This window comes from Oncorhynchus kisutch, linkage group LG5, assembly GCF_002021735.2.
Source record: "Oncorhynchus kisutch isolate 150728-3 linkage group LG5, Okis_V2, whole genome shotgun sequence".
NCBI classification, from domain to species: domain Eukaryota; kingdom Metazoa; phylum Chordata; class Actinopteri; order Salmoniformes; family Salmonidae; genus Oncorhynchus; species Oncorhynchus kisutch.
This window is the reverse complement of record NC_034178.2, coordinates 39,713,167-39,777,831: the sequence shown is the minus strand read 5'-3', so window position 1 is coordinate 39,777,831 and position 64,665 is coordinate 39,713,167. Positions and strand designations below refer to the sequence as shown.

At 41.3% G+C, this 64,665-nt stretch overlaps 1 protein-coding gene across 2 annotated transcripts; it reads right to left on the bottom strand.

Annotated features, from left to right (window-relative positions):
• Nucleotides 1-19,965: 19,965 nt before the first annotated feature.
• Nucleotides 19,966-60,080, bottom strand: LOC109890194 (coiled-coil domain-containing protein 3-like). 2 transcript variants are annotated; one of them, XR_004210018.1, is made up of 4 exons: nt 59,337-60,063; nt 35,897-36,071; nt 22,677-23,078; nt 19,966-22,324 (listed from the first exon to the last, which is right to left on the bottom strand). XR_004210018.1 is itself a non-coding variant. In XM_031825034.1 (3 exons), the coding sequence occupies exons 1-3, from the start codon at nt 59,690-59,692 to the stop codon at nt 22,794-22,796; spliced, it is 816 nt and encodes a 271-aa protein (XP_031680894.1). In that variant the 5' UTR covers nt 59,693-60,080; the 3' UTR covers nt 19,966-22,793. The 2 variants fall into 2 exon arrangements, 1 of the variants encoding a protein (XP_031680894.1); XM_031825034.1 differs by having other exon boundaries at nt 19,966-23,078; nt 59,337-60,080.
• Between the last annotated feature and the right edge of the window lie 4,585 nt (nt 60,081-64,665).

The window sequence follows — 64,665 nt, the reverse complement described above, 5'->3', positions numbered from 1 at the left end:
TCCAAAGAAGGGTCATATTAGTGTGTAGCCCAAATGGTTCAGACGCTACAGACAGAAGATGGCTCATCAGTGGTACCGACCTCAAACAATGTTCTACCACCTCCCACCGCAGATGCGGAAGACCGACATAGCAATATTTTGTTTTGCTAGGAAATCATTTTGAAATGCGAGAACAAATTAATTGTACATGGATGCAAAAAAGATTCTTAGTGATTTTATTATAAGGTTATTCAATAAAATGCCTCCCTCTTTCCTGCAATGTTCCCTATTTTTGGTTATGTTTTCCTGGCCTTTGCTTTTGCTACCTTTTTTTACAGTTACAAGTTTTGGCACATTCATTCCAGCAACATATCACCCTGCATCCCACTGTGGATTTGTCTCTGAAGCTAAGCAGGATTGGTCCTGCTTGGTCCTTGGATGGGAGACCAGAGGTAGCTGGAAGTGGTGCAAAAAACAAACGTCTAAAAACCAAATGTGATTTGTTCACAGGTGTATGAAAAGCAAGTGTTTTTTCAGTTTTTTTTTAAGGTCATTTTGTAGCGTAGAGACATCAGAGCAATGATACTCATTACTAATCTTTACTTCTAATCTTTCGTTTCATGGCCATGATGGAATAACTAAGGTTGTGACTGAAGCCTAAATTGTAGACCATGAGCAATCTTAACCTAGGTAGATAGATACCTGACGTTTCTGCATTCAACTACTCTATTGCCCTGGCAAGACAACGTCACATTGGCTTAAGTCAACTCAAAACATACGGACACCCCCAACTACAATCATGGTAACATTAGGAATTCTCCAGTTTGTTATTCTTTCGTCATGAAGAATCATAGGCAATCCTAAACATTATTCAGGGATAAGAGGGTGTATGACCTGAACTTGTGTTTTGTTTGATTGGGTTCTTGATCATGCATAGGAGGATTCTATGCATGATCAAGAACGCAATCAAACAAAACACAAGTTCAGGTCATACACCCTCTTGTGCAGTGTGTAATGATTGATAAGATATTGTAACAGCAACAATGAGTTTATTTTGAATACACCAGCCCTGAGATACACAGCTTTAGTGGTTGATGAGGTGTCGAGGAAGTCCCAGAGGAAAAGAAGGATCTGGCATCGAGCTGAGCATTAATAATCAGGAACGACACTGTCCAACATCAATCAAGAAAGGCTTTCTGGTCCATGCCGTGAAAACACGAGCCACACAATCTCTCACAAGCTCGTTAAACAACTGGGGCGGAAAATATGGGAACGTTAACCTAATTCGTCCCTAGTCAGCGAATAGATTTAAAACACAATTATGCACTGCTAACAGCAAACACATGAAGTCACATGCTGCTTATGTTGTGGCCCAGACAAGAAAAGAAAACGGAGAGCAGTAAAAGCGAGGGAAGAGAGAGGGAGAGAAGAGAGTGGATGGAAGGTGGTCAGTGAAGTGTTAGGAGAAGGCTGAGTTAATCATGTCATGATGGGACTGTTTGATAATTTTCCAAATGGTAGCAATCAGAGACGTAAAAGAGGTAACTCTTGCAGTCTTGCAGTAAACTAACTCTGACACACATTAACGGGTACATGTGGAAACCAAACTATATGTCGTTGAAGTAATTGCTACAATACAGACAATAAACTAGAAGTAAGTACTATCTCGATCAAAGCCTTAACTCATCACCATCAAGTTCTTTCCATCATTGTATATAAACTCCTCCACAGCAGCCAGTGGTTTTGTTTAGATCTCCCCACAGACAACACTCCTTAATGTGAGGGATGGTGTCACGTTCTGACCTTTATTTCGGTTGTTTTTGTCATTATTTAGTATGGTCAGGGCGTGAGTTGGGGTGGGCAGTCTGTTTGTTTTTCTATGATTTTGGGATTTCTATGTTTCGGCCTAGTATGGTTCTCAATCAGAGGCAGGTGTCATTAGTTGTCTCTGATTGAGAATCATACATAGGTAGCCTGGGTTGCACTGTTTGTTTGTGGGTGATTGTCTATGTTAGTTGCTTGTGTCAGCACAGGTCTCATTTATAGCTTCATGGTCGTTTATTGTTTTTGTATTCAGTGTTCAGTACTTTCTTTAATTAAATATTCATCATGAACACATACCACGCCGCATTTTGGTCCTCCGATCCTTCTCGCCTCTCCTCTTCAGATGAAGAGGAGGACGACCGTGACAGATGGTGGCTGCAGATCAGAGAAACTCTTGGGAAATCTTCTGAGTCATCTTAAGTTCAGATGGAAACACAACAGAAATCTCTTAAATTTTATTGGCTCAAGTTAATGTTAGGGATCCTTTTGTGCAAGTGACCACTGCTAACTAAAGAAACAAAGAAACAAACAATACCCCAAACAAACTCAATTTCAAGTACATTTACAAACAAAAAAAACAAATAAATGTACAAGGCCAATACTGCTCAATATCTTCAACATCCCATAATATGCTGAGATGTAAAACAACCACATTCACATTACAGACCAGTCATCTGTATAAAAAGCATAACTCTCTCTGTCTCCTCTTCCTGACAGAGAGCTGTTGTGACCTGGCACTGGACCATCCCTTCATTAGGAGAGTGTTGTGCTTAGCTCTGCCTGCAGCTCACCATTTAACATGCAGCCAGCTTAGCTTTTCTTGGCAGTGCACTGCTTTAATTATCTACAGGAGAGAGGATGGCAGCCTGAAGGTGTACAGTTATGTCAAAGTCAAATAACACGTAGACACACTGACACACACACTGACACACACACAGACACACACACAGACACACAGACAGACACAGAGACAGACATGCATACATGCACATATGGTGGACAAAGCCTCACACATTCTTATATCCTGTTTGTGATCAACTAGCTACATTACTCAAGAGAGCATCCACTGAATTAAATGCTGAAGTCTACTTCTTATTGACCTACATGTCTCTTTGTCTGGTAAAAATGCCCAGGATCCTTCTGTTTGTACAGCTTGATGTCATAGCCAGTGAAAATATTGCAAATTTCCCTCCATGTTAATATTAACTTCTTCCACCTGGTTCCAGCTCATTATCCCCTGCTTTTCTTTGCAATCATTTCATTGTGGCGCTCATCTGTAGTTTAGCATACATTTACTCTTAACAGTAAGGCTAAATGTAGAGCCTTGGAAAGCAAGGGAAGCAGGGAAATCAAAGGAAAGCAAGGGAATTTCACATGTGCTGTACATACAGTAAACCTTCACAAAAACAACATACACAAGACAAATATACAATCCAAGCAGAATCTGATCAATAAAGATGTAGGATTTTAATTTGATCATCCCTTTGCAGGATAACTTTCCTGCAATGCAGGACATTTTACATTTGTTGTGTATTTGAGGTTTAACAAGGGTTCTGAAGTTTGTAATTTCCACTTTGAATTTTCAGACTTGATTTTCCCTTACGAAAAATGTCATTTAATTATAATCCGCATAATAATTCAATTTTCCTCCTGTGGCAGGGTTATTTTCCTGCTATAGCAAACTTGCAAAAATTAAGATCCTACATCTGTAATGTATACATTCCCCATGCTGACTGTATATACTGTAGGCCTTTTTGGTGGTAATCTGGCAGGTGTTATTTAAAACGAGAAGGGATGAGCACTGAGAAAACAACCGGCATGTGTCATTTTCCTCTGCAGGACTGAACTGAGCTGACCTCTGCTGCTCCCTCCATGTCAATAACCATCACAGTGTATTTTACTGCTGTGTGCTGGGCATACCAAAACCAATGTGTTCTGAGACTGTGTGTGAGACTGGTGTGTGTCATCGGCAAACTTTGAGGTTGTGTACTTTGTTCGAGTTCTCAATGACTGTCCCAGATGTGAGCGTGTGTTTCTCTATGTGTGCGTGATATCCTCATGCGAAGGCACTGTCTCCACTGTCTGATTCGTTTAGTCAGGAGAGAGCACCAGTATCCTACTCTGTAAAGAGAGATACAGCTCAGGTCAGAGCAGCTTTTGTCTCAGCCTGATGGGTATTGCTCTTTTCTTCTCCTTTTAGGAGGCCTGGTATTGTAATCATCGTCTGACAGAGAACTATAGGAATGACAGCAGCCTCAGAGGAAAAATACATACTTCCCTGCTCCTTATTGAAACAGACATAGACAAGCAATGATGGAAATCATCTACAGTAGTCCTCACTCAGCTGGAAAAGCACTAAGATACAGACAAAGGCATGCATGCACTTCAAATCTGAGCTGAGCGTGTCAGGGTTAGTGTTACCATAATATACATTTGCTTAGATTCAAACCAATGATGCTTCATGAGCATGTCTGTATGTAACAACTGACACTGTCAAACTGCACTGTTGCCAAAGCAATTATAAATATCTTCAAGAGGTGATGTATCACAGGTTCAACCATTACACAATGAAACATGTATCATACAACTTTGGAGCTGTACAAGCTGCTTGCCAGTGCGCCTGAAGGAATGTGGGAAAATCACACTGGTGTGCCAGAGACTGGGGTTTTATTGTAAGTGAGTGAGTGATTAAAAACCTAAAGGAACTGGAATTCCTGTGCATAAAAGGAAGTGTTGGCTCCTATGGTACATATTTGAGTTATTACCAACAGAAGCAGATGTGACCTAGACCAGAGACTGTTCATGTTCACATGGTAGATGTCTCTTAGGTTGGATGAATAAAATATTTATTATATTGAGTTATATACTTCATTCTGTATGACATAACCAGTAAGTAAGATTTATCTTTGAAGATACGGATGCCTGTTGGAGCAGAGATAATTGTTTTGGGGGTAAAGCACTTTGAACTTCGTGGTGTAGGTGAAGAGCTGGTTTATGTCCCAAATGGCACCCTATTACCTACGTTTGTGCACTACTTTTGACCAGAGCTTTATGGTCCCTTTTCAAAATGAGTGCACTACATAGAGAAACGGGTGCCATTTGGGATGCAACCCTGGTGTTTCCTTCAGTGCTTCAGTGTCACAATTTCTCCTATTAACTAGACAGTCAATTTTATCAATGACACCAACCATCTTTTAAACCACTTAGCGGAATTTAGAAACCATGAAAAGGATTCTAAACTTGGGGGGGGGGGGGGGGGGGGGGGTTGGTTGAGCCAGTTGAGAGGAATCTTATTGATTAGACACTATATTTGCCAACAAAATAATTTATCTGTATAATATCTCCATACCCGCATCCCAAATAGCACCCTATTCCCTTCATAGTGCACTACTTTTGATCAGAGGAAATATACATACTTCCCTGCTCCTTATTGAAACAGACACAGACAAGCAATGATGGAAATCACCTACAGTAGTCCTCACTGAAAGACACTCAGCTGGAAAAGCACTAAGATACAGACAAAGGCATGCATGCACTTCAAATCTGAGCTGAGCGTGTCAGGGTTAGGGTTACCATAATATACATTTGCTTAGATTCAAACCAATGATGCTTCATGAGCATGTCTGTATATACTGTAACAACTGACACTGCCAAACTGCACTGTTGCCAAAGCGATTCATATAATATCTTCAGGAGGTGATATATCACAGGTTCAACCATTACACAGTGAAACATGTATCATACGGGGGACCCATAGTGCTTTGGTCGAAAGTAGTGCACTTTATAGGAAACAGGGTGCCATCTCATTTTCTTCAATCATTTGTTTTTCTCAACCGTCTAATAACACAAGAGACCTGAGACAGATGACAGGAGGAAGCAGTAGAGGGAGAGAGAGAGATACAAAAATATACATAGAAGTGATACAAAGATGGTTTGAGAACCTAATGAGATTCTCACGAACTGTATGTGTATGGAATTGTATCTTGCATGAAATTATGCCAGGATTCAATCCGATCATGGGCTATAGGCATTGCAGTTTTCAAAGATAATTTCCGATTGAGCCAACATATACAGCGTTTACCATGAATGGGAACATTTCTTTAAAAACCTTCATGCCAATAACCTGAGATCGGATTGAAACCCAACCTAGCTATTTGACATAGATCATTAATGCTACATTTCCAAGAGAAGACTGACAGAAATCCCCTTACCGTGTATTATACCAGTAATCAGAATACTCCAACATTTAAATTGTATGAAAAAGTTTACGGAGACATATAGTGTGGCAAAAAAGTATTTAGTCAGCCACCAATTTTCCAGCTCCCCCCACTTAAAAAGATGAGAGAGGCCTGTAATTCATCACTTCAACTATGACAGACAAAATTAGATTTATTTTCTCCAGAAAATCACATTGTAGGATTTTTAATGAATTTATTTGCAAATTATGGTGCAAAATAAGTATTTGGTCAATCACAAAAGTTTATCTCAATACTTTGTTATATACCCTTTGTTGGCAATGACAGAGGTCAAACATTTTCTATACGTCTTCACAAGGTTTCCACACACTGTTGCTGGTATTTTGGCCCATTCCTCCATGCAGATCTCCTCTAGAGCAGTGATGTTTTGGGGCTGTTGCTGGGCAAAACGGACTTTCAACTCCATCCAAAGATTTTCTATGGGGTTGAGATCTGGAGACTGGCTAGGCCACTCCAGGACCTTGAAATGCTTCTTATGAAGCCACTCCTTCGTTGCCCGGGCGGTGTGTTTGGGATCATTGTCATGCTGAAAGACACAGCCACGTTTCATCTTCAATGCCGTTGCTGATGGAAGGAGGTTTTCACTCAAAATCTCACGATACATGGCCGCATTCATTCTTTCCTTTACACGGATCAGTCGTCCTGGTCCCTTTGCAGAAAAACAGCCCCAAAGCATGATGTTTCCACCCCCATGCTTCACAGTAGGTATGATGTTCTTTGGATGCAACTCAGCATTCTTTGTCCTCCAAACACGACGAGTTGAGTTTTTACCAAAAAGTTATATTTTGGTTTCATCTGACCATATGACATTCTCCCAATCTTCTTCTGGATCATCCAAATGCTCTCTAGCAAACTTCAGACGGGCCTGGACATGTACTGGCTTAAGCAGGGGGACACGTCTGGAACTGCAGGATTTGAGTCCCTAGCGGCGTAGTGTGTTACTGATGGTAGGCTTTGTTACTTTGGTCCCAGCTCTCTGCAGGTCATTCCCTAGGTCCCCCCGAGTGGTTCTGGGATTTTTTTCTCACCGTTCTTGTGATCATTTTGACCCCACTGGGTGAGATCTTGCGTGGAGCTCCAGATCGAGGGAGATTATCAGTGGTCTTGTATGTCTTCCATTTCCTAATAATTGCTCCCACAGTTGATTTCTTCAAACCAAGCTGCTTACCTATTGCAGATTCAGTCTTCCCAGCATGGTGCAGGTCTACAATTTTGTTTCTGGTGTTCTTTGACAGCTCTTTGGTCTTGGCCATAGTGGAGTTTGGAGTGTGACTGTTTGAGGTTGTGGACAGGTGTCTTTTATACTGATAACAAGTTCAAACAGGTGCCATTAATACAGGTAACGAGTGGAGGACAGAGGAGCCTCTTAAAGAAGAAGTTACAGGTCTGTGAGAGCCAGAAATCTTGCTTGTTTGTAGGTGACCAAATACTTATTGTCCACCATAATTTGCAAATAAATTCATAAAAAATCCTACAATGTGATTTTCTGGATTTGTTTTCTTCTCATTTTGTCTGTCATAGTTGAAGTGTACCTATGATGAAAATTACAGGCCTCTCTCATCCTTTTAAGTGGGAGAACTTGCACAATTGGTGGCTGACTAAATACTTTTTTGCCCCACTGTAAAAACAACAAAATCCCAAACCACATAAATAAAAGATAAATAAACCAGGTCTATAATTAGGCTGAATGCGCCAGGGAGGACCTCCACAAATGTGGCCATATTGTCTGACATCTGTTTTGCAGCAGCTTGCTGGGGCGCAAGGGTTTTATGTTGAAAAGGCAGCGTATGTACATGTATCATCTTTGGCCCACTTCCACAGGGCTATGACATATTCCTGCAGGCAAAACTCTCTGATGTAGTGCTTTGAGAAAGTGGAGGGGAGAAATGGAGAGAGTTATATTCTGTAACTGTCTCCCCTTCAGAGGTCAACCGAGGCCCGCCAGAGGCCCCAAACAGAGAGAAAGGGCTCGTAAAAGTCGCCCACAATCTTATTATCTGTGATATGTCTCCCTTTTCACCACTGGAAGAGGTTAACACACTGCAAAATGTGTTTTCAATGTTGTCATTTCTGAGTTTTACTTCCCTGTTCCCTCTCTTTTATGAAACGGACCCATATGGAAGAGATTGGATTCAGTTCTCTCCTGGAAATTGTGTTGAAAGTTTTTATAGAAAATGGTCTGCCAAGATTATTCCAGATCAGAAATGATCCTTCCTCCGTGGCTATACCTAACTCCGTACAAAAGGATCTTTCGAGGAAAAGGTCCAAATCTGGGCTGACTATTTGTATTCATGCAAAAGAGATCATGATTTATTCACTTTGTATCACATTGAAGATACCATAAATGCCAGAAGGAATCTATCACAAGCTGTCACACAGCAGAACAGAGGAAAAATCTTGTCTGTTTTTGATTTGAGTCTTGTCTGGAAACAACAAGTCTGTTCTGTATGCTCTCTTTGCAACTAAGTTCTCCCGGTGGTAGCTCTAACATTTGGCTGTATACATCTATGTTGAAATACCAGATCCATAGATAAAAAGAGTTCGGCAAACTATCCTTGTTGGCACCAAATATTCCATGACGATATGTATGTAATCGTTCAGTAACCTTTGGTGTCAATATGGTACCCCTTGGAATTCTAAATCACAAACAAATTCTCCTCAACTGTTTACCAATGGCTCCAGGAAATCCCATGGATTCACTGATCCTCCAGTCTAGTCCTAGGGTATAGTGTACACCACAAATCTGCTCCAAGTGGCGGGGGAGTAGAGGGACGAGACTGCTTTCATGCCTCAGTCTAACATGGAACTTCTTTCACTTCATCTCTTTGCTGAAAGCTCTTTGACTGACTGCGTAATCATATCTGTATATCAGCACTGTTCTATACAGCTCTCTGGGAATAGGAGGTCATAATCTGTAGATAATATATCTAGTTATTTCACTATATATATTGAACAAAAATATAAACGCAACATGCAACAATTTCAACGATTTTGCTGAGTTAAAGTTCATATCAGGTAATCAGTCAATTGAAATAAATTAGTTAGGCCCTAATCTATGGATTTCACATGACTGGGCATGGGTGGGACTGGGAGGGTGTAGGCCCACCCACTGCAGAGCCAGGCACAGCCAATCAGAATGAGTTTTTCCCCACAAAAGGGCTTTAGTACAGACATAAATAGTCCTCAGTTTCATCAGCTGTCCAGGTGTCTGGTCTCAGATGATCCCACAGGTAAAGAAGCTGGATGTAGTGGTCCTGGGCTGGCATAGTTACACATGGTCTGCGGTTATGAGGCCAGTTGGACATACTGCCAAATTCTCTGAAACGACATTGGAGGCGGCTTATGCTAGAGAAATTAACATTCAAGTCTCTAGCAACAGCTCTGGTGGACCTTTCTGCAGTCAGCATGCCGAGTGCATGCTCCCTAAAAACTTGACACATCCGTGGCATTGTGTTATGTGACAAAACTGCACATTTAGAGTGATCTTTTATTGTCCCCAGCACAAGGTGCACCTGTGTAATGATAATGCTTTTTAATCAACTTCTTGATATGCCACACCTGTCAGGTGGATGGAATATATTGACAAAAGAGAAATGCTAACTAACATGGATGTAAACAACTTTGTGCAAACAATTTGAGAGAAAAAGCTTTTTGTGTGTATGGAACATTTCTGGGATCTTTTATTTCAGTCCATGAAGCATGAGACCAAAACTTGACATGTTGTGTTTATATTTTTCAGCAATATTTGTTTTGTCTCTCCTTCCAACCACATACACTACATGACCAAAAGAATGTGGACACCTGCTTATCGAACATCTCATTCCAAAATCATGGGAAATAATATTGAGGTCCCCCCCTTTGCTGCCATAACAGCCTCCAATCTTCTGGGAAGGCTTTCCACTAGATGCTGAAACTTTGCTGAGAGGACATGTTTCCATTCAGCCACAAGAGCATTAGCGAGGTCAGGCACTGGTGTTGGGCAATTATGGGGTGGCAGGTAGCCTAGTGATTAGAGCGTTGGACTAGGACCGGAAAGGTTGCAAGATTGAATCCCTGAGCTGACAAGGTAAAATTCTGACGTTCTGCCCCTGAACAAGGCAGTTAACACACTGTTCCTAGGCTGCCATTGAAAATAAGAATTTTATCTTAATTTGGGCTAGACGTGCCTCAAGCGACCCACCTTGACAACATCTGGTGAAATTGCAGGGCGCCAAATTCAAATGACAGAAATCGTAATATTAAACTTTCATGAAAATACAGGTGTCATACATAATTTAAAATATAAACTCCTTGTTAATCCAGCCGCGTTGTCAGATTTAAAAAAGGCTTTAGGGTGAAAGCACACCATGCGATTATCTGAGAGCAGCGCCCCGCATACAAAAGCATTAAAAAACATTTTCCAACCAAGCAGATGCATCGCGGAAGTCAGAAATAGCGCTAAAATAAATCCCTTATCTTTGAAGATCTTCATCTGGTTGCAATCACAAGGGTCCCTGTTACTTCCTGACAGGCCGCCCCCAGGTGGTGAGGGTAGGTAGCAACACATCTGCCATGCTGATCCTCAACACTGGAGCTCCCCAGGGGTGCGTGCTCAGTCCCCTCCTGTACTCCCAGCCTATAGGGAGGAGGTCAGAGACCTGGCCGGGTGGTGCCAGAATAACAACCTATCCCTCAACATAACCAAGACTAAGGAGATGATTGTGGACTACAGGAAAAGGAGCACATCCCCATTCTCATCGACGGGGCTGTAGTGGAGCAGGTTGAGAGCTTCACATTTCTTGGTGTCCACATCAACAACAAACTAGATTGGTCCAAACACACCAAGACAGTCGTGAAGAGGGCACGACAAAGCCTATTCCCCCTCAGGAAACTAAAAAGATTTGTTATGGGTCCTGAGATCCTAAAAAGGTTCTACAACTGCAGCATCGAGAGCATCCTGACCGGTTGCATCACTGCCTGGTACGGCAATTGCTCGGCCTCCGACCGCAAGGCACTATAGAGGGTAGTGCGTACGGCCCAGTACATCACTGGGGAAAAGCTGCCTGCCATCTAGAACCTCTACACCAAGCGGTGTCAGAGGAAGGCCCTAAAAATGGTCAAAGACCCCAGCCACCCCAGTCATAGACTGTTCTCTCTACTACCGCATGGCAAGCGGTACCGGAGTGCCAAGTTTTGGACAACAAGGCTTCTCAACAGTTTTTACCCCCAAGCCATAAGACTCCTGAACAGGTAATCAAATGGTTACCCGGACTATTTGCATCGTGTGCCCCACCCAACCCCTCTTTTACGCTGCTGCTACTCTCTGTTTATCTTATATGCATAGTCACTTTAACTATACATTCATGTACATACTACCTAAATTGGCCCGACCAACCAGCGCTCCCGCACATTGGCTAACCGGGCTATCTGCATTGTATCCCACCACCAGCCAACCCCTCGTTTTACGCTTCTGCTACTCTCTGTTCATCATATATGCATAGTCACTTTAACGATACCTACATGTACATACTACCTCAATAAGCCTGACTAACAGGTGTCTGTATGTAGCCTTGCTACTCTTTTTTAAAATGTATTTTTTACTGTTGTTTTATTTCTTTACTTACACACACACACCTTTTTTTTCCTTCTTTTTTTCCTCCACATCATTGGTTAGAGCCTGTAAGTAAGCATTGGTCGTTTTGTTCGATAAAATCCTTCTTTATATTTATTTGGTGCGTTTGATTCAGAAATACACCTGTTCCAACTCACCCAACATGCCTACAAAGGAATGTAAAAAGTTGTCACGACTTCTTCCGAAGTCGTCGCCTCTCCTTGTTCGGGCGGTGCACGGCGGTCAACGTCACCGGTCTTCTAGCCATCATTGATCCATTTTTCATTTTCCATTGGTTTTGTCTTCCCACACACCTGTTTTCAATCCCATTCATTACCTGTTGTGTATTTAACCCTCTGTTTCCCCTCATGTCTTTGTCAGAGATTGTTTATTGTCAGTGTTGTGTTTATTGTATAGGTGTGTGACGGGTCCTCGTACCCATGTTTGTTTATATTCTGTTCTTATTAGTGTTATGGAGCATGTTACGTGGACATTCATTAAAAGACTCCATTGTACACTCTCCTGTGCCTGACTTCCCTGCCACCTATACACACGACTCTGACAAAAGTAACCTGTAAACTTTGTCCAAACAACGTTTCTAATCCAACCTCAGGTACCCTAATATGTAAATAATAGATCAAATTATAAACTGTTTCCAATAACCGGAGAAAAACAACGAGGAGCACGCAGTCATATCCCTAAAAATTTAACTGACTTGCCTAGTTAAAAAATAAATAATAATAATTAGGCCTGGCTCGCTGTCTGTGTTCCAATTCATTCCAATGGGGTTGATTTCATGGCTCTGCGTAGGCCAGTCAAGTTCTTCCTCACCGATCACAACAAACCATTTGTGACCGACCGGCTCGATCTTACCGGCTCGATCTTATGTAGTAAAGGTGTTTATTTTATTTTTTTTACATTGGATAAGAGTATAGACTCAGAGCTAGAAAATGGTATATCATACACTACAGTTGAGGAACAGAGGACTTTGAAAGTTGATAAACTTGTAACCCCACTTATGAGAAGATGGCTCTTGAATATTTTGATACACCTACTGGAGAGCTCTTCTTTGTCTACACCCATTCAGCATAATTCATACCCTCTTAACGACATCACGCCACACGTACCTCTAGGGGTACCATCCCCCCTGCTCAACTGACACAGTGGCGCACAGAACGCAAAAATATTCTTAGAAATATTTAACCTCCACACATTAACAAGTCCAATAGCTCAAATGAAAGATAAACACCTTGTTCATCTAGCCAGCAAGTCAGATTTCTAAAATGTTCTACGGCGAAAACATAGCACATATTTATGTCAAACCACCACCAAAAGATAGGCTAATTTACATAGCCATATTTGTGGAACAATAGATGCAATCACAAAAGCAGGATTAAAAGAAAAATAATTCACTAACCTTTTGAAAATCTTCATCAGATGACAGGAATAGGACATGTTTTTTTCAATAATATGCAATTTATATCCATAAATCACTGTTTACATTGAACGTCATGTTCAAAAAATGCTACTACAATGTCCGGAGAAATTATTTTAACTCTGCCAGATAACAGAAATACACATCATAAACGTTGACTAAATATACATGTTCTACATATAGTTAGAAAGATACACTTCTTCTAAATAAAACAGCTGTGTTACATTTATTTTTAACGTTACAGAATTCGTTCACTTGTCAATAATATGAGACGGCGCTCATAGATTAGCAATATGGCTCCGCTATTTCGGAGTCCACAGAAACACATAATACCCACATAAATATTCCCTTACCTTTGCCGTTGTTCGATCAGAAGTCGTGGAAGAAGTCATACTTACCAAAACCAGCGTTTGCCTTTCAAATGTGTGTCTTTGGGTTATCAAACGCGACTAATTTCGGCTGAAATGCACCCAAAATTCTATGGGTTGCGCATCAAAACTTCAAAATTACATATTATATGTCGACTAAACTGGTCAAACTAAGTTCAGAATCGAGCTAAAACATGTTATAAACATACATAAAAATCCTTAGCCCGAAAGGACAAGCCTATATCGTTTGGTGGATCTTGGAACCGAGAGAGAAAAACACAGAGGCGCGCAGGTATTATTGCGTGACCCGAGGGTTTCTTCCCGCCAAAGGGTGAGGGAGCGCGCGATCTTCACAATGAAGCGCCCCATTGAAAGAGGACATCGCGCTGAAGAGATAGGAACTGTTCCCAGATCTGTAGCTGGTTGGGAAGGGTGGGGGCGATGACGTCAAAGTTGGGCCAACTTTTCTGCTGACAGAAAGAGTTTGGAAGAATGGCTGCCCTGTGAGTTCTGCTTTACATAGAGACACAATTTGAACGGGTTTAGAAGTTTTAGAGTGTTTTCTATTCAATAATATTTATTATATGCATATATTAGCAATTTTTGACAGATTTTTTGTCAGTTTACTATGGGCACGCATTCCTCCAAAGGGGGCAGTATTCTGCCATAGCCTTAACAGGTTTTTATCCTCACTCATCTATTTAAGGATTCACATGTGAGGCTATGTGCTAAACAGTGTACTAAACAACCAAATATTTCAAGACTAAAGCCTGGTTTATACTACGCTTATCGACATGTCTGTAGACAGTTGTCGCAGTGACATCATGAACATTCTATTGTCATCCAACATGAAACTTGTCATTGTCTTTATGAAAAAGTATAAACACAAAACAACAGGCTGCATGACATCAGCATCCTGGTGGTCCAAAATAGCATAATTGGTCTATTTTAAGACCAATAAACCCATTGGTTTAAAAATGTATTAAGTATATGTCAATCTAGCAAACTAGGCAACTAAAATCAACTTTCTAAACAATGTTTTGGTTTGTTTCTAGCTTGTTAGCTAGCTAGCTAAGGTTAAGTTAAATAATGACCATATCATAGCTGACAACATCTTAACGTCAGAAAACGTTATTACGTGGTTCATTATTACAGGAAAATAAGCTCACAACACGATCAATGGCAAGCTAATTACAGAAATGTTTTACGGTTGTGAGTTTGACAAAATAAAAGCAGGACATTCTACCAGAGAATTTTAGATATTGGACGCTGTCTTGTTGGTCTAACGTTATATCCTAATTTAACTTTGGTGAAGGTCATCTTGTTCTTCACATTACCGTGTCTGGTAAACAACGTTTATTTGTCACATGAACAGGATACAGAAGGTGTAAACGGAACATTTACTTGCATAGTGGAGTCTTTTGTTTAGACATGTAACTAGCTAGCTAGCTAATAAAACAAGGAACCGTAATCCCAACTCACATCGTTACTACCATGCATGAATATGCAGGTACAGTGGCTTGCAAAAGTATTCACCCCACATGTAATTTTTCCTATTTTAATGCCTTACAACCTGGAATTAAGTTAGATTTTTGGGGGGTTTGTGTCATTTTATTTACACAACACGCCTACCACTTTGAAGATGCAAAATATTTTTATTGTGAAACAAACAAGAAATAAGACAAAAAAAAATCAAACTTGAGTATGTGTAACTATTCAACCCCCCAAAGTCAACACTTTGTAGAGCCACCTTTTGCAGCAATTACAGCTGCAAGTCTCTTGGGGGTAAGCTTGGCATATCTAGCCACTGGGATTTTTGCCCATTCTTCAAGGCAAAACTGCTCCAGCTCCTTCAAGTTGGATGGGTTCATCTGGTTTACAACAATCTTTAAGTCATACAACAGATTCTCAATTGGATTGAGGTCTGAGCTTTGACTAGGCCCTTCCAAGACATTTAAATGTTTCCCCTTAAACCATTCGAGTGATGCTTTAGCAGTATGCTTAGGGTCATTGTCCTGCTGGAAGGTGAACCTCCGTCTCAGTCTCAAAAAGACTGAAACATGTTTCCCTCAAGAATTTCCCTGTATTTAGCGCCATCTATCATTCCTTCATTTCAATTCAATTCTGATAAGTTTCCCAGTCCCTGCCAATGAAAATCATCCCCACAGTGAAGTATGGTGGTGGCAGCATCATGCTGTCACCACCATACCGTCATGCTGATGGTGTTCTCGGGGTGATGAGAGGTGTTGGGTTTACGCCAGACATAGCGTTTTCCTTGATGGCCCAAAAGCTCACTTTTAGTCACATCTGACCAGAGTACATTCTTCCATATGTTTGGGGAGTCTCCCACATGCCTTTTGGCAACCACCAAACATGTTTGATTATCTTTGCAGCTCCTTCAGGGTTATCTTTGGTCTCTTTGTTGCCTCTCTGATTAATGCCCTCCTTGCCTGGTCCATGAGTTTTGGTGGGTGGCCCTCTCTTGGCAGGTTTGTTGTGGTGCCATATTCTTTAAATGTTTTAATAATGCATTTAATGGTGCTACATGGGATGTTCAAAGTTTCTGATATTAAAAAAAATAAAAAACCCTGATCTGTACTTCTCCACAACTTTGTCCCCTACCTGTTTGGAGAGCTCCTTGGTCTTCATGGTGCCTCTTGCTTGGTGGTGCCCCTTGCTTAGTGGTGTTGAGGACTCTGGGGCCTTTCAGAACAGGTGTATATATACTGAGATTATGTGACAGATAATGTGACACTTAGTTTGCACACAGGTGGACTTTATTTGACTAATTACCTCTGAAGGTAATTGGTTACACCAGATCTTTTTTAGGGGATTCATAGCAAAGGGGGTGAATGCATATGCACTCACCACTTTTCCATTATTTTTTTAGTTTTTTGAAACAAGTAATTTTTTTATTTCACTTCACCAATTTGGACTATTTTGTGTATGTCCATTACATGAAATCCAAATAAAAATCTATTTAAATTACAGTTTGTAATGCAACAAAATAGGAAAAACCCCAAGTGGGATGAATACCTTTGCAAGGCACTGTAGCTGAAGCTAACCAACTAGGTTTAATGCTAGCTAGCTAATATTATGCTATAACTAGCAATGGAAATGGCTTTCTAAGAGACAAATAATATTACTACACAGATCATACACATAAAGTTAGCTAATGAGCCAGTCAGCTAATGTTAGCTAGCTAACAGTACGCTTTAATTTGCAATGAAAATTACTTTGACAAAATTAGAAATGTATGCTATCTAAAAATGTAGCTAGCTAGACTCTCTGACCTGTATACAGTGGCAAGAAAAAGTATGTAAACCCTTTGGAAATAGCTGGATTTCTGCATAAATTGGTCATAAAGTTTGATCTGATCTTCATCTAGGTCACAAAAATAGACAACCAAAGACAGCAGGGGTTCAAATTATAGAACCCAAAACTGTAGCATAGTGTAGCATACTTTTATTTCTGGGACTCTCAAGATGACAAATCAGAGCAAGATTACTGAATGTACTGTAAGTACATTATTTACCTTCTGTCACGATCGTCATCAGGGTGGAAGTGACCGAACCAAGGTGCAGCATGGTGAGCGTACATTTCCTTTTATTTATAAATGTCGCCACCAAAACAAAGAATAAGGAAACGACCGTGAAGCTTACTTCGTCTATGCAGGCCACGAACAAAGACAACTACCCACAACTAAGTATGAATCCCAATCAGAGACAACGATAGACAGCTGTCCCCGATTGAGAATCATACCCGACCAAAACATAGAAACAGAAAACATAGAAATAAAGAAACTAGAATGCCCACCCTAGTCACACTCTGGCCTAACCAAAATAGAGAATAAAAGCCTCTCTATGGCCAGGGTGTGACACCTTCAGAGGTGAATGTTTGTTGCTGTGCACTCTCCTCAAACAATAGCTTGGCATTTCTTTTTACTGTACTAGCTACTGTAAATTGGACAGTGCCGTTAGATTTAAGCTTTTTGCCCATATAAGACCTGGAAAGTTGGATGTTACTTATAACATCATTCTAGTCACATTAGCGCACTTTAGCAACAACCGTCCCAGGTTAGGGACACCGATCCCATAGAGGTTCATACAGAAGATTGCCCTATTTGGTAAAAGACAAAGTCCATATTATGGCAAAAACATCTCAAATAACCAACGAGAAACGACAGTCCATCATTACTTCAAGACATGAAGGTCAGTCAATCTAGAACATGTAGAGAACTTTGAAAGTTTCTTCAAGTGCAGTCGCAAAAACCATCAAGCACTACGATGAAACTGTCTCTCATGAGGACCACCACAGGAAAGGAAGACCTAGAGTTACCTCTGCTGCAGAGAATACGTTTATTAGAGTTACCAGCCTCAGAAATTGCAGCCCAAATAAATGCTTCACAGAGTTTAAGTTGCAGACTCTTCTCAACGTCAACTGTTCAGAAGAGACTGCGTAAATCAGGCCCTCATGGTCGAATTGCTGCAAATAAACCACTACTAAAGGACACCAATAAGAAGGAAATACTTGTTTGGGCTAAGAAACACAAGCAATGGGCTTTAGACCAGTGGAAATCTGTCCTTCAGTCTGATGAGTCCAAATTTGAGATTTTTGGTTCCAACCGCCGTGTCTTTGTGAGACGCAGAGTAGGTGAATGGATGATCTCCGCACCTGCGATTCTCACCGTGAAGCATGGAGGAGGAGGTGTGATGGTGTGGTGGTGCTTTGCTGATGACACTGTCAGTGATTTATTTACAATTCAAGGCACAATTAAGCAACATGGCTACCACAGCATTCTGCAGCCATCTGGTTTGCACTTTGTGGGACTATCATTAAAACATTTTACAGGACAATGACCCCAAACACACCTCCGGGCTGTGTAAGGGTTACTTGACCAAGAAGGAGAGTGATGGAGTGCTGCGTCAGATTACGTGGCCTCCATAATCACCCGACCTCAACCCAATTGAGATAGTTTTGTCGTAATTCGGACCAAAGTGCAGCGTGAAATCGGTTCGACATATTTTATTACAAGTGAACCGCACAAAAAAACAATAAAGCAAACGATACGTGAAGCTATGGAGTGCTCACAGGCAACTACACATAAACAAGATCCCACAAAACACAGTGGGGAAATGGCTGCCTAAATATGATCCCCAATCAGAGACAATGATAAACAGCTGCCTCTGATTGGGAACCATACCATACCAAGCTTCATCCCTCATCAAATCAAATCAAATTTTATTGGTCACATACACATCTTTAGCAGACGTTATTGTGGGTGTAGCAAAATGCTAACCCAAACCATAATTTTAAGGTTGGCAATATGCATTGGGGCAGGTAGCGTACTCCTAGCATCCACCAAACCCATATTTGTCTGTCGGACTGCCAAATGGTCCAGCCTGATTCCTCACTCCAGTGAATGGGTTTCCACTGTTCCAGTGTCCAATGGTGGCGAGCATTACACCACTCCAGCCGACACTTGGCATTGCGCATGGTGATCTTAGGGTTTTGTGTGGCTGCTCGGCCATGGAAACCCATTTCATGAAGCTCCCAACGAACAGTTCTTGTGCTGAAGTTGCTTCCAGAGGCAGTTTGGAACTTGGTAGTAAGTGTTGCAACCGAGAACAGGCGCTTCAGTATTCGGCGGTCCCATTGTGTGAGCTTGTGTGGCCTACCACTTTGTGGTTGAGCTGTTGTTGCTCCTAGATGTTTCCACTTCACAATAACAGCACTTAAAGCACTTACAGTTGACTGAGGCAGCTCTAGCAGGGCAGAAATTTGACCAACGTACTTTTTTGGAAAGGTGGCATCCTATGACAGTTCTTCAGTAAGGCCATTCTACTGCCAATGTTTGTCTATGGAGATTGCATGACGGTGTGCTCGGGTTTATACATCGGTCAGCAAAGGTTGTGGCTGAAATAGACAAATCTACAAATTTTAAGTGGTGCCCACATACTTTTGTATATATTGTGTTTGTGAGAAGTGTAGGCTTGACCTAACAAACACCTATCATAACATAAGAGCCTCAATGTGTCTGAAGTGTGCCAAATAATAACGTCCTACAGGCATTGCATTTAATTTCTTTGCTCGATTATGACAATCTTGTTCCATCGGGATGCAGTGACCTGTTTGTTGCTAATCAGTACTGGTCTTTAATGAGATACTGTATGTGGCAAGGATCAGATTTAGGGAATGATCAAGGTTGATCTTTGCGATGCTACAGTAGATATGGATGCCTGGAAGTCAATCATAACATTTTCGCTAATAATAAAACTACAAGCTCATACTATTTAGAAACTGCAAGATGGCGATACAAATGTAAAAAAAAAAAAAAGTTAATTTTTTTCATTATTTGCTGTCATACATGAATATACTAAGGTTAAAGGAAACCAAATGAGTATTGTTTGAAGAGGACAAACATAAAAGGAAAGTACAACACATAATAGGAGACTAGGGACTCCTCTCAGTTCTGACACAGAAAAATATTTTACTGTACCACATCACACCTCATTGGCTAGTGGTTGTATTTATTGAGTACTCAGCACCCTGTTTCAAATATAAAAACACATTTTTCACTCAATAGAAATATATAAAACCACCCACAAAAAGATGGGATCTTAAAAAAATAACAAATTAACCCGGAAGCCCTTGGGATAAAGTTATTATTGATTAATAAAATGAGAAACATCTAGATTTCAACAGAATTTTGTTGTTTAGTGTGTAATGGTTATAGTTGGGACTGGGGAGAGAAGGGAAGGGTCGGGAGAGCTTATCAGAGCCATAGATACAGTATTAAGAGTTTAGCATCTGTGTTGTCTATCGTCTGTGTTGTCACTAAATCAATCTTCCTGTACTCTGTGGAGGTGATCCAGCATCAGTTGTTAAGGACAGAATGTAACCTTTTACATGTAACACTCAAGTCATTTAGCAGATGTTCTTAACCAGTATGACTGTTTTGGGTTTCACATCCTCTGGGCAGCAGTGTGAGGTCTTTGGCATGGTTTTGCCAGCACACCTGTAGGTCTTTCCTTGACTTTCCCACTAGTTCTCCAAAAGGTGTCAGCTACCATGGCAGCATCTCACCTGGCATGGAGACTGGCATCGAACTCCACTCTGGGGAAGGCACAGTATTTTGCATGGGCATATTTGGGGTGTGAGAGGTGTGTAAAATTACAGGGCGAGACTTTGACCTGTCAACATAGCTCAAACACCTCATCTTATTTATCAGAATGTTATAAATTTGTTCAATATTATACCCTCACAGGAGGATAAGGCTTCACAGAGGCAGCACTGATCTCTACTCTATGGTACTGAGATGAGGGGACCTAGGAAAGGGGGGATATGGGAGCAAGGTTTGGATGAGATAGGGGGTCAGGAAGGCCCGGTGGGATGAGACTTTGTGATTACCATATCCCCCAGCATACATGTTTGTAACAAAGCAGTTGTATAGACGGGTTGGCTGACAACGTCACAGAAATGAAGAGTGTGCATCAATGTGGACTTGCTTTGTTATGATTCTGAATGATCAGATAGCTGGAAAAAAGGACAAGAAGATGTCATTTTGCGATTCGTAGCTTGGTTGGTTTCAGCTAGTTTTATCTTGTTCTTGATACCATATCTTATTTTGATTGATTTCAGTGAATTAGTGAATTTTGGCATTGATTTCATGTCAATGCCAAAATGGCTAAAATTCACTAGCTTGCTAACCAAAAAGTGTAACGATGTGTTTGAGAGAAGTCCTCATTGTACAAATGTATTTATGTTTTCAATAAACATTTGGAGACTAAATACAGCTTACATGTTGTCAACAATCGAAGCAAACCCCCGTCTGTTTTGTTCTCACTGTTCTATAACCAGTGAGTCGTAATGAAGCAAGAGCGCCCTCTCAGCCTGTGTGCGGATATCACATTTGATCCAAGACAACGTTTCCCAGCTAGCACAGTGGATCTGGGCCGATTCCGGCTGAGAGTCGAGGCACTCGGCTGAGAGTCATGTGGCCGACGTCATGTGGCCTGAGTCTAGGCAGCCTTTGGCAGTATTGATTATGGCTAGGATGCGGGGATTGAGCTCGAGCCTATTCCGGTGTGTGTTATCTGGCCCAAATGTATAACTTGGGGCTCGGGTCGATTCCGGTGAGAGTTATCTAGCCCAAATGTATTACTTGGGACTCAGGCCGATTGGGGCTACTCTCTGGCAGATGATTACACTGGCTGCTTTATATAATTAACATTTCATTATAATTTTTTTCCCATATTTTCTCATTGTTTCTGTGATAAAAAAATGAGTCCTGTGTAGTATTTTAGTATTTTGTGCAAAGCAATTGATAAGCATTAAAAACTTTGTGGATGGAGCCTCCCGAGTGACACAGCGGTCTAAGACACTACATTGCAGTGCAAACTGCATTGCTACAGATGTTGGTTTGAGACCCGTGCCGGCCGTGCCCGGAAGACCCATGAGGCGCTGCACAATTGGCCCAGCGCTGTCCGAGCTAGGGGAGGGTTTGGCCGGCTGGGATGTCCTTGTCCCATCGTGCTGTAGCGACTTCGCTGACACGGTCACCAGGTGTATGGTGTTTTTTTGTGGATGGGTATAATTTGTATGTATAAAATGTATAATAGTCATATTTAAAATTACGAAATTGGGTAATTTTTAATACATTTATTTACATTTGCATATCAGGCCTCTTTCTGGGGGGATTCTGGTAAGATGCCGTCAAAGTCAGCTGAATTCCGGTAGACAGAAACGGCCTGATGTACTTGGGCCGATTCTGGGCAGCTGATTCGAACAGTTCAGCCCCCCGGAAGAGGGCCGCTTCTGGGCCGATTCCTCATTGCTAGCTGGGTTTCCTCAAATTGTCCTGCTACTCTTCCTGTGGTAAGAACAGAGTGACACAATGTGATTGCAATGACAATAAATGTTTATCGCATTGTAGTGTATGCATTCCTTATAGATCCATACAGAGTATATGTGTATGAAATAACTTGATTTATATTTAGAAATTATGAAGGCTATTCTATAGTATTATATTATTGAAGGTAAAAATAATAAGAAACCTCCATCGTTGTTTTACTGCATCGTTGTATTTTTCAGCATACAAAACATTTCTGATTTGCTGAATGCACTTTCTTGTAACAGAGGTGTGCCTAGTCTGCATCACATTAAGGGTATGCAATTCCTCTATCTCCATAGCTTTTGACATGATACACTATTACATATAATACCTGTCTATAGCCTACTTCTCCTTCTCCTGATGTCACATTCCATACAGTTCTTATATCCTTTTAAGCCTGTCCATGTCTGCAGTGCAACAGGTGGTGGTGGTAGGGCCGGGTTTGGGCTCAGATTTTTAGCGTCTTGGTGAGGATCTTTTTGAGGGCGGGTCTTTTCTGGTCCTGTGTGGTGTCCTGGTGTGGGTGGGGGGTCTCAAGGTTGTGCAGCTGTTTCATTGGAAGGGTCTTCTGGTCCTTGGTGTCTCGTTTGGCCTGGCGTATCAGGCGCTTCATGTTCTTCACCTTGTCCCGCAGATGGCTGTTGGCCTTCTCCAGAGAACGCACCTTTTGGGAGAGAGTCTTCACACGCTCCTCCTCCTCAAAGAGGGCCTTCTGCACCGTCGAGCACAGCAGCTGGAAGAAACAGGAAGCAGGAAGTCAGTCCTGTAGTTTACCAGATTGAAGTTGATCATAATTGATTCAGATGATGTGTGAGTTCAGAGAATAAAGTCTCAGGCTGTTGTTTAGCATGCTGCTCCCATCATTGTTTTAGACCTTTGATGATCCATTGCACAAACCCCAACCAAGTTGTTACACTAATTCAGTCCTGAATCTTTAGATCCTATGGTTACTCAAGTGCCTGATACAGTCTTAATGTTTGGAAATCTATAATTTACTTCAAAAGGCAAAGATATTCATCTCCTTTCTTTGAAGCATATTTCAGAAAACAAATGCTTGCCTTGTAGGGGGGATATGCTAAAATGGCCATGTCAAGCTACAATTTATTCTGTGCCAAACAATAGAGATTGAAAAACCAAAATCTAGAAACTGTTCCACTTCAGTGATGGAAAGTCTGAGACAGATTCTAATCATTTTCACCTCATATGTCACGAATTAGACCTAATCTTTTGAAAGTGAATACACTGAGATTCAGGATGAAAGATATCTGCTAATTTACTGTGTTTTTACTTTAGTTAAAAAAATATCAGGTTGGTATGAGATAAAGTACATCTCCAAGAGAACGAGTGAGCAACTTCTACAGCTAAGTTGTAGGTGAACATACTATCCAACTGAAGAATATTCCCTTCATTCAAGACACATGACGCACAACTTTAATGATTAACGATAAACACAAGGCCATTCCTTCAGAATGATGACAGGTGTCATCAGTTAACAGTGGTAGTACTGAGGAGAGTAACCTTTCATGTTTGTTGATAGTGTTAAATCTTCTATGACCAACAGTGAAGTCTACTTGTATTTAAAGAGATTCCCTGGTTCTTTTGGTGTCACGTTCTGACATTTATTTCCTTTGTTTTGTCATTATTTAGTATAGTCAGGGCGTGAGTTGGGGTGGGTAGTCTGTTTGTTTTTCTATGATTTGGGTATTTCTATGTTTCGGCCTAGTATGGTTCTCAATCAGAGGCAGGTGTCATTAGTTGTCTCTGATTGAGAATCATACTTAGGTAGCCTGGGTTTCACTGTGTGTTTGTGGGTGATTGTTCCTGTCTCTGTGTTTGCACCAGATAGGGCTGTTTAGGTTTTCACATTTCTTGTTTTGTAGATTGTTCATGTGTAGTTGCTTTATTAAAGTACCATGAATAGAAACCACGCTGCGTTTTGGTCCGCCTCTCCTTCAAGTCAAGAAAACTGTTACATTTGGATACTTTTTAGCCAGGAGTTCTAAAATTTGCACATTTGAGACTTGCACATTTGAGCTAGCTTTTTTGCAGGTACATGGTAACAGTTGAATAAGATGAGAAAAAAACAAGAAACCCGCACACTGCTCTTGATAGTATCACTTTACTTTATTAATTAAGCTTTATGTATCGGCCTTCGTCAAAGCTTTTGTGAGTTTTTTTAAATTAGCACCCTTATGTAGACATAGCTCCACCCACATCCGATCAATACATCAAATGTGGTTGGAGTCCAGGGAAAATAAGTAAGTGTTACCAAATATAACAATACGGATTTCATAAATATTTGAATAAAGTGTGAACATAAAATGTATTAAACACATCTGTAAAACCACAATGAGGACATCGACCCATCAAGCAAGTTTTCGTAAATCATTGGGTACAGCGCAAGAAAAACGTCAGAGTCATCTGAAGTGGTGGCATTAATTCATGTTCACATTTACAAAATAACATGCATGGCCATTTCATCATTAATACCTTCAGGAAATAATGTCTGGAGAGTGAAAATCCCAAAACATTCTCTGTCGCTCAGAGTATTATTTATATCCCCTCCCCTGTCCGATATCTTAATTTTCTCTGTGCCACAAAATCTAAAAGGTAGAAATGTCATGTTTTTGGTCATTAAAATGTACTGCGACTGGAATCCCTGTCGTTTCTCCTGATGTTCACTAATTCTCTGTTTCAGAGAACAAGAGGTTTTACCTACATAACACAGCCCACATGGACATATAATCATGTAGATAACATGTAGATAACATGGGTGGTGAAGCACATAGCAATGTCATTTATTTGGAACTGTTTTCCTCTATGTGGGTGGCAGGAACTTTCACACTTCATCATATTGCTGCACTGTGCGCAACCTCTGCATTTATAGCTACCAGTTGGAAGATTTTGTGGCTGGCTGTTGGCATGGTCTGTTGATCACGTAAATTGCGACCTCTCCTATATACAGTCAATTCAGAAAGTAGTCAGACCCTTTGATTTTTTCCACAATTTGTTATTCTAAAATGAATTAAATACTTTTTCCCCCTATATCTATATCCACATATCTTATTTACATAAGAATTCAGACCCTTTGCTATGAGACTCGAAATTGACCTCAGGTGCATCCTGCTTCCATTGATCATCTTTGAGATGTTTCTACAACTTGATTGGAGTCCACCTGTGGTAAATTCAATTGGAAATTTATTTGGAAAGGCAAACACCTGTCTCTATAAGGTACCACAGTTGACAGTGCATGGCAGAGCAAAAACCAAGCCACGATGTCGAAGGAATTGTCCGTAGAGCTCCGAGAGAGGATTGTGTCGAGACAGAGGTCTGGGGAAGGGTACCAAAACATTTCTGCAGCATTGAAGGTCCTCAAGAACACAGTGGCCTCCATCATTCTTCATTGGAAGAAGTTTGGAACCACTAAGACCCTTCCTAGAGCTGGCCACCCGGCCAAACTGAGCAATCGGGGAAGAAGGGCCTTGGTCAGGGAAGTGACCAAGAACCGGACGGTCACTCTGACAGAGGTCCAAATTTTCTCTGTGGAGATGGGAGAACCTTCCAGAATGTCAACCATCTCTGCAGCACTCCACCAATCCAGGCTTGATGGACAGTGGCCAGACAAAAGCCACTCCTCAGTAAAAGGCAAACAACATCCTGCTTGGAGTTTGCCAAAAGACACCTGAAGGACCATTTGAAACATGATTCAGGAGGAAACTTGGCAACATCCCTACGCTGAAGCATGATGGGGGCAGCATCATGCTGTGGGGATGTTTTCAGCAGCAGGGACTGAGGTACTAGTCAGGATCGAGGGAAAGATCAATGGAGCAAAGTACGGCGAGATCCTTGATGAAAACCTGCTCCAGAGCTCTCAGGACCTTAGACTGGGGCAAAGGCTCACCTTCGAACAGGACAACGACCCTAAGCACACAGCCAAGACAATGCAGGAGTGGCTTTGGGAAAAGTCTCTGAATGTCCATGAGTGGCCCAGCCAGAGCTCGGACTTGAACCTGATCGAACATTTCTGGAGAGACCTGAAAATAGCTGTGCAGCGAAGCTCCCCATCCAACCTGACAGAGCTTGAGAGGATCTGCAGAGAATCATGAGATCTTGTTGGGGATAGGGGGCAGTATTTTCACTTTGAATGAATTGCGTGCCCATAGTGAACTGCATCCTACTCTGTCCTAGATTGCTAATATATGCATATTATTATTACTATTGGATAGAAAACACTCTGAAGTTTCTAAAACTGTTTGAATTATGTCTGTGAGTATAACAGAACTCATAGGGCAGGCAATCTTCCAAACAGGAAGTGAAATTCTGAATGCGTGTCTAATTTTAAGTCATCGCCTCTTCCCTTCCAAATAAGATATGGATCTGTTAGCACTTCCAACGCCTTCCACTAGATGTCATTTCGTCTCATTCAGTAGAACGTGGAATGGAGCCTCTGGTGTGAACTTTGACCGAATGGGAGGGGAAATAGTCACTGTCCTGGCAGAATGCAATTTCCCTGTGGCGCATTTGTCTGTGGATGTCACCATTGTTCCATTTGGCTGCAGATGAAAACGTATGCTCCGGTTGGAACGTTATTGGATATACAGTGCCTTGCGAAAGTATTCGGCCCCCTTGAACTTTGCGACCGTTTGCCACATTTCAGGCTTCAAACATAAATATATAAAACTGTATTTGTTTGTGAAGAATCAACAACAAGTGGGACACAATCATGAAGTGGAACGACATTTATTGGATATTTCAAACTTTTTTAACAAATCAAAAACGGAAAAATTGGGTGTGCAAAATTATTCAGCCCCTTTACTTTCAGTGCAGCAAACTCTCTCCAGAAGTTCAGTGAGGATCTCTGAATGATCCAATGTTGACCTAAATGACTAATGATGATAAATACAATCCACCTGTGTGTAATCAAGTCTCCGTATAAATGCACCTGCACTGTGATAGTCTCAGAGGTCCGTTAAAAGCGCAGAGAGCATCATGAAGAACAAGAAACACACCAGGCAGGTCCGAGATACTGTTGTGAAGAAGTTTAAAGCCGGATTTGGATACAAAAAGATTTCCCAAGCTTTAAACATCCAAAGGAGCACTGTGCAAGCGATAATATTGAAATGGAAGGAGTATCAGACCACTGCAAATCTACCAAGACCTGGCCGTTCCTCTAAACCTTCAGCTCATACAAGGAGAAGACTGATCAGAGATGCAGCCAAGAGGCCCATGATCACTCTGGATAAACTGCAGAGTTCTACAGCTGAGGTGGGAGACTCTGTCCATAGGACAACAATCAGTCATATATTGCACAAATCTGGCCTTTATGGAAGAGTGGCAAGAAGAAATCAATTTCTTAAAGATATCCATAAAAAGTGTTGTTTAAAGTTTGCCACAAGCCACCTGGGAGACACACCAAACATGTGGAAGAAGGTGCTCTGGTCAGATGAAACCAAAACTTTTTGGCAACAATGCAAAACGTTATGTTTGGCGTAAAAGCAACACAGCTCATCATCCTGAACACACCATCCCCACTGTCAAACATGGTGGTGGCAGCATCATGGTTTGGGCCTGCTTTTCTTCAGCAGGGACAGGGAAGATGGTTAAAATTGATGGGAAGATGGATGGAGCCAAATACAGGACCATTCTGGAAGAAAACCTGATGGAGTCTGCAAAAGACCTGAGACTGGGACGGAGATTTGTCTTCCAACAAGACAATGATCCAAAACATAAAGCAAAATAAACATATCCAGGTGTTAGAATGGCCAAGTCAAAGTCCAGACCTGAATCCAATCGAGAATCTGTGGAAAGAACTGAAAACTGCTGTTCACAAATGCTCTCCATCCAACCTCACTGAGCTCGAGCTGTTTTGCAAGGAGGAATGGGAAAAAAATTCAGTCTCTCGATGTGCAAAACTGATAGAGACATACCCCAAGCGACTCACAGCTGTAATCGCAGCAAAAGGTGGCGCTACAAAGTATTAACTTAAGGGGGCTGAATAATTTTGAAATATCCAATAAATGTCGTTCCACTTCATGATTGTGTCCCACTTGTTGTTGATTCTTCACAAAAAAATACAGTTTTATATCTTTATGTTTGAAGCCTGAAATGTGGCAAAAGGTCGCAAAGTTCAAGGGGGCCGAATACTTTCGCAAGGCACTGTATATGAAAATAACATCCTGAAGATTGATTCTCTACTTAGTTTGACCAGTTTATTCGACCTGGAATATATCTTTTTTAAGTTTTCGTCCGAGTTCTCCTGGACCAGCGTCAGCTTTTGGGCACGTGAGCTGAAAGTGCTAGCAAATGCAGCTAATTGGACACTAGTTTTGGACATTATGGAACAAAACAACGCTTTATTGTGGAACTAGGACTCCTTGCACTGCATTCTGATGAAACATCATCCAAGGTAAGGGAATATTTATTATGTAATTTCTGTTGACTCCGACATGGCGGAGAAATATGTTTACGTCTGAGCGCCATCTCAGATTATTGCATGGTAGGCTTTTTTCGTAACGTTTAAAAACAATCTGACACAGCGGTTGCATTAAGAACCAGTGTATCTTTAATTATATGTAGAACATGTATCTTTAGTCAAAGTTTATGATGAGTATTTCTGTTATCTGGCTTTCTATAATTCCTCCGGATATTTTGGAGGCATTTCTGAACATGGCGTCAATGTAAACCGAGATTTGTGGATATAAATATGCATATTATCGACAAAACATAAATGTATTGTGTAACATGTCATATGAGTGTCATCTGATGAAGATTATCAAAAGGTTTTTATCTCTAATTCTGCTTTTGTGACTCTATCTTTGGCTGGGAAAAAAGGCTGTGTTTTTTTTATTTGGTGGTGGTCTAACATAAATATATGTTGTGTTTTCGCTGTAAAACATTTAAAAAATCGGACACGATGGGTAGATTAACAAGATGTTTATCTTTCATTTGCTGTATTGGACTTGTTAATGTGTGAAAGTTAAATATTTCTAAAGAATATTTTTTAATTGGGGGGTCCTCGCTATAACAGGATAAACTCCCCAAATACAGGTGTGCCAAGCTTGTAGCGTCTTCAAGAAGACTCGAAGCTGTAATCGGTGCCTAAGGTGCTTCAACAAAGTACTGAGTAAATGGTCTGAATACTTATTTAAATATGATATTGAAGTTTTTATTTTTAATACATTTGCAAAAATGTCTAAAAAACAGTTTTTGTTTTGTCATTATGGGGTATTGTGTATAGATTGATGAGGACCATTTTTTATTTAATCAATTTTAGAATACGGCTGTAATGTAACAAAATGTGGGAAAAAATCAAGGGGTATGAATACTTTCTGAAGGCACTGTAAGTTGTTTGTCATAAGATATGGTATCAATAGCTCTATCGATCACTGAGTAAATAGGGAAAAAACAATGAGGTTTTGTCAAATAGCAGTAGGCCAGATTAGAACCTATGCCGACACTGTATACAGTATAGAGTATATACAGTATGTGCTGGAGGCTGCGTCATTACTGCTAGACCAGCCAGGCCACTCAGCAGGTAACCAAAACATTTGGAAGGAGAGATGGAGCTTGTTTGCCTGAGTATGTGTTTCATTCAGACCAGAGGTACCCACAGTAAAGTCCCCATTTCCACATCTTTCTGTCATTGTTATTGTAAATGCTATGGTTTTCCAGAACAAGCTCCATTGTGAACACATACCTATTTAATTGCCCTTGAAAATGTCTGGAGTTGAAAAATCTGGACTGTGATCTGTGCATCTTTCTCCAACATACGTTGGATACGATCCACACCTGCACCACAGCTACATAATAGTCGTAGACATCTTTGAATGCTATCCTTATCATACCTTTCACATGGCAGCCAACCCAGTTAGAAAAATGTTGATACATTCAACTGTTTACGCAGCCAAACCAAAAAATACTAATCACAAGTGGCAGATGAATGATGTATCAATGTGGTCATAAGTTCCATTGAATCATTGACATAACATGCAATTTTGACACTCATCTCTTCATTAATACATTTATTTCCAGCCTTAGTGGAACATTTTCCCATGTTATCAGAGGGACATCTTAAAGGTTTTTGAGGGAAAACAGCTGTGGGTCCCAGTTGAAGATACCTCCATGGGCATGATATTTTCAGTCTAGCGCAGGAAATTGACGACTATAATCATAACAGCATGTGTGTTGGGTAATTATCATTCGTTTTACATGTGAAGTCCCTAGAATGTCATTCTTACACATCAGTAACAGTCATGTCTGTGTGGCATGATGACAGTATATGATTGCGTTGTGCTGTCACACAGTCTAGCATGTGGGCCTAGCCATTCCTTTCAGTTATTTTGTAATACGAGTGTAATCATAAGAAAAACATTGTGCATTTCCTTGGCTTTGCCTCTGATTACAGATCTGAGCTGAGATGTGGTCATTAATGGAAACATAAGCCAATTCTTATTCCTTCACTGTGAAAGAAGGCTTTTATGTGCAGTCAGCACATGATTGGAAACAGAGAAGACTGATGTAAATCTTGAATTCAATGAATGGCGTCTAAAGATGCAGATTTTTCGCTTCTATAAAGGGACCGTACAGGACTCTATGATGCAATCACTGGCGTTGATCTTGACACTGAAACTCTGAGGTGAACCATGGATAGGTTATGGAGAAATGTGTAGCCTTCATAGTCATCAGCATGTTTACTAGCATTCAGTATCTTACAATGCGTATGAGGCACACTTTTCCCTCAACCTACTTCAAATCAGGACCACGGGACAGGGCTTTGAAACTGATCTAATCATTTGGTCACACTTAATTTGAACAGTCCAGATAGTCCATCTGTAAATGCTCTAAAGATGGTCCTACTATCAACAAACTATCTGTCGCTAAGCAACTGCTTGCTAAGGTTACGGTTAGGATTAGGTTTAGAATAAGGGTAGAGCATCTACAGATGGACTACACAAATAACGTTTTACCAAAATGTTTTACCAACAGTAGCAGTTAAAAGTTTGGACACACCTACTCATTCAAGAGTTTTTCTTAATTTGGACTATTTTCTACATTGTAGAATAATACTGAAGACATCAAAACGATTAATTAACACATCTAGAATCATGTAGTAACCAAATAAGTGTTAAACAAATCTAAATATATTTTATGTTTGAGATTCTTCAAAGTAGCCACCCTTTGCTTTGATGATAGCTTTGCACACTCTTGGGATTCTCAACCAGCTTCACGAGGAATGCCTTTCCAATAGTCTTGAAGGAGTTCCCACATATGATGAGCACTTGTTGATTGCTTTTGCTTCACTCTGTGGTCCAACTCATCCCAAACCATCTCAATTGGGTTGAGGTTGGGTGATTGTGGAGGCCAGGTCATCTGATCCAGCACTCCATCCCTCTCCTTCTTGGTCAAATAGCCATTACAAGAAGTACAGTCTAATACATTTCTGTTCTTTGCTCATTGTAGAAAAGTCCATAGATGGATAAAAAACCTGTATGCCTCTCCTTGTCTCTCAGCCGCATCCCACATCCTACTCTCCAGTCAACATACTCTATTCTGCATTGACACTTAGAGAGAGAAGCACAGCGAGCTCTAACCAAGGGGAGTCTGACTGTCTGGACCATCAGAGTAGGCCTCTATCCACCACCTAAAGAATTCTGGACTCCCAGCCACAAAGAACAAATTACACTTACAAGCCTCTCCTCAGTGGACCTTTGAAGATTGTGGTTAGCCCTGACTACAAAGCCACTATTTGGGATGTACATTTTTTTTTCACATGGCCATCCCCTTGTACTGTAAAAACAATTTTACACACCCCCCTCATAAAATGTACTCAAAAAGAATGATTACGACCACAAATAACAATAACTGTAGCAACCCTGTTTTTATAAGCGTGGATAATCGACTTGACCACTTCTCCCTATTTGTCTCATTACACTACGCACAGAGCTGGCTGCAGACAATGATCAGCTTGTGGGAAATCAGATTTTAAAAAGTACTGCCTTTTAAAACAACATGTCTGATATGGCTGACATGCTTAAACAAATATGGTTTCTACTGACAATTGAGATGTACAAACTATGGCATAAGGGGACGACAAGCAGATAAGAGGCAATCTGTAATTTCGATTAAGACATTCATGAGCGAGCTAGGACGGATTTAGTCAATATAACTGTTTGTTCAGAACATTCTTACAGTGTTCTCCCTGTACATCAAGTCAGAACCGTATGATAAATAAAGGGGGCATATAAGCCAACAATGAAAGCACTTACAATGTTTGATGATTACGTTTCTCTAAAACAGGTTATAGGCTACATGTGTACCAACAAGTCAGAACGGTAGGCAAAATTCAGAGGGGAAAATAGACCAAATTATTAGGGTGAGGCACATGGGCTACTAACAGCTTACTACACAACATACACTTAGTATTACTTTCTTAGCTACAGTATACATATCTCCCTGGCATATAACATAATTTATGCAGCAGCATTCAAGACAATTATGGACTCACCTTGTTGTGCTGTACTCACTTGAACAGGAAGGAGGCGCGGCGGTCCTCTGTTGGCAAATTTTGTCAAACTTTATCATCAAAGTGTGACATTCTCTTGATTTATGGTGCTTTCAAAACATCTTGGAACTCGGAAAAAAACAAGGTTGAATCATGATGATGTCAGTGGTCTTCCGGGAGTAGCTCTAGAATGAGGCCCGAGTTCCTAATTTACAATTCCAATTTGGAAGTTGACTGTTCAAAATGCATTTTCCCAGTCGGAGCTAGTTTTTTCCTGAGTTCCCAGTTGTCTTGAACTCACTGAAGTCAGATTTCCCAATTCTGAGTTAACACTTGTTACGAGTGCGACAGAAATCATGCTGGATTGACAGCATGGCCAATGTTGAATGTTTATAATTTTAAGCTTGCAAAAGAAAACCTTAAACTGAGAATTGGGACCACGTACCCACTCCAATGAATAACAGGCTAGTGATTGCTTTACAATGCTTACAGTTAGCCACTGATTCCTTCCAAACCACTCATTGTTGAAAGTGCGATTTCCAACTTGCTGTATAATGTCCAATGCCCGATGAGCACCGATACTTTTTATCTATAATTTCTCTTCATTATTTTGCTTCATATGACAAGGATTAAAAAGGATTTGCCTGTAGATTGTTGACTTGATTCATGATGCTCAAATCAAATCAAACTGTTGTGTCATTGGCAAACTTAATGATGGTGTTGGAGTTGTGCTTGAGGATCAGCGTGCCAAATGGGTTACCTACCCTTTGACTTCTGGCTAAGATTTTGAAAGTATGTCCAATCAAAGCTACTGTAGATATAACGTGATTTGACATCATTTTATCTGTGGCCAATGACCTTGAGCCTTCTTGGATGGGCACTTATAATGTAACTCTATGGCAGCTCCCAAGGGGCTTGAATTTTGTAGCTCTACCCTTAGATTTGTCAGTGATGTAGTGTCCCCATGTGTGACAAAACACTAAGCCAATCACGGCGCAACTAGAGAATATTACCAACCCTTACACTCCACATTTTCCGCTGGCTGCCCCACCACCACAGAAAGCACTGAGATAGGCTGAAACACCTGCATTTTGGAGCTGCTTTACTCAAGAAAGCATGTTTGTATAGAGGCTTTATTAACTCAAGAATCATTCATATTTTTGTGGCTAAAAATGTGGGGTTCAAAACACCACTGCTCCTATTGCATTCTGTTTCATTATAGGCACTGTTCCCTAATTGGGGGTTAAAACGTCTTATGGCTGGGGGCAGTATTGAGTAGCTTGGATGAATAAGATGCCCAGAGGTGCCCAGAGTAAACTGCCTGCTACTCGGTCCCAGTTGCTAATATATGCATATTATTAGTATATTTGGATAGAACACACGCTGAAGTTTCTTAAACTTCACCGTCATTGAAAATAAGAATTTGACTTGCCTAGTTAAATAAAGGTAAAATAAAATAAATAAAATAAATATGGCAGGCAAACACCTGATAAACAATCCAACAAGGTACTGGGAAATTTGAGGTTTGCTGTTTTTCAACTCATTCCCTATTGAAGATACAGTGGGATATTGGTCACGTTGCACTTCCTAAGGCTTCCACTAGATGTCAAAAGTATTTAGAATCTTGTTTTATGCTTCTACTGTGAAGTGGGGGCAAATGAGAGGGGAATGAGTCAGAGGTCTGCCAGAATGCCTTGAGCTCGTGACGCTCGTTCACGTCAGAGTGAGCTCTGTTCCATTGCTTTTCTACAGGCAAAGGAATTCTCCGGTTGGAACATTATTGAAGATTTATGTTAAAAACATCCTAAAGATTATATATACATCGTTTGACATGTTTCTACGGACTGTAAACAGAACTTTTAGACATTTCGTCTGCTCCTAGTGAACACGTTTCGTGAGTTTGGATTTGTTTACCAAACACGCTTACAAAAGGAGCTATTTGGACATAAATGATGGACATTATCGAACAAAACAAACATTTATTGTGGAACTGGGATTCCTGGGAGTGCATTCTGATGAAGATCATCAAAGGTAAGTTAATATTTATTATGTTATTTCTGACTTCTGTTGACTGCACAATATGGAGGATATCTTTTTGGCTTGTTTAGGCTCTGAGCGCAGTGCTCAGATTATAGCATGGTTTGCTTTTTCTGTAAAGCTTTTTTGAAATCTGACACAGCGTGTGCATTAAGGAGGAGTGTATCTAAAGTTCCATGTATAACACTTGTATTTTCATCAACATTTATGATGTCGCTCTCTGCAAAATCACTGGAACTAGTGAACATAACACGGCAATGTATACAGAGATTTTTTTTTTATAAATATGAACTTAATCGAACAAAACATACATCTATTGTGTAACATGAAGTCCTATGAGTGTCATCTGATGAAGATCATCAAAGGTTAATGATTCATTCTATCTCTATTTCTGATTTTTGTGACTCCTCTCTTTGGCTGGAAAAAATGGCTGTGTTTTTCTGTGACTTGGCTCTGACCTAACATAATCGTTTGTGGTGCTTTCGCCGTAAAGCCTATTTGAAATCGGACACTGTGGTGGGATTAACAAGAAGTGTATTTAAAATGGTGTGAAATACTTCTATGTCTGAATAATTTTAATTATGAGATTTCTGTTGTTTTGAATTTGGTGCCCTGCACTTTCACTGGCTGTTGTCATATCGATCCCGTTAGCGGGATCTCAGCCCTAAGAAGTTTTAAGGGGAGGTTAAGTTAAACATAATACTATGCAGCGCTACCTTTTACTAAAAACTTCCTGTCTATCAAGTGCAGGTGATCATGGAAGACTTGCTACAATATGCAACGCTGCATGCTACCTCAGCCATGGGGAATGGCAAGGAAATTTGATCAGCTGTCTATAGTGTGTCTGTCAAAGGTTTCCTGCATGTGTTTTGATGAGATTCTTCCAACCTAGGTTGTTTTTTTTGCCGGTCTTGCTCTTTGGTGGTTTAGGAGCTGCTGTTTAAGCGATGCTGTTAAGACTTTTGTAACAAAGGCACACAAAAACAAGAGCGATAGATAAGATGAATTCGTACCCGGCTGTCTTCCAAAGCCTCCCACTCTGGGGTGTAGGTGTGGACTGTGATTCCGGCCGTGCAGTTGGAGAACTGGAAGAGGCTGGCGAACATGCGGTGGTTCTCTGGTGTGTCTGGGAAGATTGGGTCTTGGAAGTTAACCCCATGGGGGATGATGTTGTAGTTCTCATCCATCCTGAGGAACACAGAGAGACAGGGGATCAATATGCATTGCATTTGAATTCCACACACACACACACACACACACACACACACACACACACACACACACACACACACACACACACACACACACACACACACACACACACACACACACACACACACACACTGTAAGGCTTTGAGACTGAAGTGTGGCAGATTTTGTGATGCTGCTGCTGTTGGGGTGTCAGACAGGGTTAAAATAACGTGTAATTTATCCTCCTCAGTATGTGGCTTTGGTATCTGTTTATCTCAACTATGCTTTGGGCCACAGCTGTCTAATAAAACCTCCAATCGTGTGACACAGAGGGGAATACCTGTAGCATAACAGTTAGAGCACCTGCAGTAAAATATTATGACAATTCTTCAGCAGCTACACAAAAACACTTAAGCATTACAAATGCATTTGGCAGCACAATTACATTTACCTCCAGGTGAAACATTGAAAGTTCACATCCAAACTCATCTAAACTAAGTGGTATACTCTCTCTCTGTCACACATTCTCTCTTCTTTCGTTCTGTTGTTTTTATTAATTGTGGTGTTTAAACCATGTCACTCATAACCTCTCCAAGCAGACATCTGTACACACACACACACACACACACACACACACACACACACACACACACACACACACACACACACACACACACACACACACACACACACACACACACACACACACACACACACACACACACACACACACACACACACACACACACACACACACACACACACACCTCCCATCAAATGAAGGAAGTCTGTTATCACATCTCTCAAGATGGCAAAATACATATTAATACAACACCATGGTTACCCTGGCATAAAAGGAGGAGAAATAACACACTTATTTGGTCTGCCTCTCGTTAAGAGGACTGCTCCTTTCTTTACTGTGAGCTTTGGCTGCTTTCCAAGGGCAAGCCTGAGGAAAAGTTCAGATTTATGTTTGTGCTACTCATTTACAGAGAATAGATCACGTAATGGCCTGCAGAGTTCCTTATAAGTAATAATCAAGCCTGAAGGAAGGACAAGTGAGTTGTTCCATGGATTGTTTCCTAATGCAGGAAAATGTTCAATGGGCTGGTATGACATCATTTTGAATTATAAAGCTGGAAGGAAATTGTGTGTTTGTCCAAACAGATCGTTTTTTAATGTGATTATCAGGAGTTAAACAGCTGTGTTATTCAAATGATTCAAGCAATCAACATCTGACAGATGCTTGAACCAGTGTTCTTCAGAGAGAACTTTTCTCATGCATTCTGTTAGGTACAAATAATGACGGTCAGCACAGAAAAGTATATTACGTAAAAAGTCAATGTTACAGTATCTTCTCCAATCAACAGCTTCCATGGGAGAACCTTCCAGAACGACAACCATCTCTGCAGCACGCTACCAATCAGGCCTTTATGGTAGAGTGGCCAGGTGGAAGCCGTTCCTCAGTAAAGGACACATGACAGCCCACTTGGAGTTTGCCAAAAGGCACCGAAAGACTCTCAGACCATGAGAAACAAGATTCTCTGGTCGGATGAAACCAAGATTTAACTCTTTGGCCTGAATACCAAGCATCATGCCTGGAGGAAACCTGGCACCATCCCTACGGTGAAGCGTGGTGGTGGCAGCATCATGCTGTGGGAATTTTTTTCAGCGGCAGGAACTGGGAGACTAGTCAGGATTGAGGCCAAGATGAACACAGCAAAGTACAGAGAGATCCTTGATGAAAACCTGCTCCAGAGTGCTCAGGTCCTCAGACTGGGGCAAAGGTTCACCTTCCAACAGGACAAAAACCCTAAGCCCACAGCCAAGACAAAGCAGGAGAGGCTTCGGGATAAGTTTCTGAATGTCCTTGAGTGGTCCAGCCAGAGCCCGGACTTGAACCCGATCAAACATATCTGGAGAGACCTGAAAATAGCTATGCAGCAATGCTTCCCATCCAACCTGACAGAGCTTGAGAGGATCTGCAGAGAAGAATGGTAGAAACTCCCCAAATACAGGTGTGCCAAGCTTGTAGCGTCATACCCAAGAAGAATAGAGGCTGTAATCGCTGTCAAAGGTGCTTCAACAAAGTACCGAGTAAAGGGTCTGAATACCTATGTAAATGTAATTTTTCTGTTTATTATTTTTAATAAATTTGCAAAAAATGTCTAAACCTGTTTTTGCTTTGTCATTGTGGGGTATAGTGTGTAGATTGATGAGGGAAAAAAACTATCTAATACATTTTAGAAAATGCTGCAATGTAACAAAATGTGGAAAAATTCAAGGTGTCTGAATATTTTCCGAAGGCACTGTATGTGGCTGGTGAGAGAGGATCCGGCGGGAATAACACTGTGTTTGACTGTGTTGGTCCCCCCCAAAATGCATATGGTTCTAACTAACTATTTTGCACAGACACAATAACACACTCACAATACACAAGACCATCGAGAATGTCTGTGTGTACTCATTTCAATAGCTTTGAAATTAATTTAACTATATATTTTGAAGAACGCTGGAACTAATATCTCCCTCAAAACAATAACTGATGCACTGGTTTTAATTAATTCCATGCTCCTGAGACATGGATACTTCCCATCCTGACAAGCATGGCTTTGTGGATTGTTTTATACCACATCATTCATGAACAGTACGTTTTGTCCCTCTTTTTTCTCCCTTCCTCCATCCCTTGCACGATCTCTCTCACCCTTCCTCCATCCATTCCTCTCTCACTCTTTGCTCTGTTGCAAATGGCCAGTGTTTCCCCTACTTCTCAAGTCTAGCATGTAGCCTAAGTCTCCGGACATTTGGTTCCTATTGGATTACAAGCTGATGTATAAACCAATCAAATACTCACAGAGGGCGCAGTAATGTCAACCAGCACTAGTAAATACAGGCCAATGTTTCCACAGGTTTAAATTTCTACTCAGTTTCTACAAATTCCATGGCACTTAGCAGAAACATAATTAAGCCCCAACCACTTGTGTACATTCCCAAACAGTTCCCCAGGCAATGGTTGTATGAAAAAATGCTGGCTTAGCTAAGTAATATCCTAGATGCGCTTTCTGTATTAGCTAGCTATATTGTTGCAGTTCTGCCAAACCAATTTATCATCTACATTACACCCTCAGCATAAGGTATCAACTACATACAGTAGAGTCAATGGGACAGCAGTTATAGGGATTATCCTTTGTTTCAAACCCTCAGACCCCTTTTCACATCCCCTCTCAAATTCCCCAACTTTAAACAGCTCACCTCCCTCTCTATCTCACCCCTCCACATAAAACCGTGTTCCTTCATAGGAAAGCTTGTCCTCTCCTCATAACCTTGTTTAGTCAAAAGCATGTTGGTTTAATTAATGCAGCCTTTCTCCTATTTCTTAGCTTTTCTTTGATGGTTTGACTGGTGAGCTTTGCCCTACCAAAATGGAACAAGCTGGTTGGTTCATGATGCGGTCACACAGTGGTGGAAAAAGTACTCAATTGCCATACTTGAATAAAAGTTACGATACCTTATGTGACGTACAGCGGGTCAGGCTTGAGGCTGGTGAGTAAGTCAAACCCACTGATCTGCCACAAGTGGTGGAGAACGAGGCATTTGACAACGTGGTCGGATCAAGGTTGACGTTTACGCGGTATCGGCATGGACGAGTTGATAGCTCAGTTCGTTAGGGCCCAACAAGCGAACAGGTGGCTAACTACGATGGTCTCAAGAGGGAGGTATTCAGCCACTACCGGTACAGCCTGGCCCGTCAGGCCCAACTGGTCCACGACTGGAGGTTCGTGGCCGACGCTTTCCCCCCGTGCCCAGATGAGCAACCTACTGCGCATCACCAGGGCATGGCTCCTAATCGACGTAACCACCCTCCCTGTTACCGAAAAAGTGGTCATGGATCAGTTCTTACAGGCACTACCTCGCAACATGAAGTGGGCTGCGAGCCTATGCACGCCCCAGACCTTGGAGGACCTCTTGGGAGCCGTGGAGACGTACCAGAATACAGAGGCCCTGCTGAAGGGGACGCAGGACGAGTCTGGGAGCCTTTGGAGGGGACTTAAGGACGACCCCACCACCGTACTCTATACAGCTGCCAAGAGGACAGCACACGGGAGGGATGGAGATAGTGAGAGGTTGCTACCGGATAGACGTACTCAAGGTCTGCTAGATCCGAGGGGCTCGGTGATCTACCCCAGAGGAGACAGCATTCCCTGGAGCCCAGAACACGGTAACCAGGAGAAAACCTGTTTCTTTTATTTTTTATTTTTAAATAAACACCCTTGAATCTGAGGTATCACACTTGTCTCTCTGATCTGTGTAAACGTAATAGAAAATGACTCAAGTGAAAATGACCTTGAGTAAAGTTAAAAAGTATCTGGTTTAATATGTACTTAAGTACAGTGGTGGAAAAAGTACTAAACTGTCATGCTTAAGTCAAAGTAAATGCTATAAATCAAATTCCTTATATGAAATGTCAACTGCCCCTTAGAACCAACTTCTCTGGTTTTACAATGGCCTATGTGGAATCGATATGAGTCAGTAACATTAATTATATTGTCAAAATTCACTACAAAGTGTAAATAGCATAATTTTGGTCATAAAGTCAGTCTTGTCAAACTGAGTTTTGTAACTGAGTTCGTCACAATTTACTGGAGGGTTGGGTATGGATTAGAGGTCTTCACGGATCCCGTTACGAACATACCCGAGGCCAACTAGACCCATTCCATATAGACCTGGTCAGATCCAGACCAGGTCTGAGCTAGGAAAGCAGCAGAAAAGTCATTTTTTAAGCTACTTTATTAACCAGAGTGGATAAAGCCAGAGAAGGAGAGAGGTGCCGCTCTAGCAGGCGGGGGAGGGGCCGTACTGTGAGCGAGTGACATGGGGAGGAGGGAGGGAGGGAGATACGAGAGACCGCAACCAACCAAGCCGACTTGTGCTACAGTAGACTAATAGCTGCCACCGCTAGGTTATTTAGCATCAATATGATTACGTAGTACCTGTCTTGGACTGCATCAAACTGGGAAAATCTAGTTAAGCTTGCCAACTGAGACTGCAGTGCACAAGCTTTATCATCCTACAGTTACCAACAACTTAATTCAGAATATTAAGTAGCAACCTGCCTACCTGTTGGGTTGGCTCTTGGTTGTTGTAGCCTCAGTGGTGTGTATTCTTGGATGCCAAGGGAAGCCAGCCTTCTCCCCAAAATGTACCAAAAAAATTATTATATTATTCTATCTTTCATCTCTCTGTTTCATCATCTATGACTGCCGATTGCCGCTTTGATGACTTATGATTGGCCAACAAGCTACAAGTGCCATGCTCCACTCTTGTGAAAAGCAAGAGCAGCGGCATAAATTATACAATTTCTTTCTCTCCACTGCAGCAGACGTGTTTGGACCTGTATGGACACTTCCAGACAAGTCAGTTAAAATTACAAATACCCGAGACCCATGACAATCATATCAGATCCGGACCCTCTTGGGGTCCCAGTTCGGGTCTTGGGTATTTGGGTAAAGGTGGATCCGTGAAGACCTCTAGTATGGATTACTTACATACCCACTTTTGCCAATGACACCCAATTGCCCAGAGACAACATGTTTTGTCTGCCCCCAGCTACCATGTGTACATTTATCGTCATGTCTGCATATGAGTGCAATGCACGCATATTTCGCTCATCCAATATTTGCTATCAATGTAGCATTAAACTAACTATTACTTGTTTTAGCTATATATGGCAAGTTTAGTTTAGAGTTTGTTTTCCTCAAGTTGAATGGGCAGAACATGACAGAAAGACAACAGAAGACGACATACCTAAGTCTCACAGAAGATAGCAACGATGACAGCTAGAGCAGCATGTACACACAAAATGGTGCAAGCTCAAGCAAGCAAAAAAGGAAATGGACCAGGATGAGATACTTGCAACCTCTTTACCTCAGACCCCAAGCAAAAGTCAACTGGCGGAAAAAAGTGAAAAAGGACATTTCCATGTCTGAACTTCTCACTGAAATCTAGACCCTGACTACTAAACAAGATGCCACATTCTCCAAGGTGTCCACCATAGAGCGGGCTACCAAAGAAACATCAATGAAGATGGATGGTTTGTCAGAAAATGTGCGTCAGCTTCACACAGATGTGAGCGGGAACAAGGAAAAGATAACGTTTCTAAAGAATGAGGGGAAGAAACTGCAGTCAGAAAACATGGAGCTGAGTGAGAGTGGAGCTGAACTTCAATGTTACTCTCGTAGGTTGAATCTGAAAATCCAAGGTGTAAGAGAGGTAGAGCGAGAGGACATCAGGGAAGCTGTCATCATATCCTGGGGCAGGTGGCTCCATGCATCAAAGACAAACTAAGACATGTGATCAACGTTGTTCATCGACTTGGGAATCGAAGGACTGATGGACCTTCTCACAATGTCATTCTGTGCTTCACCATGTGCCACTACAGGGAGATCATCTGGAAAGCGGCCAAGGGGAACAAGTTGCTGGACTAGAAGACATTTCGCATCAAAGAGGCTCTGTATACCGCAGGATGAGACTCCCAGGGAGAAGCTGTGGCCGCTAATACAGAATACTCGACAAGAGGGCAAAAAAGCTGGGTTCAAGGGTCCACATGTGTTCATTAAAGGAAGAAATATTGCTGGTTGATTCTTGTGACATGACACCACACTTGAACTGTGAGTACTGCCAAGAGTAAATTTACCGTTCCAACTATAACTTTATATGAACACTTTCCAACCCCCCTCTGTTGTTGATGCCTGGTCTTATTTCAATCTGGATGCAAGGGGTTATACCTGGACAACAAAATATGTCACTAAAATCTATTATAGATTTATTCCTAGTTTCCCCCTATTTGTTACAATTTGTTCTAGATGTAGATTATCTAAGGGTAATCGAGGCTATTTGAAATTAAACAACACACTTCTTAACGAACCTATTTTCAATGGGAACATCAAATCAATAGCCAAATACATTTTTTGCGAGAGAAGAATTGGGTCATGGAAGTAAATGGGAAATTCTTCAAATTTAAAGTCAGCGTTTTATCTATTAAACATGCCAAAGAGTTGAAGCACCTAAAGCACCTTAGATAATGTTTTTTAATAATTTTATTTAACCCCCTTTTTCTCCCCAATTTCGTGATATCCAATTGGTAGTTACAGTCTTATCCCATTGCTGCAACTCCTGTACGGACCCGGAAGAGGCGAAGGTTGAGATCCGTGCGTCCCCCGAAACATGACCCCGCCAAGCCGCACTGCTTCTTGACACAATACTTTCTTAACCCAGAAGCCAGCCGCACCAATGTGTGAGAGGAAACACTGTACAACTGGCGACCCTGTTTGCGTGCATTGCACCCGGCCCACCACAGGAGTCACTAGAGAGCGATGGGAGAAGGACATCCAGGCCGGCCAAACCCTCCCCTAACCCAGACGACGTTGGCCAATTGTGCACCACCCTTAGATAATGGTTTTAAATGAGCAATCTTGACAGTCTTCTAAAGAAAGAAAGACTCTCAAGAATTGGAGTCTGAAGGTAGTAAGTTTTAAGTTCCTCGGCGTACATATCACGGACAAACTGAATTGGTCCACTCACACAGACAGCGTCGTGAATAAGGCGCAGCAGCGCCTCTTCAACCTCAGGAGGCAGAAGAAATTTGGCTTGTCACCAAAAGCACTCACAAACTTCTACAGATGCACAATCGAGAGCATCCTGTCGGGCTGTATCACCGCCTGGTATGGCAACTGCTCCGCCCACAACCGTAAGGCTCTCCAGAGGGTAGTGAGGTCTGCATAACGCATCACCGGGGGCAAACTACAAACTACACCGGGGCCATAAAGATCATCAAGGACAACAACCACCCGAGCCACTACCTGTTCACCCCGCTATCATCCTGAAGGCGAGGTCAGTACAGGTGCATCAAAGCAGGGACCGAGAGACTGAAAAACAGCTTTTATATCAAGGCCATCAGACTATTAAACAGCCACCACTAACATTGAGTGGCTGCTGCCAACACACTGACTCAACTCCAGCCACTTTAATAATGGGAATTGATGGAAATTGATGTAAAATATATCACTAACCACTTTAAACAATGCTACTTAATATAATGTTTACATAACCTACATTACTCATCTCATTTGTATATGTATATACTGTACTCTATATCATATACTGCATCTTTATGTAATACATGTACCATCACTCATTCATATATCTTTATGTACATATTCTTTATCCCTTTACACTTGTGTGCATAAGGTAGTAGTTTTGGAATTGTTAGGTTAGATTACTCGTTGGTTATTACTGCATTGTCGGAACTAGAAGCACAAGCACTTTGCTACACTCGCATTAACATCTGCTAACCATGTGAATGTGACAAATACATTTGATTTGATTTTAACTTAAATCTTTAAAACTAGAGTTAGAACAGTTTTACACAGATCTGGCAAAGTGTGCTTCGTCAGATCAATAGCAAAATGATTTGAAGAGGGGGAAAGAAACACCAGTTATTTATTTGCACTCGAAAATAGAAACTACAAAAAAAATCTGTAACTGCACTCAAAACGAATGATGTATTATGAAAAGATCCCACTGAAATATCAACGTTTGCCAATTCCTTTTATGAAGCCTTTACAACTCACAACTTCAGGTAGATGGTTAAGAAGGCTACATTCAGAACTATGTCCCTGTGTTTGAGGATGAATTCCACAGTTTGCGAATCAATAGTGTCAAACCTGTTGTGACTAGGGGGCAGTATTTTCATTTTTGGAAAAAAAACATTCCCGTAGTAAACAGGATATTTTGTCAGGACAAGATGCTAGAATATGCATATAATTGACAGCTTAGGATAGAAACCACTCTAACATTTACAAAACTGTAAAAATATTGTCTGTGAGTATAACAGAACTGATATTGCAGGCGAAAGCCTGAGAAAAATCCAATCCGGAAGTGCCTCATGTTTTGAAAGCGCTGCATTCCTAAGCGTCCCCTACTGAGCAGTGAATGGGATCAACCAGATTACTCTTTCTCCGTATTCCCGAAGGTGTCTACAGCATTGTGACGTAGTTTTACGCATTTATGTTGAAGAATACCCGTAAGCGGCTACATTGCACAACTGGTCACATGATGGCTCCCAGAGTGTTCTCGCGTAAAATACAGAGGTAGCCATTATTCCAATCGGTCCTACTGAAAAACCAATTGTCCCGGTGGATATATTATCGAATAGATATTTGAAAAACACCTTGAGGATTGATTCTAAACTATGTTTGCCATGTTTCTGTCGATATTGTGGAGCTAATTTGTAGAAAAAAATCAGCCGTTTTCGTGACTGCAATTTCCGGGCGATTTCTCAGCCAAATGTGAAGAACAAATGGAGCTATTTTGCCTACAAAAAATAATATTTTTGGAAAAAAGGAACATTGGCTATCTAACTGGGAGTCTCGTGAGTGAAAACATCCAACGCTCATCAAAGGTAAACGATTTAATTTGATTGCTTTTCTGATTTCCGTGACCAAGTTACCTGCTGCTAGCTGGACAAAATGCTATGCTAGGCTATCGATAAACTTACACAAATGCTTGTCTAGCTTTGGCTGTAAAGCATATTTTGAAAATCTGAGATGTCAGGGTGATTAACAAAAGGCTAAGCTGTGTCTCAATATATTTCACTTGTGATTTTCATGAATAGGAATATTTTCTAGGAATATTTATGTCCGTTGCATTATGCTAATTAGTGTCAGTCGATGATTACGCTCCCTCATGCGGGATGGGGAGTCACTAGAGGTTAAGTTTCAACATTAGTTTAGTCTTGGACCTTATAGATTACTCAGATGCAATTGACTCAGATGCTGTTATTTTATGTTTAGACTTCTGTAAAGCCTTTGACACAGTTGAACATTAATTTCTCTTTCGGTTTTGGTAAAAATGTGATCGAAGTCATTCATATGTTTTACAAAGATCTAAAGAGTTCTGTGATACTAAACCTTAATATATCCAAAAGAGTCAATATCAACATAAATGTATGACAGGGATGTCTGTCTTCACCTTTCTTATTCATTTTGGTATGCAAATTTGCATGGCTTATCAATTTTTGACTGAGATATAAAAATTTACAAGCTGACTAACAATACTAATCTTTTTTTAAGAGACAAAGTCCAGGTCGCCCATTCCCTTAATGCCATCACTGCATTCTCTATTGCGTCTGGATTAAAACTGAATATTTCTAAATGTGAAATCTTATGTTTACAGTATATGACTCTAATGATAAATAAATATACAATATTCCTGTAAAGGACTGCGCCTAATATTTAGGAACACATATGAATTTCTCTCCTAAAATTAAGAAAACAAAGTACATATTTAATAATTGGCTACAAAGGGATCTATCTACACTTGGAAGAGTGCTTCTGTCCAAAGCAGAGGGACTGTCTCACTTTGTGTACCATCTCATTGTCTTTATTTGTAAATCCCTCTACCTGTAATGAGATTGATAAGGCATATCTTATTTGTAAAAGTCTTACAAACTAAAAAGTCTATCCTCTGAGATAAGAGATTTGAAGGAGGTCTGGTAGTGTTGGATTTTGTTGACATAAATAACACGTTCAAGGTCAATTGGTTGAAAAGATATTCCATCAATACAGAATCCATTTGGTATTTAATTCCAAACAATGTATTTAATAAGTTGCGAGGTCTTACATTTTGACTGAAATGTAATTATTTTCCTGAAAGATCACCTACTAAATTAGGTAGGTTTCCCAAACAAGCTTTAATGTCCTGGAAAATATTTTTCCTACACAACTTTTACCTGCATAATGCTATTTTGTGGAATAATTCAGAAATAACTGTAAGGAGTAAGTCATTGTTCTACCCTAGCTGGCATGAAATAAATATTAACTTAGTTGATGTATTCGACAACAGGGGTAATATTCTTTCATATGAACAATTTATTACATTGAATGAGTTTCCAATACCTTTCAGAGAGTTTATTTCTGTGATCAAAGCCATTCCTAGTGGTCTGACTACGCTAAGGAAAACTAATCTTAGCTTTGGTGATGATCACAGAGCTTATCCAGAACTTAGCCTGTAAGGCGTGGGCTTACTTGAGAAATCTTGTTGTAACAAATACATAAAGACACTTTCCATTCAAGGAACAAATGTATGCCTAGAGGTACCTTTTGTTTGGAACATGTTAATTCCTGACATTGTCTGGAAAAAAGCAGGTTTAATGCATAAGATACAATACATCCATATAATTCCACGGTGTCCACATTTCTTTATGTTGATGATATATATGTGTTTTCTGCAAAAAAGTTGGAAATCTTATGCATTTTTTCTAAGAATGTAAATCTATGATAGATTTTTGGAGAAAACCTTGCAGAGTACATATTTAGATTTTTGAACACTACCAATGTTGTTGACATGAACGATATTGTATGTTACAATTGTAATACTGTTACCAAATACATTAAACATAAACAAAAATTCCAGAAAGCTATACCAAAATGTAAATATTTCTGATTGATTTGAATCCCTAGTTAATAACAAAAATGGTCCTTGAATTTTTATAATGAGATTCTTTGTGTCAGGACAAGTGCACAAATTGTTTTATTTATTTATTAAGGTCTCTTCTTGTTTTAACTATGCATTTTGTTTTGTGGTAGACATGTTTGATGTAGTGATGTAAATTGTTGATTGCTGATAATCTGTGTAACAAATATTTGTGCCGGATATTTGTAATTGGAATAAAAAGGAAAAAATTTAATAAAATGGACTTGTTGGTGTAAACTTCCAATGCATTTCAACAATATTGCCAGATGGCCAGGAATGGATTACATCAGACATGGTTACTTCTGCTGCCTGTCAAGAAAGCTTAATACAAATACAGTTAATACAGTTGAAACTGAAATGCTAGTCTGAAAGAAATGGGAGATAATGTCCAGATGATTTTACAGTGGAGATCAAGTTTATAAATTGCCTGGTTTGGCTAATACTGCAGAATAGTGAATAGGCATTTCAACGTCATAGCCTTAGCCGGTGGTATCTTTTGGAATAGACACTGGCTGGAATGGGGTTTTAACCAATCAGCATCCAGGATTAGACCCACCCATTGTATAATATTTGTTAATGCTAGCGAGCCAGGCAAGCTATGATATCACAGATGAAAGGGGAAAGATACTGTAAATAGCTAAATAAATCAAGCTAACATGTGATGTAGCATATAAGAGGGAGATGTGCATAGCTCACATTAGCTAGCTACCTTTCTAACAGCAGCTAACTGTAGCCCATTGGCATTTAGGGTTAATACAGGGCAAGCACTTGGACACGAGCTTGCTAACGAATCATAGGATATAGCCAGCTTGCTTTCAATAATATTTCAACTCGAACTGGCTAGCTAATGTGTTAGCCAACTAATTTCAGTTCGGACAAAGACAATGATAACTGACACGGATTTGCAAGTTGGGTAGCTAGCATTTGGGGGCTTCGTCTGCTAACCCAAAACAACATGCCTGTTCTCATAAAAGTTTATTGTGTATTTTCAAGGGCAAAAATAAATGAAGGATGGTACTCGTCTACTACAAATATAGCTATGGCTCTGGCAGCAAATAGCAAAACATATCAGCAAGCATTCAGCAACGCAGACAGCTGGTTGCACCGTAACGGTGTCAGCATCACCGGCATGAAAATATTATGTAGTTACCGTCCATCTATTAGCATATAAATTACTAGAGGCTACCTTTCCCTAGGCTGAGTTTAGGGACCTAAATCAAAGGAAAGGACAGAAAATACAAATATATTTTCAATATTGAGTGGTATCAATGGAAAGACTGGCTCTGTGGCTGCACTGCTAGGAACCAACTCTACTGAGTTGGTTACTGTGACTTAAATAACTTTCCAATAGCACTCAACAAGCATGAGAAATCAGTATCTCACATCCAAAGCCAGACACAATAGCTCACGGATAGATTTGACATTGAATGAACAACAGTTATTGAACATCAGCACTGTGCAAAGGAAAATGAGAACCGTGAGATTTTGAAAGACCTAGCTAATTAATACTACATGCTACCTAGGTAAACAGGAGTTGGCATTTCGTTGCAACGATGAAAGTGCCAGCTCATGAAACAGGCCCAGGGGCAACTACATCTCACAAGTGTAGCAGGTTAATGTGAATTCTGCAAACAACTGTTCCACTCTGAAAATGAACAGAAATGAATGTAACCAAATTATAGGGATTAAGGGTAAATTTAACCCCGGTTACATATATAATGGGGAATTTATTAAAATAAACAATCAAAGGGCAAACAATTCACACAATGAAATAACCCAACGTGGAATATATGGTGAACGTCTGTGCCCAGAGGGAATTAAATGTGCAGGAATTGGATGGAGTGCTGAGTGCATTCTGGAGAGAGATTTCACAATATACTCATGACATTATCTTCACACATACGTGTATTTTAAATGCTTTTCCCTGACAGTCCCAACTCAATAATCAGCTAGGGCTATTGCCATGCATACCGCCTAAATTGCTGGTTTCCCAACAAAGCATTGGCCTACGTTCTTGTGATTTGGAACAAACCACAGCAATTCTTTTTAAGAAGCTAATGATGCTCTGCAGCTAAGTCATGCTCTCTGGTGAACTATTTTGAAATTATTGTATTTATTTCTTTAAAGAGAGGAGTAATTATATAATTTTGGCAAATGTATTTCAATTGACTTTAAGATGTGCTTCCTATGGTACAGTAGTTGAAATTCAGAGCTTGAATAGCAAAAAGGATTAGTCTTTGTCAGGTATCAGGACTATAAAGTAAATGCAACAGCCTGTTTAACAAACGATAACTTGCACATGTATGGTATTCATAAAAGTGCATTGCAGGCTACTAGGCTACTATAAGTCAGGACCGGGCCTGTTACCAAGTCGTACTTACGTAAGTGAACTGAACACAATGGAGATATTATAGCACTGTGACAAAAGCCTTGCAGTAGACAAGATCAAGTGTTTATTGCTCTCAGACAATGCTTTCACCTATTCTATCTTCTCAGATCAGTTATTCTAGTAATTAGAAAATAGAGAAGGAACTTCTTCCAGATTATACACTGCTCAAAAAAATAAAGGGAACACTAAAATAACACATCCTAGATCTGAATTAATGAAATATTCTTATTAAATACTTTTTTCTTTACAAAGTTGAATGTGCTGACAACAAAATCACACAAAAATTATCAATGGCAATCAAATTTATCAACCCATGGAGGTCTGGATTTGGAGTCACACTCAAAATTAAAGTGGAAAAGCACACTACGGGCTGATCCAACTTTGATGTAATGTCCTTAAAACAAGTCAAAATAAGGCTCAGTAGTGTGTGTGGCCTCCACGTGCCTGTATGACCTTCCTACAATGCCTGGGCATGCTCCTGATGAGGTGGCGGATGGTCTCCTGAGGGATCTCCTTCCAGACCTGGACTAAAGCATCCGCCAACTCCTGGACAGTCTGTGGTGCAACGTGGCGTTGGTGGATGGAGCGAGACATGATGTCCCAGATGTTCTCAATTGGATTCAGTTCTGGGGAACGGGCGGGCTAGTCCATAGCATCAATGCCTTCCTCTTGCAGGAACTGCTGACACACTCCAGCCACATGAGGTCTAGCATTGTCTTGTATTAGGAGGAACCCAGGGCCAACCGCACCAGCATATGGTCTCACAAGGGGTCCGAGGATCTCATCTTGGTACCTAATGGCAGTCAGGCTACCTCTGGCGAACACATGTAGGGCTGTGCGGCCCCCCAAAGAAATGCCACTCCACACCATGACTGACCCACCGCCAAACCGGTCATGCTGGAGGATGTTGCAGGCAGCAGAACGTTCTCCACGGCGTCTCCAGACTCTGTCACGTCTGTCACATGTGCTCAGTGTGAACCTGCTTTCATCTGTGAAGAGCACAGGGTGCCAGGGGCGAATTTGCCAATCTTGGTGTTCTCTGGCAAATGCCAAACGTCCTGCACGGTGTTGGGCTGTAAGCACAACCCCCCACCTGTGGACATCGGGCCCTCATACCACCCTCATGAAGTCTGTTTCTGACCGTTTGAGCAGACACATGCACATTTGTGGCCTGCTGGAGGTCATTTTGCAGGTCTCTGGCAGTGCTCCTCCTGCTCCTCCTTGCACAGAGGCGGAGGTAGCGGTCCTGCTGCTGGGTTGTTGCCCTCCGACGGCCTCGTCCACGTCTCCTGATGTACTGGCCTGTCTCCTGGTAGCGCTTCCATGCTCTGGACACTACGCAGACAGACACAGCAAACCTTCTTGCCACAGCTCGCATTGATGTGCCATCCTGGATGAGCTGCACTCCCTGAGCCACTTGTGTGGGTTGTGGACTCCGTCTCATGCTACCACTAGAGTGAAAGCACCGCCAGCATTCAAAAGTGACCAAAACATCAGCCAGGAAGCATAGGAACTGAGAAGTGGTCTGTGGTCCCCACCTGCAGAACCACTCCTTTATTGGGGGTGTCTTGCTAATTGCCTATAATTTCCATCTGTTGTCTATTCCATTTGCACAACAGCATGTGAAATTTATTGTCAATCAGTGTTGCTTCCTAAGTGGACAGTTTGATTTCACAGAAGTGTCATTGACTTGTAGTTACATTGTGTTGTTTAAGTGTTCCCTTTATTTTTTTGAGCAGTGTAGTAGCCCTCCCTAGGGGCAGGCAGCTGAGTGTCTTGAGGCTTAAAGCTAGTCAGAGTACCACCACTGCATTGAGATTTATTGACCTACAGTAACTTGTGAAGACACACTTGTGAGTTCAGAAAGAATGGCTGTCATGACCCCTTCACTTAATCTGGTTCGATGAAAGCAAGACATGAACTATTAAGTCCTAACCATGATATTAACTGTAAAGCCTTAACACACACATTCTACTCCAAGAATAATAATCTGTCCCTTCACTTTGTTAAACAGCAGACCAGCAACAATGTTATGGGAGTGAGACTGCTACATTTGGCACAGACAGGCAGACCAACCAGTCTACAGTTTGGGTCCAGTGGGAGATTCCTTATTTCATTTCTTCCTATGCTAAACTATCCTTTAGTCCTGTCCTGGGCACTCACAATTGATTAGGGGAGGCTGTTTCAGTCTGTGTCATTTGGGGGGCTTTAACAGGAAATGGGAGCTCACTGGAGACTCTGATGGAAACTTTTCAGCACTGGCTTGCTGATTCAAAGCCTGAGAGAACCATGTTTGCAGAATGACGAGAACAATGCTTACTGGAACTGGAGACTCCTCTGTTAAAAGTTTAAGACGGAGGTCTGAGTTTAGCTGAGAAGCTGCAGAGCAGCACTAGAGGCTCAAGCAGACACATCCCCCTCCATCCCAGCATCCTAATGAAGGAAGGCACAGATGTAGGATCTTATTTGAGCCCGTTTGCTACAGCAGGGAAATTATCCTGAAGCAACAGGAAATGTGAATTATTATGTGGATTATACTGTATATAATAGATTTTTGTTGATACATTTTTCATTAGGGCAAATAAAGTCTGACCTTTTAAAGTGGAAATTACAAACTTTAGAAGCCTTTTTAAACCTTGAATACACTACAAATTTGCATTTCCTACAACTGTAGTTCAGAGATGCATCAGATGAGATATTCAGTATTCTTATATAGGCTTTTTAGGGAACTTTTAGTGACAGTTTAACGCAGCACACTAAATGGCAATGTCTCGGGCTGTTTCATTCTAGTTTTCATTGCACCCTAAATATGTCTGTGTCTTACTGTAACCCTTATTAGGTTGTTTCCTCCCATAGTAGCTGGCTGATTGCAGGGTTAATCCCCACGGCTTGTAGTTGAGGACCCTTTCAGATCAGCAAAACCCCCAATAATGCCTTTAGGATTTCCCAATAATGGAGAAGGGCTACATCATGACACCATCAACCTGTCCTCTCAAACGGAACACACAATTTCCTGTGTGCATTTAAAACGTGCGTGCATGTAGTCTGTGTTAATGTCTGTGTGTTCATGTGGGAGTGTGTGCGTGTGTTTGAGTATATGGACTGGCAGCAGGGGGCCTATGAACCTGGGATCTTCAAAAAACGATTGAAAATGCAGCTGGCCATCCAACTCATCTACACACACACACACTCTTTCCCTCTGACTATCTAAACACACGGTCACTATTGTACTTGGCGGTGAACCTCCATGCGGGATAGCTGAACACGCCACACTGGAATGCCTTTGAAAGACTCTTTGAATGACTGTGCACTTATCTGTTCTAGGTGCTGAGAATGAAAGGAACACAGGAAGACTTGAGACATCAGTTAAACGTGTCGGCACAAGTTAATCTCCCAGAACAGAAGGCTGGTGTTATTCAGCAGGGTTGTTCCATGTTTGGGAAACAAAAGACTTCCCAGCCAGCCTGTAGTTGGCGTGGAGATAACACCATCAGCTTAAACTCCTAGCTTTAAGGGTCTCCCCTAAGCGGTTGGGAACTGTCAGCCTCTAATTACACAAGCTGGAAAGCCATGGCCACTTTTTTCTATGACTGCTGTGTTGTTCCCCTTTAACACCAAGGGAGATGCAGTGCCATCAGAAAGTATTCAGACCCCTTGACTGTTGTTTTACAGCCTGAATTCAAAATGGATGAAATAATTTTTTCTCACCCATCTACACACAATACAACATAATGACAAATTGAAAACATTTTTCACATTTATAAATTTTTTAATACAGAAATAAATAATTTACGTTACTATTCACACTCCTGAGTCAATACATGTTACATTCACTTTTGGCAGCGATTACAGCTGTGAGTCTTTCTGGGTAAGTCTCCAAGAGGTTTTCACAGCTGGATTGTATAATATTTGCACATTATTCTTTAAAAAATGCATCAAGCTCAGTCAAGTTGGTTATTGATCATTGCTAGCCAGACATTTTCAAGTCTTGCCATGGATTTTCGAAACGATTTAAGTCAGAACTCTAACTAGGCCTCTCAGTAACATTCAATGTCGTCTTGGTAAGCAACTCCAGTGTATATTTGGACTTGTGTTCTAGGTTATTGTCCTACTGAAAGGTGAATTTGTCTCCAATCGTCTGTTGGAAAACAGACTGAACCAGGTTTTCAACTAGGATTTTGCCTGTGCTTTGCTTAATTCCGTTGCTTTTTATCCTAAAAAAAAACTCCCTAGTCCGATGACGAGCATACGCATAACAAAAATCGAATCAAATAAAATGTTATTTGTCACATGCGCCGAATACAACTAGTGTAGACCTTACCTGGAAATGCTTGCTTATGAACCCATCTCTACATTGTAGAGTTTAAAAATAGTAACACCCAAGGAATAAAATAAATAAAATATACAAGAATGGAGCTATATTCAGGGAGTACCAGAATCAGATCAATGTGCAGAGGTACGAGGTATTTGAGGTACATGAAGGCAGGGTAAAGTGACTAGGCATCAGGATAGATAATAATAATAAGAGTAAATTAAAGAACAGAGTAGCAGCAGCAAATTATGTGTGTAAAAGTGTGTGTGTGTGAGTGTGCTGTGTGAGTGCATACGTAATATATGTAAATGTGTGTGGGTTTTGTCTGGGAGTGGCAATGTAGTGTGTGTGAGTGAGCGTGTATATGGTTTGTATATGTAGTCTAGTGAGTGTGCGTAGGGTCAGTGCAAGACAGAGTCAATGTAGATAGTCGGGTAACATTAATTTACTATTTAGTCTCATGGCATGGGGGTAGAAGCTGTCTCGGAGCCTGTTGGTCTGAGAGCCAATGCTCCGTTACCGTTTGCTGGATGGTAGCAGAGTGAAAAGTCTATAAAGTCTATAGCTTGGGTGACTGGAGTCTTTGGCAATTTTTCTGGCCTTCCTCTGATACCGCCTGATAAAGAGGACCTGGATGGCAGGGAGCTCGGCCCCAGTCATGTACTGGTCTGTCCGCACCATTCTCTGTAGAGCTTTGCGAGGGCCCATGCCAAACCCTCTTCAAGACTGTGCAGGTGTGTGTTGACCATGTTAATTTTGTCCTTAGTGATGTGGATGCCAAGGAACTTGAAGCTCTCGATGCACTCCACAACAGCTCCCTCAATGTGAATGGGGGCGTGCTCTCCCCTCTTTCTCCTATAGTCCATGATCAGCTCATTGAGGGAGAGGTTGTTGTCCTTGTGTCACACTGCTAAGTCTCGTACTTCCTCCCTGTAAGCTGACTCATCGCCGTTGGTGATCAGGCCTACCATCGTAGTGTCGTCAGCAAACTTGATGATGGTGTTTGAGTCGTGCGTGGCCACTCAGTTTGGGGTAAATAGGAAGTACAGGAGGAGACTAAGCACACCCCTGAGGGGCCTCTGTGTTGAGGGTCAGCATGGTGGAGATGTTGTTGTCTACCCTTACCACCTGAAGGCGGCCCATCAGGAAGTCCAGGATACAGTTGCAGAGGAATGGGTTTAGTCCCAGGGTCCTTAGCTTGGTGATGAGCTTGGAGGGGACTATGGTGTTGAAGGCTGAGCTGTATGTAATCTATGAACAGCATTCTCACCCTGCTATCCAGGTGAGAGAGGGCAGTGTGAAGTGCAATTGAGATTTTGTCAACATTGGATCTTTTGGGGCGGTATGCGAATGGGAGTGGGTCTAGGGTTTCTGGGATAATGGTGTTGATGTGTGTCGTGAGCAGCCTTTCAAAGCACTTCATAATTTCCGATGTGTACTACACGGCGATAGTCATTTAGGCAGGTTACCTTGGAGCTCTTAGGAACAGGGACAATGGTGGTCAGCTTGAAACATGTTGGGATTAGAGACTGGGACAAGGAGAGATTGAAAATGTTTGTGAAGACACTTGCCAGTTTGTTTGGGCATGCTTTGAGAATGCGCCCTGGTTTTCCGTCTGGTCTGACGGCCTAGTAAGTGTTAACCTGTTAAAACATTTTGCTCACATCAGCCATGGAGAGTGAGATCTGAAAAAACAGGGGCTTTCAAGTTATATTCCTTGAAGCGAGCATAAAAAGGCATTTAGCTCATTTGGGAGTTCTGCATGGCTAGGTTTCCCTTTGTAATCCGTTATCGTCTGCAAGCCCTGCCACAGATGACAAGCGTTGGAGCTGGTGTAACAGGATTCCACCTTCATCCTATATTGTCCATTTGCATGTTTGATGTCTTGTCGGAAGTCAGAGCGAGCTTTCTTGTACGAGTCCATGTCCATTTCCCATTCCTTGTAAGCGGTAGCTCTAGCTTTTAGCCCAGTGCGAATATTGCCTGTAATCCAGGGTTTTTGGTTTGGAAACGTTTTTATAGTCACTATAGGGATGACATCGTCTATACATTTATTGATGAAGCCTGTGACTGATGTGGTAAAGGCCTCAATGCTATCGGATGAATCCTGGAACATATCCCGGTCTGTACTAGCAAAACGGTCTTGTCGCCTCGCGTCTGCTTCATCTGTATTGAGCGCATCACTGATACTTACTGCTTGAGTTTTGTTTGTAAACAGGAAGCAGAAGAATGGAGTCCGGGTCAGATTTGCCAAAGGGAGGACAAGGGAGGGCCTTGTATGCATTTCTGTGGGTAGAATAAAAGTGGTCTAGACATTTAGTGCCTCTAGTGGAGATGGAGACTTGTAGGTAGAAGTGACGAAGGACGGTTTTATGTCTCCCCGTATTAAAGTCTCCTCCCACCAGAAACGCTGCCTCTGGGCAAGCTGTTTCTTGTTTGTTTATGGCCTCAAACAGTTTGTTGACTGCCAGAGTGGTGTTGGCTAGTGAAGTTACGTAGACAGCCATGGTAATTTCAAATGAGAACTCTCTTGATAGATTAAAGGGTCTGCAGATGACCATGAGGTTGTGAGGATTGACGTTGGTAGAGACAAGAAGCAGGTACAGGGAGTGAAGATTTAATTATCAACCGACATGGAACGGGACAGGACAGCTTCTGGACAAGAACACATAATGACATTAATGCGGACACAGGGAACAAACAGTTATAGACGGGGAAATTAACAAAGGGAAGGAGTCAAGGTGAGTCCAATGAGCACTGCTGCGCGTAATGATGGTGACAGATGTGCGAAATGAAGTACAGCCAGGCCCCTCCAGCGCCGGAGAGGGAGAGAGGGAGCAGGCATGACAGAGGTATTCTACATCAGGTGGGAAAAAGCTTGAGATTTCCTTCACACTTGAAGCAGATCACCAGTTGTTATGAACACCAGTTGTTATAAAAAACACACTCCACCTCCTTTCGACTTCCCCTAAGCAGCCATATGATCTTGCCGCTGTATGGAGACTCCACCAAGTACTACGTGCATAGTGTCAACATCCAGACAGGTTTCAGTAAGATATATAATATCTCTGCTTTTCAAGTCTCTCTGATAGGATGCCTGTATCTATGTAGTGACTGGGTGTATTGATACAACATCCAAAGTGTAATTAATAACTTCACCATGCTCAATGAACAGTGCCCGCCCTAATTATTGGGACAGTGAAATAAAAAATGTACTCCACATGTGTAATTTTGGAGTCACTTTTATCATAAATAATAATAGAATATGTTTCTAAACACTTCTACATCAATGTGGATGCTACCATGATTGTGGATAGTCCTGAATGAATCGTGAATAATGATGAGTGAGAAAGTTACAGACGCAAAAAAAATATCATACCCCCAAGACATGCTAACCTCTCACCATTACAATAACAGGAAAGGTTAGAATTTGAGGGGGCATGATTTGTGCATCTGTAACTTTATAACTCATCACTTTTTAGGAATCATTCAGGACTATCCGTAATCATGGTAGCATCCACATTAACATAGAAATAATCTGTAACACAACCAAAACAAACAGCAAATGCATCCAACAAGTTTATAGAGTCACAAACTTGATGTAATCATTGTGTGCTAGGAATGTGGGATCAAATACTAAACGTTTGACTACTTTAATATACATAAGTGAATATACATAAGCTGACAGTCTGCACTTTAACCTCATAGTCACTGTATAATGTAAAATCCAAAGTGCTGGAGTACAGAGCCGAAAGAAGAATAAATGCTTCACTGTCCCAATAATTATGGAGGGCATATTCAATGCCTGCTTTTGATTTTTTTTTGTACCAATCTACCAATAAGTGCACTTATTTGTGCGGCATTGGAAAACCTCCTTGGTCTTAGTGGTTGAATCTGTGTTTGAAATCTACTGCTCGACTGAGGGATCTTAAAGATAATTGCATGTGTGGAGTACAGAGATGCGGTAATCAATTTAAAAATCATGTTAAACACTATCATTGCACACAGAGTGATACTATGCAACTTATTAAGCAATTATTTACTCCTGAAATTATTTAGGCTTGCCATAACAAAGGGCGGTGGGTGTGGGGCGTTTTCCCCCCAAATTTCGTGATATCCAATTTGTAATTGCAGTCTTGTCCCATCGCTTCAACTCCCATACGGACTCGGGAGAGGCGAACTCACCGTCTCAAAACATTTAAGCTTTTAATTTTCTATTAATTTCACTTTAACATTATGTGTGTATCGTGTGTAAGCCAGTGACACATAAATAAAAATGTAATCAATTATAAATTCAGGTTGTAACATCAAAATGTGGAGAAAGTCAAGGGGTGTGAATACTTTCTGAAGGCACTGTATCAAACTCAATTCTCTCATACTCCGGCACATTGATTGATTCGTTACTGGTACCCCGTGTATATGGCCAAGTTATTGTTACTCATTGTGTATTTATTCCCTTTGTTATCATTTTCTCTAGATTTGTCTCTCTGCATTGTTGGGAAGAGCCTGTAAGTAAGCATTTCACTGTTAATCTACACCTGCTGTTTATCAATTATCGAACAAATAAAATACAGGGGTTACTTCTAAACGACCTGAATCTGATCATCTTTTCAATCTGTTGATATTTATCTCACATGAGAAAACGGTTTGTGGAATCTAGCTACACAATATGACACACTATAATATTGCGCGCACACATTCACCCACGGTTTGGTTTATTCTTCCTGCTGGGTTTGCTTGCCACTTGGGTCGTTCAAAGTCTAAAACATATCCCAAGACAATCCCAAGGGCAGACCCAGCACTCAACTCTATTCCACCTAGTGTCTATTCATCAGACAAAGGTTTCTCATTAAACTGTAAAAAGCTTAACACTGCTGGAAATGTAAGGGTTTTATTATATCTAGACACAAACAATACATCACTATATGTCTATATTCTGGTGTATTGTACTTGTGTTATTTCAGTATTTAAACTTGCTTGAAAGTGATAAACGCTCCTCCATCAACACCAGCACTTCACCGTCTCTTACCTCAGAAAGAAATAGTAAGAGCTGTTCTCCACGACGCTGTAGGAGTAACAGGGGAAGTAACCCAACCCGGTGACATTGAACCGGGAGCCAGTGGGGACCTCCAGCATGCTGCCCCACGCCTGGTCGCATTGCAGCTCGATCTCTGCGGAGAAGAAGAGGTCCGTGTCATACTGCCAAGGCAGGTAGTTATACACACTGTACGAGTCCTTGTGCAGCGCAAGCACCTTGGCGAACACGATGATTTCCGCGAGCTCCGCACGGCACGCCTCAGTCTGGGGTCTCCAGTCGTGGGCCAACTGACATCCCCAAACCCCGCTCAGACAGGTCGCCAGAATCAACGCAAAAATAGCACACATATCTGTCAACTGCGGGTTTCGATTGCAGCCACTATGAAACACAAATTCCGGGCAGTGAAGGGTGTGCGGGCTGGTGAGAGTTACAGGACCAGGACCACTGACTTCTCATCAAACTGTCAGGCACGACTGTAATTCCATGGGCTTGTCAGCGCATGCAGCACCAATATGTGACAGGTATCATACAAGTAGGCTCTCTTTATAAATAACAGCAGGAAAGTGACATAAAGTAAGTTGTTGCATTCAAATACAATAGCAGTTACTTATGCTAAACCCTCTTCCCTCATCCCCTCCTGCACGCCAGGCTACACTGTGAGTGCTGATCTAAAATTACGCGCAGCTTCCCTGGATCCTGTGAGTAGAGGCTCTCTGTGCGCTTGACATCTTACACGCACTAAAGTAGGCTATTCTGACTAGTCAAGAGAACACCTTGTCTATTACCTAACACTTTATAATACATAACCTCTCTCAATTATACATGCAAGGGGTAATCGTGCTTCTACAGCTGCATTGCTTGCTGTTTGGGTTTCTGTATCGACACTTTTTGACATCTACTGATACATGTGATTGATTGATCGGGGTTATCAACAGTGCCATTGCTTAAAATTGAGAGCCTATCGAATGTTTTTTTTAAAATAATCCCCCAAAATTGCAGACCATGGTCTACTTCCATACATTTCCAACATCACATAATATTGGGTTTATTTCTGTACTTCTGTATTTCTTCGATCACAATAAGCCTTGTAAAATGTACTAAAAGAAATTCGTTTTCAGACCCTCACAACAGCAACCTTATCACAGACACAAACTATGTCTTATGGGGTCATGGCTTCTGAGATATGATGAACTGGGGCCCGCCCACTCCACGTGTGATAACAAGTTGAGGGTGCAGTCACAAATTAGGCTGCACCTAAGAGCAAATTAGACCACCAGATAACTTTCTAATCAGTCTGGTAACTGAAAAATATATGATTTGCTGCTAAGTGTCAGAGGTCAGGAATACTGTATATTTCCCAAGTGTCTTCGGCTCAAAAGCCCCAGGCAGAACAGTAGGCTCATACATTGACATGTAACATCATGTCTGTGTCCCTGCATTGCACCTCTGTCATGGGAATGTCCTTCCCAGCAGAAGAGCCCCCAGTTGTCTTCTCTTTAGTAACCTCATCCAGGAACGAGATTAACCAGCAAACATGACCCATATGTTGTTATTCGGTGGGCACGGGTATCCCACACTAAACCCACACCAGCCCCACACAGCCTAGCCCACAACAAGCTCAACACAGGCTAGCCCATATCAATCCTACATCAGCCAGACATGGGTCAGCCTAAACCCAACATATAGGCTAGCCCTGTGTTTCCCAACTGGGGGTACACGGGCAGTCCCCAGTGAGAAAGTGGGAAGATTTTTTTTTAAATGTGAAGAAAAAAAATATTGGGAAAAACATTACCAACAAAATATATGTTAAGGTTATTTAAATCTTAATAGGCAGGAAAACATTTACTGAGGTCACTGGTGTGAGATCTCTAGTTATTTTATATTATATATTTTGTAACTAGAGTTTCTGCTACTGCGCGCCCGAGCTTTGGGTCAATGGTTGATCCTCTGCTTGCGCCGAGTGCACGTGATCATTTGCTCTGTGCGCTAGTGTGCCTGCTGCTGTTATCCTCGCAGAAACGATGATTGATAAGACAGCAGTTTATGCACTGAAGACGGTACCATTGTCAAATAACATAGTGTGCTGTATGATCGAGGACATGGGCGTTGATATTGTTGATCAAGTGCTGAAAAAATATGAATTCCGGTCCATTTTCTCTGCATTTGGACAAATCGACTGATGTCATTGGGGAGGGAAATTTGATTGCGTTTGTGCCATTCCGCAGGGTAGCCTAGTGGTTAGAGCGTTGGACTACTAACCGGAAGGCTGCAAGTTCAAACCCCCGAGCTGACAAGGCAGTTAGGCCGTATTTGAAAATAGGAATTTGTTCTTAACTGACTTGCCTAGTTAAATAAAAAATAAATAAATACATAAACATTTAGGAAATTAATGAGCACATTCTGTTCTGCAAGAAGCTAACAGGGAGAACTAGGGGTGAGGATGTGTTTCACGTTATTGACACCTTTTTCTCACAGCACAATCTGGATTGGGAACACCCTGTGTTCATGTGCGCACGGTTCGCGCTGCATCAATGCCTGGGACTCGCAGTGGCGGATTTAGTTATAGGCGACATGGGCAGGCGCCTAGGGCGGCATCTTGCGTTGGCGACATGTGGCGCCCGCACAAAAATAAATATATATATATGAGCGATAGATTCCGAATGTTGACATTTGCGCAATCGGTTTTCTATCGCTCATTTACACAGCAAGTCAATGATGTCATGTCACCGTGTGGGACTGTGTGTCAATTAACCTTGTTTGAGTGGGCGCCCTGATTCTAGTTTGTGAGCTAGGCAGGCTACTGTCTAGGAAGGTCTCCCACTCAGAAGTACTAGATGGAGAGGGGGTGGGGTAGGTTGACCTCTGGACTCCCCACTGGAAGCCCGAGGTAGGGGGGGAATCTATCAAATAACGCACTTCTAACTTTGTACAGTACTAACGCAATTACTAATGCAATTAGTTGTGGAATTTAGTTTGTGTGTTTCTTGTTTGAAGTGCAGTGGTGTAATAATCTGGTTATCTTCTTTATAAGTGTGTTATTCTATTTGTGTGATATAGGATTTGTGCAATTTAGTTTTATTTGTGTTTTTTGTTACAAAAGTGTAATAATTTGATTCTCTTTTTTATTTGTAGTTACATACTACAATTTGTTTCTATTTGTCTTTGTTACTTCTTTGATATTTATGAGTCTTATTTTTGTATTTTTATATTTATATAGTTTTAAATGTTATGGTTATGTATTTATGTTGTTCCAAATGTCTGAATAAAAATTACAGGTAGTGCAGAATGGTGCTTTTTTTGTTGTTGGGGGGGATGAAGGGGGGATTCGCCCAGGGAGCCATACAAGCTAGAACCGCCACTGCGCTGGAAGAGTGAAATGATTAATTGCCCACATAAAGAAGATAAATCCCACTGTATCATTCACAGAGAGGCATTGGCTAGCAAGATAATGTCCTGAGTTACATTGTGTTTTGAATGACACAGTGAAAGTGATTAACCTCATTTTTGTCAAATTTACAGTCACACAATTTACGGTCACACACACGAGGGGGTACTTCAGGTAAGTCAAAGTGCTTTAGGAGTACAGTACCCCAATAAGGTTGGGAACCACTGGGCTAGCCCACACCTGCCCAATACAGGCTAGCCGACACCAAGCCCAACACGGGCGAGCTCACATCAAGTCCACACCAGCCTAACAATAGCTAGCCCACAACAGCCCAACACGGGCCAGCCCACGCCAAGCCCACAGTTGGCCATCAAAAATGGATAAACAACCTGGTCTTATAGCATTTCGTATTATTCTGTAAGTAAATCCGACCACTCCATTTGGTATGATATGTTACATTTGGTTACATAAAACAGATGGTTACTTAAGGCAAAAATGAAAGGAGAGTGGGTGTATGATGTGAATGTCTAGCAATGTCTAGAATGTCTAGCAACCCAAAGGTTTGCGAGTTTGAATCTAATCACAGACAACTTTAGCATTTAGCTACTTTGCAACTTCTTAGCATGTTAGCTAACCCTTCGCCTAACCCTTTTAGCTAACCCTGCCCCTGCCCCTAACCCTAACCTAACTCCTTAACTTAATCCTAACCTTAACCCCTAATCCCTAGACTACCGATAGTCACCTAGGTAGAATTCGTAACATATAAAATGCATTTTAATTTGTAACATATCATGCAAAATGGGTGATGGACTTTCACAAATTAATACATACCATACATACATAACATACACTGCATTTGGAAAATATTCAGATCCCTTGACTTTTTCAATTATTTTCCTCATAACTACACACAATCGCCCATAATGACAAAGTGAAAACAGGTTATAGACGTATTTGCACATTTATTAAAAATAAAAAAGGCACACATCTGTTTAAATAAGGTCCCACAGTTGACAGTGCATGTCAGAGCAAAAACCAAGCCATGAGGTTGAAGGAATTGTCTGTAGAGCTCCTAGACAGGATTGTGTCAAGGCACAGATCTGGAGAAGGCTACCAAAAAATGTCTGCAGCATTGAATGTCCCCAAGAACACAGTGACCTCCATCATTCTTAAATGGAAGAAGTTTGGAACCACCAAGACTTCCTAGATCAAGCTGCCCGGCCAAACTGAGCAATCAGGGGAGAAGGGCTTTGGTCAGGGAGGTGACCAAGACCCGATGGTCACTAATTAACCTCCAGAGTTCCTCTGTGGAGATGGGAGAACCTCCTAGAATGACAACCATCTCTACAGAACTCTACCAATCAAATCGAACTTAACCCTAACCCTAACCCTAACCCACATGCACCGAATACAACATGTGTACTGTGAAATGTTTACTTACAAGCCCTTAAACAGTGCAATTCAAGAAAGAGTTAAGAAAATATTTACCAAATAAACTTAAGTTAAAAAGAATAAATAGTAACGCAATAAAATAACAATAACAAGGCTATATACAGGGGGTACCGGTACCGAGTCAATGTGCGGGGGTAAAGGTTAGTCGAGGTAATTTAGCAGCAGTGTAAAATTTTTTATGCGGGGGACGGTACCAATGTAAATAGTTTGGTGGCCATTTGATTAATTGTTCAGCAGTCTTATGGCTTGGGGGTAGAAGCTGTTAAGGAGCCATTTGTGTTGCGGTTTTGTCTCACCAGGGATGATGGTCTGATTCGCATTTATCGTCGAAGGAATGAGCGTTACACCGAGGCCTGTACTCTGGAGATGGATCGATTTGGAGGTGGAGGGTCCGTCATGGTTTGGGGCTGTGTGTCACAGCATCATCGGACTGAGCTTGTTGTCATTGCAGGCAATCTCAACGCTGTGCGTTACAGGGAAGAC

Coding starts and splice junctions, on each gene's coding strand:
- LOC109890194 (XM_031825034.1), bottom strand. CDS start 59,692: ATGTGTGCTATTTTTGCGTTGATTCTGGCGACCTGTCTGAGCGGGGTT. Junction 36,072..59,336: donor TCTTACTATTTCTTTCTGAG/GTAAGAGACGGT, acceptor TGTGTTCCTCAG/GATGGATGAGAACTACAACA. Junction 23,079..35,896: donor AGGCTTTGGAAGACAGCCGG/GTACGAATTCAT, acceptor TGTTTCTTCCAG/CTGCTGTGCTCGACGGTGCA.